This window comes from Triplophysa rosa, linkage group LG2, assembly GCF_024868665.1.
Source record: "Triplophysa rosa linkage group LG2, Trosa_1v2, whole genome shotgun sequence".
Lineage (NCBI taxonomy): Eukaryota > Metazoa > Chordata > Actinopteri > Cypriniformes > Nemacheilidae > Triplophysa > Triplophysa rosa.
In genome coordinates, this window is record NC_079891.1 from 13442412 (window position 1) to 13514500 (window position 72089).

General features: G+C 44.4%; 1 protein-coding gene across 1 annotated transcript; it reads left to right on the forward strand.

Moving 5' to 3' along the window:
* Positions 1-35646: 35646 nt before the first annotated feature.
* Positions 35647-43112, forward strand: hapln1a (hyaluronan and proteoglycan link protein 1a). Its single transcript, XM_057328962.1, has 4 exons — positions 35647-35904; positions 40689-41018; positions 41861-42163; positions 42253-43112. Exons 1-4 carry the CDS (start codon positions 35835-35837, stop codon positions 42540-42542), a joined length of 993 nt encoding a protein of 330 aa, XP_057184945.1. The 5' UTR covers positions 35647-35834; the 3' UTR covers positions 42543-43112.
* Positions 43113-72089: the final 28977 nt, after the last annotated feature.

The window sequence follows — 72089 nt, forward strand, 5'->3', positions numbered from 1 at the left end:
ACGGGGATGTGGTGAAATACCCGTTGTTGAGGCTGCCCATTAAATTTAGGGGAAAAAAACATAGTGTAGAGGTGGCGGTTAATCCTCACCTCAGGCATCCGCTAATTCTGGGGACGAATTGGCCGGTTTTTCCTAAATTACTGGGGTTATTGTGTGCGGATGCCTCTTGGAGAAAGACGCATGGTAGGGGAGGCTGTGTGCATGCGGGCAGTGTGGAACCAGGTCTGTCGGAGCCGAGCGAGATTGAGAGGTTGGTACTCTCAGATCGCGATGACTTCCCCCTGGAGCAGGCCCAGGATGCAATGCTGAAACGGGCGTTTGAGCAGGTTGCATCCATCGACGGACAGCCGGTTCAGCCCACACGTGCCCTCTCCTACCCGTATTTTGCTATAAGAAAGAATCGGTTATATCGAGTGACCCAAGACACTCAGACAAAGGAAGATATAACCCAGTTGTTAATTCCGAAAGCCGTCGGGAAATGCTTTTCCAGGCGGCTCATAGTAATCCAATGGCAGGTCACTTAGGACAGGGCAATACACTGAGTCGCCTCATGACCCGATTCTTTTGGCCGGGCATTCACGACAATGTGCGCAGTTGGTGCGCGTCTTGCCAGGAATGTCAGTTGGTAAACCCACCGGCCACCCCAAAAGCACCTTTGCGCCCTCTTGCATTAATGCAGGTCCCCTTCGAGAAAATTGGTATGGACCTCATCGGGCCATTAGAGCGATCTGCACGGGGATACCACTTTGCCTTGGTCCTGGTGGACTATGCAACGCGGTATCCCGAAGCAGTGCCGCTCCGCAGCATTTCTGCGAAGAGTGTTGCGGATGCCCTGTTTCATATCATCTCCCGGGTGGGGATCCCCCGCAAGATCCTCACCGATCAAGGCACGGCGTTCATGTCACGTACGCTACGCGAACTGTACGAAATACTGGGCATTAAATAGATTCGCACCAGCGTCTTCCACCCACAGACCGACGGACTGGTGGAACGATTTAATCGCACGTTGAAAACCATGATTTGTAAGTTCTTCCACGAGGACGCCAAGAATTGGGATAAGTGGTTAGAGCCCCTCTTATTCGCAGTACGAGAGGTCCCCCCCAAGCCTCCACGGGGTTTTCCCCCTTTGAGCTCCTGTATGGGCGTCAGCCCCATGGGGTTCTTGACGTCCTGAAGGAGACCTGGGAGGACGGGCCTTCTTCGAGTAAGAATGAAATTCAACATGGCCTGGACCTGAGAGCAAAACTCCAGACACTAGGGCGGCTGTCGTTGGAAAATTTGCTACAGGCCCAGGACAAACAAAGCCGTCTGTATAACCGGGGTTCTAACCTGAGAAAATTCACGCCGGGAGAGAAAGTGCTTGTATTGCTCCCAACATCTAGCTCCAAATTACTTGCGAAGTGGCAAGGACCCTTTGAGGTCACACGGCAAGTCGGGGACCTCGACTATGAGGTCAATCGGACGGATAGGGGAGGCGCACGTCAAATATACCACCTCAACCTCCTTAAAAAATGGAGCGAGGAGGAGGCAGTGATGCTGGCGACGGTGGTATCCACAAAGGAGGATCTCGGGCCAGAAGCAAATATTAAACCGCATTCCATTGCTCTGGCCCCAGGGGGAGACCACCTCTCACCCTCGCAGGTCACTGACCTGGCCTGCCTACAAGCGGAGTTTGCCTACGTGTTCTCTCCCCTTCCGGGCTGAACGAATCTCATACAGCACCATGTCAAAACCGAGCCTGGGGTAGTGGTGCGTAGTAGAGGCTACCGTTTACCTGAACATAAAAAAGGTGGTTCAGGCAGAATTAGAGGCCATGTTAGATTTGGGGTTAATAGAAGAGTCCAACAGTCACTGGGCGAGCCCGATAGTTTTGGTTCCCAAAATAGACGGCTTGGTTAGGTTCTGTGTGGACTACCGCAATGTTAATAAAATTCGACGCTTACCCAATGCCCCGGGTCGACGAATTGTTGGACCGGCTGGGCTCTGCTCGTTTTTATTCGACGCTGGACTTAACAAAAGGGTACTGGCAGGTCTCCCTAACACCAGTATCCAAAGAAAAGACAGCCTTCACCACGCCGTTCGGATTACACCAATTCGTAACTCTTCCATTCAGATTGTTTGGAGCTCTGGCCACCTTCCAGCGCCTCATGGACCGTGTCCTCCGACCTCATGCGACGTATGCCGCTGCCTACCTGGACGATATCATCATCCATTGTAACGACTGGCAGTGGCATATGGAGCATCTGAGAGCGGTCCTGAGGTCGCTGAGGGAGGCTGGGCTCACGGCTAATCCGAAGAAGTCTGCGATTGGGTGGATGGAGGTCAAGTATCTGGGCTTCCACTTAGGTCATGGGCAGGTGCGTCCCCAAATTGATAAGACCGCAGCAATTGAGGCCTGCCTGAGGCCTAAGACCAAAAAGGAGGTGAGACAGTTCTTGGGGTTGGCGGGATATTATAGACGGTTTGTACCTAAATATTCGGAACTCACCAACCCACTGACTGATCTCACTAAAAAGGAAGTACCAGATACGGTCCAGTGGACGGAGCGGTGCCAGCAGGCCTTTACCAAACTGAAGGCTGCCCTGTGTGGCGGGCCGCTCTTACATTCTCCTAACTTTTCTCTCCCTTTTATCCTGCAGACCGACGCGTAGGACAGAGGGCTGGGCGCAGTACTGTCCCAGCTGGTGGAGGGTGAGGAACGGCCGGTGCTATACCTGAGCCGCAAGCTCTTGAAGAGGGACGCTAGGTACAGCACCATAGAGAAGGATCAGATATTACCTGCAGATAGAAGAAGCAGATATTACCTGCTGGGGCGGGAATTCACCCTCTGTTCGGACCATGCTCCCCTCCCATGGCTCCACCGCATGAAAGACACCAATCATCAATGCCCGGATCACCCGTTGGTATCTCGCTTTACAGCCTTTTAAATTCAAGGTGGTCCACAGGCCGGGTGCACAAATGGCTGTGGCCGACTTCCTCTCCCGGCAAGGGGGGAGGACTGCAGGCCGGATGGCTCCCCGGCCTGAGTCGGGCGGTGGGGGTATGTGGCAAGGGGGTGTGGTTCAGCGAAGTCAGCAGCGGGAGAGAGAGTGAGGAGACGAGCGGTGAGTGAGTTGCGCTCGCACAAATAACGAACACCTTTGCCTTATTCCAGTAACTGGTGTGGGGAGGCTTAAAAGCCAGCAAGGCAGAGACAGTCGAGGAGGGAGACCGGAGCTGACGGCTGGCGGACGCGGAACTCTGGACGGCGAGCTAGAGGCTACAGGCGAGAGGCTTGGAGCCAGTATAGACTTTTTAGCCACAGCAAGTGGTTGTTGATTTATGCGCGTACAGCGCTTACGTGTTAGTATTGTAAATAAAACTTTGAAGTCGTCAGCTCTACCCCGATTCCAGCCTCTTCCTTCCTGTTCCCTCGATTTCTTGTTACACTCACCTTGGTGGTATAGAAAGCCGTTTTGGCTGTAGTAACTCTAGTAGAGAAAGAGGAGAGTAGTGACTGGTAGTCCATTAGGTCAGCAGGATTCTTGGTCTCACGCCATTTTCTTTCAGCAGCCCTGAGTGTAGTCTGTGTTTGGTGATATTTACTCAGCCTTATGCTGCCTAAAGGTTTGTTAGTTTACAAAGCTTAATCTTAGTTTTGAAGTCTGTGTATTAATACCAGGCACACAGAGCAGATTGAATTAGTACTGGCACACAACCTAGGGCAACTTAACGTCAAAAAGGGCTTCACTGTGGTTCCATTCTCTCTTGTTTTAGTCATGGTTTAATTTTCATTTTCACAAAGAGTTTGTTCTTAAGACTTTATGTTCCTACAGATAATTTGGACAAAATGTCTTAGGATGCATTATTTATTGGAAATACCAATGTAATGTCTTGATTGAATTAATTAACGAAGTGCTTGAAGTCTGAAAATAACTATTATCTACCTCAGTATTGAAATTTGTTTATATTTCGCTTTGCTTCCTTCAAACTCTTTCCAAGCTTATTTTCCCATACCAAAATCCTTTATTGTGTGCTCTATGAGTAGCATTTGTAACCTTTGTTGTGGATAAAATGTGGATGTCATTTTTAAAGCACATTTATTTACTAATGTTCTGCGGTTCTACTAGTGTATTACACATCAGAGAACAGCTAAAAAAGTTTAAAATAGAGAATAACCGGTGTTGCAATATTGAAAAGTCAATGGGGCATTAAAAAAATCATGGTGGTTAATGTGCTCATTTTTCTAGCTTAATCACAGATGGTGAACCTGCTGAACCATGAGTTTTTACTTAAGCTGAATATTGACATTATCTGTATTATATTTTGTATTTATTTATTTTTAGGATAGCATTATTAGATTATTGATGAGTGAAAGTGGTCTTTACAAGGTATGAAGAATTAAAACTTGGTGCATAAATTTCAATGAGTCAATGAGTTTAACGGAAAGACTCAGATAGCAGATGGCAGAGGTGGACAGTAACAAAGTAAATGTACCTGAGTACTGTACTTAAGTACACTTTTTGAGTAGCTGTACTTTACTTGAGTATTATTTTTTCTGAGTACTTGTACTTTAACTTCACTGCATTTGAAAGACAAATATTATACTTTTTACTCCACTACATTTATAAAAAAGGTCAAAAAGTAGAAAATGGTTTCTATGCATTCTATGCTAACAACAAGGGTTTCTTGTGTGCGCAATTTATCTGGCTTGCGAACTGCCAGGACCTTCTACTGTTGCCAACTATTTCAGTTTTTCTAAGCTCGCGGTTTTCCGGCAACCTTTGAATGGCCATTTGGCAGATTTTTTTAACACAAATCTGGCAACTCTGGGATCTTCCCCGCTAAACTAATGTAAACGTAGGCGCTGCTACACCATTGATAGCGCTCTAAAAAGGCAAATGGAACAATAAAAGACGAAAGAGGCACAAGTGTGGTGTAATCATCTGTGGGTTACAATCAGTCAAAGATCGTAAAAACATTGTCATGAAAATGATCGGCATAACGGCTAAACAGTAAATAAGCATCACATACACCTTGAGCTATACGTGTGCGTGTTAACTTCTGATCTGCTGCTATATCATTTAAAGCAATTTGGAAAATTAATGATATTTTTACCGAAGTAACTATAGTTGAAGTATTCCTGTTGAAATAAAAACAATAGAACCCTGCCCAAAATACAACAGAAAATGTAATGGATTTAATGGTTATAATGGGAATTGTACTATGGATACTTGTTGTCTACTTGTATGTGATGGATTCTATTGGTGGGATGGTAAATCCTATTGGAATAAAACCCAAAACACACTATAAAGAGGAATTTAATTTAAAAATCTCATACTTAAAAAAATCATTGTTTTTTTTCAGCACGGATGGTATTTGCAGTAAAACCACAGTATCCACAAATTTACCATTTTCTATATATAGGAACCATACTCCAATTAATAATCTTTAGAAAAACCACAGCAACTAAAAATACCATAGTTTCATTATAGTAGCTATAGTTTATGTTTGTAGTTAAATTATGGTAATACAAATGGTAATAAATCCAACAAACACATGGCTTCTACACTTTACTATTTACAAGAACCTTACTACTTACTGGTAAATTGCTGCTAAAACTGATAAAGGGAATATACAAAATAAAAACACTTCTCATAAATACATATAGGACTAGGGGGCTAATGAGGATAATTAGGCTAAATGATCATGTGAGTGTTTTGACTCTGGACTTGGATCCCTACCACTAGGGGTCACTGTCGGGTCCTATTCCTAGACTCTTGCGAAGCCGTCATTAGCATGATTGCCTACACCTGTCTCACTTGTTTTGTTGAACTATTTAAGAAGCTGTGGTCCTCTCATTCTTCGCTGGGTTATTATAGCACGTTTACTGTTTCTAGCTCTAGCTCCCTTTTGGATTACCCTTTTTGGCTTCTTTGAGTTTTTTGCTATCGATGACCTTTTACTTTGTGGATTACTTTATGTACCTTCTCTGTGGATTATTTTTTTGCCTGTTGGTCTACCTTTTGTTTTTGTTCTCTTTTGGCTTGTTTTTTACATGGATTACCTCATTTTGTTGTGGAAAATAAACCACACTTAATTCCTACCTGACTGCCTCTGTTTGCTGGGTCTCATACATCTCCTGTGGCACATCGGTAGTACGCTAGAGTGCTACTCCAGCGACCCGGGTTCGGGCCGCAGCCTGACAGAATAACCCAGCCAACAAGATGAATCCAGCTTCAGGGGAATCGCACGAAGTGCTAGCCACGGTGGTTCAGCATGAGTCGATGGTCCGACGTCATGAGACAGCTCTCGCACAACAGGAGACCGTGATGACCAAACACTCGCAGATTCTCTCTGAGTTATTGGCCTCTGTTCGTCAGATCTTCGAGCATCTACCCACACCATCAGGAGTTGTTCCAGCCGGATCCACCACCTCGGCGGACTCACAGGGCACTGCGACCCTGGCAGAACCACGTTTACCTCCACCGCAACGTTTCTCGGGTGATCCGAGCTCCTGTGACGGATTCCTCACCCAGTGTTCCCTCACCTTCGAACTACAACCTACCTCATTTCCATCAGATCGAGCCAGGATCGCATATAACATCACTCTCCTCTCGGGCAAGGCACTTTCCTGGGCAATGTCGGTATGGAAGGCACAGGCGCCATGCTGTTCCAGCCTTTTAAAATTTGAGGAGGAGTTCAAACGGGTCTTTGACCATCCCCTCAGTGGTCGGTCAGCCTCTATAAGGCTCCTGTCACTACAACAAGGCAGTGAGAGCGTGGCCGAGTATGCCATTCACTTCCGGACATTAGCAGCGGGGAGTTGTTGGAATGACGAGGCTCTGAAGGTTTGTTTTTTGAATGGACTGTCAGAGAAAATCAAGGACGATCTAGCTTTCCGAGAACCAGCAAGGGATATCCAGACACTCATGGATCAGGCCATACAATTGGATAACCGAGAGAGACCATTGGAGAGACCAGGTTCGTGTTCCCCTTCCTAGACTACCTGCCAGAGCTACTCAGGTTCCCAGGCCCCCAGTTTTTCAAGAACCTCCAGAGCCCATGCAGTTGGGGAGGACCCGGCTATTTCACTCGGAACGAGACCGTCGCATGAGGGAACGTCGCTGCCTTTATTGCGGTTTACATGGTCACTTTCGCTCGACTTGCCCCGAACTCTCGGGAAACTCCCAGTCCCACACAGGCTAGGAAGGACTGTAACGGGAGTCACACGTGCAGATCCACCGTCCAACGCTGGACTTTTCCTTCCTGTCACTCTCACTTGGGGAAATCACATGCACCAACTTCACGTTTTTATTGATTCTGGGGCAGCAGGGAATTTTATGGACATTCCCCTGGCCAAAAGGCTTCAGATTCCCATGGAACCTCTTCCTGAGCCGCTTACAGTTAACTACCTTGGATGGCAGACCACTAGCCCCAGGGAGAATCACTCACCTCACCTCTATGCTCGGGCTCATCACGGATCTCCACCACGAAGAACTAAGTTTTCACCTCATTCGATCCCCAGAGTTCCCGTTGATCTAAGGCCATCCCTGGCTTCTCCAGCACAGTCCACACTTGGACTGGGCCACGGGTGCGGTTATCAGCTGGGGTTCCACGTGTCAGACTACCTGTTTGAACCAGACTCTTCACGAACCTGTCCCTGAGTTCCAAGACTCCTTAGACCTCTCTCGAGGCCCGTCCCAGTACCATCACCTTAAGACGGTGTTCTGTAAAAGAAGAGCCACTTCCCTACCACCTCACCGGTCTTACGATTGCACCATCGACTTACTCCCAGGTAGCTGTCCTCCTAGGGGTCGGATATTTTCTCTGTCACGTCCCGAGCGTCTGGCCATGGACAAATACATCAGCGAATCTCTAACGGCTGGCATAATCCACCCCTCTACCTCCCCGGCGGGAAGGATGGTGGCCTCCGGCCATGTATTGATTACCGAGGCCTTAATAAGATCACTGTTAGAAACCGTTACCCCTTACCTTTGATGGCCACAGCTTTCGAGATCCTACAAGAGGCGTCCATTTTTACCAAACTTGATTTACGCAACGCATACCACCTCGTGCGAATCAAGCAGGGGGGTGAGTGGAAAACGGCATTCAACACCCCGACTGGACATTATGAATACCGGGCCATGCCCTTCGGCCTCACTAATGCACCCGCCGTTTTTCAGTGTCTTATCAATGATGTCCTCAGAGACATGCTTAACTTGTTCGTTTTCGTCTATCTGGACGATATTCTCATCTTCTTGAGTTCTCTGCAAGAGCATGTGGTCCACGTCAACAAGGTTCTCAGACGCCTGCTGGACAACCATCTCTACGTCAAACCCGAGAAGTGTGAATTCCACATCACCAAAGTGCCATTCCTAGGGTTTATTATCCAGCCAGGTCAGGTGATGATGGATCCTTCGAAAGTTCAAGCCATTGCGGACTGGCCTACCCCTTCGTCGGTAAAAGAAGTGCAACGTTTTCTTGGCTTCGCCAATTTTTACCGTACGTTCATTCTGAACTTCAGCACTATGGTGGCTCCGCTATCCACTCTCACGAAGGACAAGGTAGGCAGGTTCAGCTGGGGACCTGCAGCCGAATCCGCATTCAAGCACCTCAAAGGCCTGTTTACATCCACCCCGGTGCTAATCATCCCTAATCTGGACACACCCTTTGTTGTGGAGGTTGACACCTCGGACGTGGGAGTTGGAGCGGTGCTGTCTCAGGGGGGAGACAACGGTAAGTTACACCCATGTGCCTTTCTGTCCCATCGTCTCACGCCCACAGAAGGGAATTAACACGTAGGGGATAGGGAGTTACTAGCCGTCAAACTGGCACTGGAGGAGTGGAGGCATTGGCTTGAGGGCGCCAAACATCCATTCCAAGTACTTACTGATCATAAAAACCTCGAGTACATTCAACAGGCCAAACGACTCAATCCTCGCCAAGCCCGGTGGTCTCTATTTTTTAACCGTTTCCATTTCACTTTGGCATATCGCTCTGGGTCGAATAACTTGAAGCCCGATACACTGTCCCGTATCTACACCAAGTCCCCTCAAGAAGATTCTACACAACCTATCGTTCCCAGCACTAAGCTCATCGCTCACATCAGGTGGGACCTGGGCGATAAGGTCAAGCGAGCACAATCCCGAGAACCAGACCCAGGAGGAGGACCCAACAACCGTCTATTTGTTTCCAAGACGGTCAGATCCCAAGTACTGCAGTGGGGTCACTCCTCGAAGTTCACCTGTCACCCTGGCGTTGGGCGCACTCTCGAGTTCCTCCAGAGGCGGTTCTGGTGGCCTACCATCAAGGAAGATGTCACCACATATGTCAAAGCCTGCCCTACATGCAACCGAAACAAGGTACCTCACCGCCTACCCCAAGGATTATTGCACCCCCTTCCCATACCCCACAGACCTTGGTCCCACCTCTCCATGGACTTCATCACTGGTCTTCCCCCATCCCATGGCAAAACCACTACAGTGGTTATAGTGGATAGGTTTTCCAAAGCTGCCCGGTTCATTCCCCTACCCAAGCTACCCTCAGCCAAAGAGACTGCCGAGCTTGTTGTGGAGCATGTATTCCGAGTGTTCGGCATCTCTCTAGACATCAACTCGGATAGGGGTCCCCAGTTCTCTTCGCGTTTCTGGCGAGCCTTCTGCCAGTCCCTAGGAGCTACCGCTAGTCTGTCCTCGGGGTTCCACCCAGAATCTAATGGACAAACAGAGAGACTCAACCAAGATCCCGAGACCATCCTCCGGTGCATGGCAGCCAGAAGTCCATCCTCATGGTCTGAGTTCGTAGTGTGGGCCGAGTATGCTCACAACACATTGAAGTCTTCTGCGACCGACATGTCACCCTTTGTTACTACACCCTTTGTCACCCTTTGTCGTACCTTGGTACGACACTGCAGGCAGGTGTGGCAATGGACTCAACTCTTTAAAACATCCCAGCAATACCAACAACACGCCAACAGACGGAGACCACCTCCTAACCTACGTGCCGGCCAAAGGGTGTGGTTATCAACTAAGAACATTCCTTTGAGGGTGGAGTCTCGCAAACTATCTCAGAGGTTCATTGGCCCATTCAAAATCACCAGGAAAGTTAACCCTGTTTCTTACAAGCTATACGTACCTATATCTCTGAAAATCAATCCCACATTTCACGTGTCTCTACTTAAACCTGTGTTGTCTTCTCCGTTCCTCACTCCAGGTAAACCTCCTCCTCCCAGGATCATTGATGGCCAGCCCGCCTATACAGTCCGCCGTATACTGGAAACCCACCGAGTTCGTGGCTCTCGGCAGTATCTAGTGGATTTGGAGGACTATGGTCCCGAGGAGCGCTCCTGGGTTCCGACCAAGGACATCCAAGACCCCAAGCTGGTTAGAGAATTCCACGCTCTCAACCCCGGTCGTCTTGGTGGGAACGTCAGGAGCCGTTTTTAGAGGAGGGGGTCCTGTGAGGGTTTTGACTCTGGACTTGGATCCCTACCACTAGGGGTCGCTGTCGGGTCCTATTCCTAGACTCTTGCGAAGCCGTCATTAGCATGATTGCCTACACCTGTGTCACTTGTTTTGTTGAACTATTTAAGAAGCTCTGGTCCTCTCATTCTTCGCTGGGTTATTGTAGCACGTTTACTGTTTCTAGCTCTAGCTCCCTTTTGGATTATCCTTTTTGGCTTCTTTGAGTTTTTTGCTGTCGAGGACCTTTTACTTTGTGGATTACCTTATTTACTTCTCTGTGGATTATTTTTTGCCTGTTGGTCTACATTTTGTTTTTGTTCTCTTTTGGCTTGTTTTTACATGGATTACCTCATTTTGTTGTGGAAAATAAACCACCCTTAATTCCTACCTGACTGCCTCTGTTTGCTGAGTCTCATACATCTCCCGTGGCACAGCGGTAGTATGCTGGAGTGCTACTCCAACGACCCGGGTTCGGGCCACAGCCTGACAGATCATACAGGATTATATCTAAACTAAACATATATGTGCTAAACATATAAAGCTCTTAAAGGAGTTGCTCACTGCCAAATTTGCCCCAATTGACTTTCCATAGTAGGAATAAAAATTACTATGGAAAGTCAATGGGGGCAAATTTTGAAGTGAACTACTCCTTTAATACAACTGATACTGTGAGCTACTCAGTGTAGTCAGTAGGTTGCGTCAGAGGCATAAGGTATACGACAATAAAACAATGCACAACTGACAAAGGAATTTACTTTTAATACGCGAGTACTTTTAAAAGCACGTACTTCTGTACTTTTACTTAAGTAAGAATCTGTCTTTACAACTTTTACTTGTAGTGGAGTAATATTTGACCAGTAGTATCTGTACTTTCAATCAAGTAAGTAATATAAGTATATATGGACCACTGCTACACCACAATAAAGGATGCATATCGCTCTGTCCCCAGAGCAGCTTTAGGACACTCTGACCACTGCCTGGTTCATCTTCTCCCAACATACAGACAAAAACTTAAATCTGCTAAGCCAGTAGTAAGGACTGTAAAGAGATGGATCAACGAAGCGGGCCTTAAAAGCCTGCTTCGACTGCACTGATTGGAGTATTTTTGAAGCTGCTGCCACTGATCTGGACGAGCTCACAGAGACTGTAACACCATACATCAGTTTCTGTGAGGACATATTTAACATATAACAACGACAAACCATGGTTCACACCAAAACTCAGACAGCTTCGCCAGGCCAAAGAGGATGCCTACAGGAGTGGGGACAGAATCTTGTACAGTACAGTCAGGCCAAGAACACACTGACAAAAGAAAATTAGAGTGGCTGAGAAGATCTACACTAAAAAGCTGGAAAACCAGTTTTCAGCAAACGACCCTGTCTCGGTGTGGAAAGGCCTGAAAGACATTAAAAACTACAAGACACCATCCCCCAGCACTGAGGCAAATCAGCAGCTTGCTGATGACCTGAATGAGTTTTACTGTAGATTTGAAACCCCAGTCTCACACCCCACACTGACCACCTCTCTACACAACCATCAACACATCCAGCTACCCCCCTCTCTTCTGCACTTCAGATCAGATGAAGACTCAGGTGTGTCAGGTCTTTAGGAAACAAAAGAGTAGGAAATCACCCGGCCCAGACGGTGTTTCACCAGCCTGTCTGAAATCCTGTGCTGACCAATTGGCCCCCATTTTTTCACAGATCTTCAACAGATCACTGGAGCTGTGCAAAGTCCCTTCCTGCTTCCAACGCTCCACCATTATTCCCATCCCAAAGAAATCCAAAATCACAGGACTTAATGATTACAGACCCATTGCCTTAACATCTGTGGCCATGAAGTCATTTAATAATAATAATATGTTTATTTTTTATAGCGCCTTTCAAGAACCCAAGGTCACTTTACAAAGTAATACAAGCAATTGGCAAACATAATACACCAAACAATCAGAGGGAACAATCATACAAACAAGTGTTGACAACAAGAAACTACAGTTAATTAACAATAAAAGGTCTCGCAATCATATGATGAAAGTTGATGAAAGGGGAAGCATAGAGTTAGAAGAGTTATTTGGAGAACAAAGTGAATAGATGAGTTTTAAGTTGAGACTTAAAGGTCTGGAGAGAGGAGGCGGCACGAACATTATGGGGCAGCTTATTCCATAGCTTAGGGCCTATAATACAGAAGGCTCTGCCACCCACCGTAGAGAGTTTATACTTGGGCACAACAAGCAAGTTATCATTGCTAGATCTGAGAGTCCGTGCAGGAACATATGGTGACACTAACTCAACTAGATATTGAGGTGCTAGGCCATTATGGGCCTTATAAACTAAAACTAAGAGTTTGAACTGAATACGTTTGGGCACAGGAAGCCAGTGAAGTTGGTTAAGGATGGGAGTGATATGCGCAGATTTTTTATTAAATGTAAGAACTCGAGCAGCAGAGTATTGCACCATTTGGAGACGATTAATAACTTTGGCAGGTAAGCCGCTATATAAGGAGTTACAGTAGTCCAATCTCGAGGTTATAAAAGCATGGATAATAGTTTCAGCATCTGCAAAATTAAGTGAGGGACGTATACGAACAATATTTCGCAGTTGATAAAAGCATGATTTAACTATCTGACCAATCTGTGAATCAAAGCATAACGCAGAGTCAAACAACACTCCCAAATTTTGCACAGTTGTTGAGGGCCTAATCTGGACACCTTCGATATCTATGAAGAAGTCATGCTGGGAGGAGCTCTGTGATTTAGGGCCAACCAGCAGGATTTCCGTTTTGTCTGCATTTAGTTGTAGAAAGTTATCTGACATCCAGGTTTTAAGTTCTTGAAGACAGAAAACAATAGAAGGGGGTGGGCAAACTGAGCTTGGTTGAACTGTAAAATAGATTTTAATATCATCAGCGTAACTATGAAAATTGAGACCATGACGTCTGATGATCTGACCCAATGGCAACACATAAATGAGAAATAAAAGAGGACCAAGTACGGAACCTTGGGGTACACCACGGGAAATAGTGACAGTGCAAGATCGATTCTTATCTATCCTAACAAATTGCTGTCTATCCGATAGATAAGATGTTAGCCACTGAAGAACAACACCATTGATACCTATAGCAGATAGTTGAGAAAGAAGTACAGAGTGGCAAACAGCATCAAAAGCTGCACTCAGATCAAGGAAAACCAGGATACTGCGGGCACCTGAATCAGAAACCTTAAGGAGATCATTAACCACTTTTAAAAGTGCCGTTTCTGTACTGTGAGAGGGACGGAAACCAGATTGAAACTGCTCATAAAGATTGTGTTTCTCTAAATGAGACTGCAGTTGTGCTGCAACTACCTTCTCAAGTATTTTAGCAACAAAAGGGAGGTTTGAAATTGGTCTAAAATTGTTCAGATCTGTATTGTCAAGTCCAGGTTTCTTAAGGATTGGGGTAATGGCAGCTACTTTTAGGTCTTGTGGAACATAACCAGTGGCAAGGGATATATTTATTATATGAGAAATATGCTGGATGAGTGAAAGCAAAACGGTTTTGAGTAAGTATGTTGGAATAGGATCAAGTGTGCAGGAGGCAGAGTTCGATTTGATAACCAGCTGTTCAACCGCAGATATATTTGTGGGTAAGAAAGTGTTAAGTGGGTGACCTATCAGACATGGAGAAAGCTGGGGAGAGACAGATGGGGAAAAATCTTGGTAAATGTTATCAATTTTACGTAAGAAAAAAGACTGAAAGCTTTCACAGAGATCTACAGAGCCATTAATAGCTGCAGATGATGGTTTTACAAGTTTGTTGATCTCAGAGAAAAGGGCTTTAGGTTTACACTTAGCTTTATTAATGACCGTAGAGAGATAGGTAGAGCGTGCAGTGTTAAGTGCTTCTTTATACTTCACTACTGTATCTGAAAAAGCAATAGCATGCACTACAAGGGAGGATTTTTTATGAAGTCATTCATAACGCCTACATTCAGCTTTCATTACTCTAAGTTCAGGGGTGAACCAAGCAGAGGAGTGAGCAGAAGGGACAGTTCTAGTTTTTAGTGGAGCAAGATCATCCAAAACATTACAAATAGTTTCATTATAGGTTGAGAGTATCTCATCAGGGCTCAGGAGGTTCAGTGCGGATGAGAGAGGGGAGGCAGCAATGGCAACAGAAAAACTGTCAATGGTTACAGATTTCAGGTTATGGTAAGAAATAGTAGTTTTAGTTTTTGGTTTCACGAGGGGGAGAGGAAAACCAAAGACAATAAGTTTATGATCAGAGATGCCCATTTCATGACCCTGAGCACCAACACTGCCAATACCAACAGTGCAAAGCAAATCAAGAGTATGAGAATGTAAATGCGTAGGAAAATCAATATGATCCAAAACAGACAAAAAATCTTTAGCAGTATTACGATCAGAATCAACATGTATATTAAAGTCACCTAGCATTATGATTCTGTCATGCTGGGCACAGGCGAGAGTTAGAAGTTCAGTCAACTCAGAGAGGAAACTCGGGTTATGTTTAGGGGGTCTATAAATCAACAGAATCAGAAGTGGAGCAGGACCAGCAAGTTTAAAGGATAGACATTCAAAACTTGAAACATTAAGAACATCATATTTGGTTATTTTATAATTGTTCTTAAATACAACAGCCAAACCACCACCTCTGCCAGTAAGACAAGGTTTTGTCAGATAACTATATCCAGGAGAGGTTAATAGATTAAGTTCAATGAAGTCATCAGGCATTTGCCAGGTTTCAGTTAAAAATAGTAAATCCAGATTTCTCTCAATCATGATGTCACTCAGCAGTGTACCCTTGCCATTCAAGGAACGGGTGTTCAAAAGGGCACAGTTGTGTCTGCGGAGCACATGCGTTGCACACCATGGCGAATGAGAAATATCTCCGGTTAAGGGTATGAGAGTACGGACGTGATGTAGAGTCACATCATCACTATGGTAACGCTTAGATCTGTGCGACCAGATCACAGGTATTGAAGAAAGAGAGTTAGTCATAAATCGATGGATGTAACGCAGACGACGAGTAATTCCGAGGGTTTTACACCATTCATATGTAGATATATCCAGATGGGAGGGACAGTTAAGGTTAAGCAGCTGCGATAAGGTGTAACAAAGATCCATGCTATCAATGCTATTAATGTGAACCAACACAAGGCTGACTACGACTAGAGCCAGCTGTCTCAGAGCCAAAAAGTTATTAATAGTGAAATACATCTCCTGCCACAGTTTAAGACAGCACTCACAGAAAATTGTACAGCCACACCAGACAAAACCACGTTAGCCGAGCCCAGTTAGATATGATCCACAAAACCGCTAAAACAAAACTCGCTAAACAAGTGGAAACTTTTTTTACCGGAGGCATCAAGAGGTACGGGACCAACGGATATAAATAGGTAAGGGCAAAAGGGCTCGCGGAAAACGGTGAAGTGTGGCCACACTTCCCCACGTTAGCCAAGCCCAGCTATGGAAGACCACAAATAAGCACTACTCTATGAGAAAGAGGAAACTTACCGCGAGTGCAGAGTGGTAAAGCAAAACTACGGGCAGAGGGCTCGCGGGGATTTCAAAAAGTGAGACGCTGAACAAAAATGTGCAAGGCAGTCCCAAAGATGTCGAAAACCAGCAGTCCAGCAGTATAACAGTTCCAAACGTTCCGATATGATGATGTCGCTATTTATTCCAAAGTTTTGGAGGCTTCGCCCAAGCATCCAAGTACAGTTCCATTAAATCCAAATTTTATGTCCCAAGGAAACACATCCAAACGGCGATGGCGATGATGATATCACTGATGATTATTGCTACATCCAAAATAGCACTCCTCTATTAAATCCAAACTTTAAGTCCCAGAAAAACACATCAACACGAGAACATAAACGAATAACAAAATAACAAAACAAAACAACGATAGCGATGAGAAGCGGCAGCCACGTCGCGCACAGCGTACTCTCACCGGAAGTGCAAGAGTGCAATCATGCAAGACACTAATCTCCAACTGGTGGACTAATCTCCAACATTTGAAAGCCTGTTGTTGGCTAACCTGAAAGACATCACGGGACCTTTACTGGACCCCTGCAGTTTGCTTACCGAGCAAACAGGTCTGTGGATGATACAGTCAACATGGGACTGCATTATACCCTACAACATCTGGACAGATCAGGGAATTATGCAAGGATCCTGTTTGTGGACTTCAGTTCAGCCTTTAACACCATCATCCCAACACTCCTGAGGAAGTTCAACCTGCCAAAGGAGCTGCTCTTACAGTTCTACTCAGCCGTCATTGAATCCATCCTCTGCACTTCCATAACTGTCTGGTTCTGCTCAGCTGCAAAAACCGACCTCCGAAGACTACAACGGATAGTCCAGACTGCTGAGCGAATCACTGGCACAACCCTCCCCAATCTACAAGAACTGTACTCATCCAGAGTGAGTAAAAGAACTCACAAAATCACTCTGGACCCCTCACACCCTGCGCACTTTCTCTTTGAACTGCTGCCGTCTGGTCGGCGCTACAGAGCACTGAGCACCAAAACAGTCAGACATAAGAATAGTTTTTTCCTCAGGCCATCTTGAACAGATAAATGTTCTACTGCGCAATAAAAACATGTGCAATACACAACTATATACTCATATTTATTATACAGTGTGTATGTTGTTGATATAATATTCAGCTATCCACATTCCCCTCCATAACTTGTATACGTATAACAGTATAATTTGTATATAGCACATCTGTACATCCAATATACTGCCTATATTCCTTTTGTCAAATGTGTATTGTCTCTCACATACTGTATTTATTTTTTACGTTTTGTTATCTGTGCCTTGTCACTTTTATAACCTGTGTGTGCACTGGAAGCTTCTGTCACTAAGACAAATTCCTTGTGTGTCCAAGCACACTTGGCAATAAAGCTCTTTCTGATTCTGATTCTGATTGCAGCAAAATTAGAAAAACATTTCTTCAGTGTTGTCACATGAAAAGATATAATAAAATATTTACAAAAATGTGAGGGGGTGTACTCACTTCTGTGAGATACTGTACATAGACCATGCACTGGCGTCTTTGGTCAGCTGCTCTGATACGTCAACGGCGCCACCATGTTGGTCGTGGCAAGGGTAGCATGTAAACAGATGCAAGTAAACGGGGGAGCGGCGCCTTATCTGCATTAAAAACTCAATAAGGTTTACATTTCACACGTCAATGATTTACCATTTATGTGGAGTACAAAAATATAATCTCTAGATACTTAAAATCTAAATGAAAATATTTAGACTTAGAAAAATAAATCTTTATCATAGGAAATTGTGAAATAATATTGTTGTTCTTGGGTGTATACTATATAGAACATTTTTGGTGATATGTTATGAATATGCAAGACAAACAACAGCATAATAAATAAAAATAACTGCGTTTAAGTATTAATCGATAATAAAACACATAGGGCTGTGCAATTAATCGAAAATTAATTGTAATCGTCAATTTTGGCTTCAACAATTACAAAAACAAAATAATCGAGGTAAAACGATTATTGTGCCACATTCCATTTTGCAAGGATCCTCTCTTTTCTCGTGGTATAAATCCACAGCGCACCCCCTTCTTTTACAGTGGTTCAGCTGTGCTCTTTCTTTACATTAATTTTTCAATTGAATTCACAGTTTAAAAGCAAAGTTATTTATTTTCTATGTTGTTTTAAAAGTTAATGAGTAATCGTGTTAAATAATCGGGATCTCAATATTGGCCAAAATAATCGTGATTATGTTTTTTGTCATAATCGAGCAGCCCTAAAAACACAGACATCTTGAGATGGTATGAAAAATTTGAAAAACAAAAATCCAAAGTAATATTAATTTATTCACATTACATCTGAAAAAAATCAAGATTATTATTGGGGAAATTGCTTTTTCTGTCATCATTTTAGCTTTTCTTGAGCTCCAGTTCAGAACACAACTGTAGCTCGTTCACACAACATACAGATATATTCGAAAACAGGTCATTTAAAGGCGCAGTTCTTGAAAATCAGCAGCCACTAGCTTTGTATTATAGTTTTGCAACGAATCTCTGAGTCATTTGCCCACCCCTCCCTTTCGAATTACGACGGAGGCCGCAACAGTAAAAAAAGATATCATCTACAGAGACAGCGGATAGAAGTGATACAAGCAGGTAAGGCAATATATTAACGTAATTAATCATTTAACATGTATTCTATTGCGAAAGTTACTGTTACAATTCTATAATTAGATATATTTCTTGAGTGCTATCTAGTACACGCTGAGAGTAGTGAAGTAACTAAAGTTAGCTAATCATAAATAGCAACGCTGTTCAAAGCGTTTGATCTGACAGCGACATAGGCAGTTAGGTGCAAGTTAGTAGACGTTTGTCTCCCCCTTTGTAAAGTCAAGAACAACCGGAGTACGTACCGCAGGGACGGAAAAACATTATTATTCGGAGGTTATATGGCCATTGGTATAAAATGCTAACGTTACCGTTTCAACAAAACAGTTGTTTGGTAAACATTGAAAAAGTGGAAACATTGAAAATGTTGAATTATCTTACCAGTCTAGCAGAAAACATGCAACTTCGGCGTCGCCTTGAAAACATTTGTCTTTCAACAGTGCCTTCCATCTGGTAATAGATACAACGATGTTTATCCTGGATTTCTGCCGCCGTTTGTCTCTAATTCGTCTGGCAGCATCACGTTTGCGCTTCTTTGACGACGGAGATTCACGCTCTTGTCGGCGCTTGTGCACAATACGCATGGTCCTCCATTTTATCAAAACTTCTAAGACAGAACAATCAATTGCTTTAGCTAGATGACGACTACTCCTCCTCCTCTCCGTACTACGACTTACTACTTTGTGCGTCTTCAACTCAGTGATGACGCAAGATGCGTCTAAAAAAACACACGAAGACCAACATATACGAAACGCGCTCTGTAGAGCTGTTTGTCCGTTAGAGCTTACTGTACAAAACATGGCTGCGCAACATAACAAATTCCACGTAGATAGGCCCGCTCCCTATGTAGATACAACTGGTTTATTCTAAGGTAATAAAAACATTTCATTACGTAAGGTTTTTATACACATCTAAAGACACAGTTTTGTATGTTATATTGCATTTCTGTTAATAGATCATACAAAACATCCCGCACTGTACCTTTAAAAGATAACAGATGTTCCTAAAGATACAGGATTCAGTAAAACAGTTACAACAGTAAAACATTCAAGACATATTTGTAAAACATAAAATCGTACATTATGAATAGTATAAAATAGCATAAAGTAATACATGAGACTCACCATTTCAATTTTTCCAAATATTTCAAAGTGACTGTAGGCGCCAGAATGGCTATGTCTTTTATTTTGTAAACGTCACTTCCTGTCTGTCAATCACGTCACTTCCTGTCTGTCAATCACGTCACTGGTGTATGTGTATTTAACCAGCATTTTGGGTGTTGGATAGAAATGGAGTAAGGGGTGAGTAGATGGGACGCTCATTTTCTGTTGACCGTGACATAGTCACAGTAGCACGGTCATTACAGTAACAAAGTACCGTGAAATTACATTTAAATTGTAGTATAGTTTGTGTAGTTATTCTATTTTTCTTTACCGTTTTATTTGTCTTCATCATCATCTTGTACCAAACCTCCACCTGAACCGGAAGAACTGGACTCAAATGCAGATACAGTCTTAGCAACAAAACTTTTACTGGATGAGTAACACAAGGGAAACAAACAATAACGACCGAGCCGAGCTCGGGAAAGTTCAAGGAGAAGACAGAGGCGGAGTCAAACAGGCGGGTGATCACTCGAGGCACGTACAGAGTCCGAGGGGTAGATCCAGAGAGTAGTCAGCCAGGCAAGGGTCAATCGAGGACAGAGTCCGGGGGGTAATGCACACTCGTAATCCCAGGCAGAGGTGAGAGTAGAAAGGCGGGTCGGGTCCCGAATAGTAAATCCGTCTCAGGAACCAACGTCAGCCACAAGACACGCACGAAAACTAGACTAGAGAAAAAAAGTCAGTAAATCCAACTGTAGAAAAACTGGAAGGCCAGAGCGGGGATAACCAAACAACGCAACAGCAAAGAAACAGAGAAAAGAGAGAGAAATATAAAGGGACAGAGTGACGAGGGAGAATGAGTAACAGGTGTGCGCTGCTGAGCCACTCGGCTGATTGCCAAGCCGCATCAGCTGCGCAACATAGAAGGGTAGAGTGGAGGAAAACAAGCCAGTGAATAGGAAGATCAAACCCGGGACCTGACAGTTTCACTGAAAAGAACCGGTTCAAAAGAACGATTCGTTCGCGAACCGGCCATCACTAATAATGCACTAATAAAGTATTATAAAGTAAATAGTTAGAATCAAATTAGTAGTACAATGCAATGTAAGTCGCTTTGGATAAACACGTCTGCCAAATAAATGTAATTGTAAAGTCCTAAAAGTCATTGCGGCACGTCCATCTGAGTTCGTTCTTCCGAGGCTGCCTCGCAAGACCGGTCTCCGCGAGCACACAAGATTACCAATATCGAGTAAGGATTGACGGTCGTAAGTTAAAAATGTACAGTTCACAGAAGTTAAAACGAACGTTAAAATAGCCTAAATAACCACATAAAATGAACACGGAAGACGACACACACCGGCGCCATCTTGCTCCACAAGTATATTGATAGTCAGATGGCAATAATAGGTAAATAACAACAGTGTAGACCTAACCTACACTGAATAAACCAAACCCGTAAAAAAACAGATGAAGTTGTCAGGAATAGACTGTGAGGAGAACCCAAGTGCAGGCAGGCGGGGTTGAAGGGGTTAACAAGGATATTTATTTCACACAAAAACACAAAACAAAAAAACCCACAATGGGGAAAAAACGGACACAGTAACAAAACAAGAACTCAAACAAAAGACTTCCCTCGATGGGGCAAAACTAGAAAATAACAAAACAAACTTACGACACAACGTCAAAATCAACAGGCAAGGTAAGGGTGGACAAGGCAAGACGAGGGGTAACCGAAGACATCTTAAACAATGACCGAGCAACAAGACAATGAAACATGAGGGCATTTTAAAGGGAAGACAAACGAAGGGTAATCAACGAGGGCAGGTGGACGAGATACAATACATGAAACGAGAGGGGCGGGGCCAATGACAAGACACGAGAAGGCACATGGAATGACAGAAAGGTAAACACCCCATGGCTTCTCACACTAAACATAAGGCTTTGCCACGACTCTGCCACAAGACCAAGAAATCCATGACAAGATAAAGTAGAGTCGTGACAAAGTACTGGCAGAAAAACACCAGTACATTTCCCTTTATTGTACGGACATTTCCATTAATGATAAAATGTAATTTAATGCTTTACAAAAATGTAAAAAACTGTAAAAAATGAATACGGAAAATTCCTTCATATTAATACAGCATATTTTGCCCTACTTTTACAGATTTTTGTAGTAGGCAAGGCAAGTTTATTTATATAGCACATTTCATACACAATGGTAATTCAAAGTGCTTTACATAAAAATAATTAAAATAATCATATAAAAAATTCTTTTTAAACCTAACCCTGGTTGTAAGCATGAACTTCATATAAACCAGGGGAGCTACAGAGGAGCATTGTCCCTCCAGATTTTCCTTGGGCCCCTCCATAAATGTCCATCTGACAATTAGGAAAATTAAACCTGACATATTTTTCTTATCTATTAAACAATGATCTTTCAAATGAATCACATAAAATTATGCATGCAATGACCTACAAGTATATTATATATATATATTTTTTTTTATGTAACCTTGTAATATAAAAATGTTACTGAACCAGGATGTGTAATTGCCCCCAAGTCTAGCCAGTCTAATACTGGGCCTGATATGAACTGTAAACTTATCCCCCAAATCGATTTGATTAAAGTGTTGTCTCAGGATCAATAATAATATTGACACAAGAACATCTACAGTGTAGATGCTTTTTAGCCAGAATAAACTACATTTAGTATTGTCGGAAAAAGAGAAGAAGCTACCAGTTTTATGAAAGTAAGAATAAAATCCTTTATTGTATACAGTGCAAGTGCAGGATTGCTGGCAAACATCACGCATTGTGTCCCATACATCTTGTATATCAAAGCTTGGCTATCAACCAGCCCACAGTTCAAGTTACTGTCTAAGGAACAATGTAACTAACAAGCTATGGTTTAACATTGTGAGTTGAACTAAATCTGAACTGATCATAATTTGTGGTACACTATTATACATACTTATAAATACTTATAAAGGTTTCTGTTTCTTATATTTTAACTAAGAACGTTATGACCCAGTCATGCTGTTTGTTACACTGTTGTAACCATCAAAATGTATCAAACTGCAGTATGAAGTTATATTGTCTATTGTTGTGAAACTTCAAATAAAGAGAAACATGTTTTTTTTTGTTCCCATGAAAACAAGTACAGTGATGTTTCTTAATTTTCTTTTCTCACACTTTTGTCATTTGAATATCAGTTAACAATTAGCTAACAACAGCAAAATAAAACATAAGAAAAACAATGGACAGCCTGGATGTCATTGTCAGGTTTGGGCGTACAGGCAAGCAGGTGGGGGTGTAGACCTCCACCCATGTCTTTGGCAGACACTCGAGCTGGACTCATAAGATGAACAGATTGTTTGAAACTTTACGAGTGCATTATGCACACAAAAAAACATATGAGACTGTAAACTTGGCTGGGGCTAAGGGGTCCTGGATCATCCATTAGGTCCACCCAAGCCCAACATTTCCCATCCATCCACTGTCCAGTCTTTCTCACTCAGCTTAGATTTAACCAAGCAGAACAAAGACTCCCTTCTTCAACACAGCTTTTTCTTTCAAGTCTTTGCTCTGTTGCCAAATTAGCCATCTTTTGCTAATAACTTGAGTGGACCCTCCTAAACCTGACGTTCTATGTCATCATATATCCCCAGCCAACGTGTTTTGTCCTAATCTACACCTTTCGATTATGAGGACCCAATCAAAATCTTTTTCCAAACTTCTATCACAGTTTTTTTTTTGCTGCTATGGTTAGCATTGTCTTTTTCATCATGTTCTTTACTACAGACATGAAGGAACCAAATCTGTAATCAGTTAACCATCTTCTCATGCATTGTGAGCCTCTGGCACGTAACAGCAGTATATCTTATGCAGTGTTGGGTGTAACTAGTTACTAAGTAATTAGTTACTGTAATTTAATTACTTTTCCCTTGAAAAAGTAAAGTAAGTGATTACTCTTATTTTTCTGTAATTTAATTAGTTACTTCTGATGTAATTAAACTAAATACTTTGTGTAATATGTGTGTGTGCAGAAGAGGAATTGACATCAGAATTCTGTCACGGATTGGCAGAAGAACCCAAATGCAGGCAGCAGTGAAGGGGTTAACAAAGAATATATTTATTAAACAAATAGACAAAACAAAAACCCACGATGGGGTAAATCAAGAAAACAGGAAAAACTCAAACAGAACATAGACTGACTAAAACTGGACTAAACTGAGAAACACTTGACAAACTATAACAAAACACTAAAAGACTTACTTGACAAGACTCAGAATTTTAAACAGCACACTGGGACCGACAGGAACAAGAACAACGAACGAGCACAGGACAAAGAAACAAGAGGGTATATATAGGGAAGACAAACGAGGGATAATGACACGGGGCAGGTGTGGGTAATTAAACACTCAGGGGAGGATGACAAGGAAACGAGAGGAATGGGGCCAATGACAAGACACTGGAGAGAACGTATATATGTTTCTCTCCACACATAACCTAAGGACTCTGCCCCGATCCCACCACACGACTAGAATTTCATAAACAAGACGGTGGGACCGTGACAGAGCCCCCCCCTTAATGAACACCCCCAGGTGTTCACCAAGGGGTTGACAAACAAGACATGACAGACTGGGAGACAGACAGGACAAGGCAAAACAAAGAAAACAAAATCAAAGGCAAACATGACAAGACAACAACAGGACTTGGGTGGGACATCAAAAATAACAAACATGGGAGGGGGGGAGGGACCAAACAAGAGCCCATAGGGGGCAGTCCATAGGGGTGGGGAGAAGTCCCAGTCCCCGGCTGCGCTCGAGGGCGCGGAGTCCTCGGGGGGACAGTCTTTGGCCCTGGCAGTTCCAGGACTGCTGGACAGGGCTTGACGCCGGCTGGAAGGCCGGCTGGACATGGCTTGACGCCGGCTGGAAGGCCGGCTGGACAGGCTTGACGCCGGCTGGAAGGCCGGCTGGACAGGCTTGACGCCGGCTGGAAGGCCGGCTGGACAGGCTTGACGCCGGCTGGAAGGCCGGCTGGACAGGCTTGACGCCGGCTGGAAGGCCGGCTGGACATGGCTTGACGCCGGCTGGATCACCGGACTGGACCCGGCTGGATCACCGGACTGGACGCCGGCTGGATCACCGGACTGGACGCCGGCTGGATCACCGGACTGGACGCCGGCTGGACACCGGACTGGACGCCGGCTGGATCACCGGACTGGACGCCGGCTGCACCGGACTGGACGCCGGCTGCACCGGACTGGACGCCGGCTGCACCGGACTGGACGCGGCTGCACCGGACTGGACGCCGGCTGGACACCGGACTGGACGCCGGCTGCACCGGCCGGGTTAGGAGTCCACGCTGCCCGCCGTTGCCTCTTCTTCTCCGCCAGCCACCCGCTGGTGGTCGGGTGATGGAAGGGGTATAAGGAAGGCTGGCTCCGGCTGGGACTCCTCGGAGGTGGATCCCCAGGACCTCACTCTCCCCCGCTTGCCAACAGGCTACTGGTGGCGAGGCTGCAGGGGTTGAGGAGAGCGGGTGGCATGCCTAAACCCCGATCTGCAGGGTCTGACCCTCCTGTATGGCGGCCAGCGGAGATGGGTGGTTGTGACGTGTTGAGACCCTGGACTCCGGTCGGTTCTGACGTACCGCCACACGACATCGAAGTCCAGCGGTCTCAACGACCGCATCTCCGCCCGCGACAGGGGTCCCTGAGACCGGCGTTAAAAAGCACCGCCACCTCCTCCTCCCCGAAGACATCCTCCTCTGCGGCATCCAGGAACCTATAAGATAGTCCTCGATGTCTCGTTCCCCTACGAATGCCGCAGAGGAGGCGAGCCTGGTGGGACCGTCTGTGCCCATCTGCCTACTGGGTTCGTATGGCTCGTGGTTCTGTCACGATTGGCAGAAGAACCCAAGCGCAGCAGCAGTGAAGGGGTTAACAAAGAATATATTTATTAAACAAATAGACAAAACAAAAACCCACGATGGGGTAAATCAAGAAAACAGGAAAAACTCAAACAGAACATAGACTGACTAAAACTGGACTAAACTGAGAAACACTTGACAAACTATAACAAAACACTAAAAGACTTACTTGACAAGACTCAGAATTTTAAACAGCACACTGGGACCGACAGGAACAAGAACAACGAACGAGCACAGGACAAAGAAACAAGAGGGTATATATAGGGAAGACAAACGAGGGATAATGACACGGGGCAGGTGTGGGTAATTAAACACTCAGGGGAGGATGACAAGGAAACGAGAGGAATGGGGCCAATGACAAGACACTGGAGAGAACGTATATACAGTATATGTTTCTCTCCACACATAACCTAAGGACTCTGCCCCGATCCCACCACACGACTAGAATTTCATAAACAAGACGGTGGGACCGTGACAAATTCAAAGTCTAACTTTAAAATCCGTGCTTTAATGTATAATTCTCACATTTGTAATTAATAATAATACTTTATGTAGTTTTATATGATTTATTTGAATGAATTAAAAGAGCCGTTTCATGCCTATCCTTGAATCACTTAACTCATCAAGGTTGATGTAGGATATAGAAAGTAATTAGTAATAAGTAATTAAATACTTTTTGAAGAGAGTAACTTGTGCAGTAATCTAATTACATTATCGAATGTGTAATTAGTAACTAGTAATTAATTACTTTTTCAGAGTAACTTACCAAACACTGATCTTATGCCTTGTTTCGTCTTTCTAGGTGAAACCAGAAGAGCACTGGTGAATGTAATGTATACCAGTATTTGTGGCTTTTGTGCTTGTGTTGTTATGTTGAATGCTGTGCTGAGTGGAAACAGCTAATGAACCAGAAGATGTTTCTTGTTTTTAACAAAGGAAATGTTAAGAAAGAATCATATACATAACCTGGCAGAGGCTAATTGTCAGGCCTTAAAATAAATTCAGGGAAGGCAAGTTTACAATAGGTTTGAAGCAGGATTGTGATGATTAATATATAAAAATCATGTTAAGGCTTTTCTATCAAAAAGGTTTCTAAGATGCACTTTTTTTCAGTTATATTATGATCCAGTAGCTAGTGGGTCAGTGCACCAAAACTTTTGGCTAAAGAAAGCATACTGAAAGCAGAAAGCATCATGTGTAATGGAACGTTGATTTGCTCACTTACGATAAGTGACTTCACTGGCTAGAAAATGTGTCTTTCTCTTGTATTTGCGAGCAATGGGATCACATCTAAGAAACCACATTCAATCGCCCAATAGGCTGTTCAACTGATCAACAAATTATTTGAAGGGGATTGTCCAAGTCCTGCACACACATTCAGTTGTGATGGTTGTATACCAGAAGGCAGTTTGTGCATCTGTCTTTGGTTTACAGGCTCAAATTTCCCCTAAACCAGTTCCATAAACTTAATGGGCTGCTGTTAACTGACCAAGCTGTTCAACTGTCTATTATGACAGAATGTTGCTCTTAACATAAAATCTTGTTTAACCTATCTGTTTTTCATTCAGATGGAGACCATATTGATTTCACCATTCATCACCACAAAAAAACACAATTTCTACACCTCAATCACAGGCCAGCACAGACAATTGGCAGCATGTTTTTGGAGGATTACCATTTAACTCCTTGTTAAGTGCCCTTACTTTACAGGATAAACCTTGCAATTTCATTCGCACCACAGCACATTTGCCAACCCTCTTAACATCAACACTTACACAAGTACTATATCGTCAGAGAACAGTCATGCACAAATTACATTGATTTACTTATGCTGTCAGGTCTGGTTTAGAGGACTGGCAGCAAGTGGTGCCAATAGTTATATACACTGTGTCAATTTCTGAGCATCACATGATTGCATGATTTAATGTTATAAGGGGATTATAAGAAGCCTGATAGCATATTAGTAAAATTGGTGAAAGCTGTCGCCAAAAACATATTTTAGTTGCACACTAACATAGGTTTATAGAGCTAGTTGAAAAGCCAGACTAGAAAGGAAAGGGAGTGGGTGAGTCTTAACTACGTGAAATCATCTTTTCAGCTCATTAAAATCACATAAAAGTGTACATTTATGAAATGACGCATAATGACGCAACAAGGACATTGTCTTCGTGGGCCACACCTGCTATTTATTTATAAAATAGATCTGGAATATGTTTTCAGCAAATAAAGTGTTTGCTAAGACCTCTGTATATTAAAGACCTCACTATATTTCATTGGTCATTTGAGAGTTGAAGTGGCAAGGAAAGAGGTTTGAAACTGGAATAAGTTCAAGTTTGTTTTTCTCCCCTTTGTTTGTTTTGTTTCGAGAGGGAACTGAACTTGGTGGCATAATGTTTAATGCATTTAATAAGTCTAAATACCCCAGTGATTTTATAGCTTGAAGATCAAGTTTTTATTATTCAGCCAAATCATTCTAAGGCCACCCCGGTGAATTGTTTATTTATTTTTGGTCTCTTGCACAGTGACATGTAACTAGAACTAATAAAGGCTCCCAAGCTCCTCAGACATTGCATGCCATGCATTGAACACAGTTAATTGAACATGTGCTACAGTCCAGCACTACTAATAAAATGCATATGGGGATGTGATGAAATTACATCATAAGACAAACTCCCTTCTGATCTTTTGATCTGATGATCTTTAAATGGTGACAAGGCTGCTCTGGTGTTCTGTATTATTTCACTCTCCCACATTTATTCAGAGCTGTCTAATGGAAAGTCTTTTTCCAATTATACATATCACAATTAGGAACTATTTTGACAGTAATCAGTACTGATGTCTCTTTATTTGTGTTTTGAAGTCACAAAAATCTGGAGCAATAAAAAATAATAATATGACTTTTGTTTCATGTATGCCTTTGGGACCTAACATAACACTTATCCATTCGTTGCCTGTGTTTGTAATCATTATTTCAGACATGACGTGGAGGTAACACATACTGTGTGAGCTCATGCTTTCAAAACAGATCAGTGGTCATTTCAAACACTACATAGCTGTCAAAGAAATATAATCTACTTTGTTGTCTTGTTACTCTTATTTCAGCCATTACTTATTAATAATGCACACTTATCTAGTGTATTTTCAGCTTTTATGTAATTATTTTTGATATTGCAGATTTACATAAGAAGTATGTCTATACATGTTTTTAGTTGTCTTGGCTGCACTCCTAAAGCTTAAGTGGCAAGCGACCAGAAAACAGCAGGACAGTGATGGGAATTGTACCACACTGCCAAAGGCAGGAAGCACAGAGCATCTGTATGATATGGAAACTGCTGGCCAGATGTTCAGCACCACAGACACTTGGCTCTGCAATGCCGCATGTTTTGGGAAGGGTCCTGGGTGGAGCAATGGAGATTTAGCTTACACGCGTCATTGCTTCTTCTTTATACGCAGCACCACTACATATGTTTGATTATGTTTCCTTACACATTTACTTACTGAGTCATATAAAACTGATCCATAAATGAGTCACTTAATAGCTAAACAAGTGTGTTGGGACGTATGTTGCTATAGAAACTCTTTAAGTTACATAGCAAAGTTACATCATTTTGTGCTATTGCTGGCCCAGTCAACTACACTACACTCAAGCTCCTTCTTTGCTTTTGGGAGCAATTCCCAATTTCTAAAAGCAAAGCACAGTGCTCTATCTCTTGCCATTGCTTATCAAGATTAGTCTGTTCACATTCATCAGTTTAATTTGTTTCCCTTAGTGTTGTTGTGTGTACTGTATCACAAGGCCAGATAGTGGTTGGAAGGTAGTTTGTGTTACAGTAATGGCTCGTGTTTTATTTACTTGCCTTCATTGGGCAGAATAAAGTCTTAAAGTGAATTCTTTATGTAAAGTTTGACTCTACTGAATAAACTCAAATTAACTGAATGGCCATACAGTATATGCCAAATGTATTAGAGCTTATAGCCACGTATAAATGGTTTAAACTCCCCTGATTCCATCCATTTTCCAAACCCACTTATCCTTTGCTGAAGCCTTTCCCAACATCTTGGGCCACATCCCTACCCTGATTTTGGCAGCAAATTTGTATTTTGGTTAGTAATGCAATGGAACAAAAGGATTTCAAATCCAAAAAGCATGGGCAATTGTAACACAGAATGTCTTTAACTGATCAGGTTGATGCCAAAGCACAAGCTTAGTTGTATTCTATCATTCTGTGAAAAAAAAAGATTTACAGAAATGTTTTAAGATTGTTTTAAAATTCTAAAGTTGTGGTGTCTTGTTTGAATCCAAGCTAACATTTATGTTCTCTTACATTATGTTGATTAAAAGTTGAAATGTTTCATATCATACAAGATTTGATCTTGGCTGTAAAGTCATGGAAATTGTAGCAGTAATTATAAATTGCAACAATCATAGTAGAGAGACATAATTAATAAAAGTATCCAAATTTGTCAGCACCGAGTTTAGAACTTAGGTCTCCGGTGTAGTAGTTGGGAGTTCTGCCGTTAAGACACAGGGGCGGTTTATTTGTACCCCAACGAAACACTCCAGACAGCTCTCCAGGCAACGTGGTTTTATTAGAAATATATATCTTTGCAAAAGAATAATCCAGCACAAATTCTTCTTCCAAGTTCTTCTCAGACTGAGGCATAAAAATAGGAAAACAAAAACTCCACGAGGGGAGAAAACCAAACCAGAGAGCATAAACAATAACAAAGCCAATGACTAAGTAATCTTACTTGAAGCAGGTAGGAAGCACTGGGGGTAACAAGTCAGACTAACAGTCAAACGGAATAACTGAGTAAGAAGCAAAGTAAAAAACACAACTTAAATACCCTAGAGGTAACAAGGCACAGGTGACCTGGATATAACTAATGAGGACACCCGAGGAAGAGCTAAGGCAGAGGGACACACCGGGGGCCCCTAGAGGCCTGGAGAGCGAGTGCAGGAGGTAGAATGCTGACAAAATCAGCTTTGTTTTATTGCATCAGCTGATAAATGTATATTAGTAAAAAGACAATGTGTTGAAGAGGCGGGCTTAGCGCACCTGTCAGTCACCGGGCTGAGTCATCCTCGCTTTGTTACGGTCTGCTTCTCTGAAGGGAAACGCTCACGACCTGTACCTGTATATCTCTCTGCCTTCATCAGTGTTTAATAAAGACTCTGTTTTTCCCCCGCACTTGGGTCTCCCGTGGTTCTGTCATGGCAGAACGAACAGACCCTTCACACGACCCAGCGGGACAGGATCCTATGCGGGTCGCGCTGCAACAACAGGGTGTCCTGCTAGGACAGCAGGCGATCCGTCTGTCTGCCGCCACCCAGGGAGTTGACGTCTTGCAGGCACAGGTGGCCGCTTTGCAGCATCAGCTCGCCGAGTTCGTTCGAGGGGCTGTCCATGCAGGGAACCCCGAGCAATCCCCACCTCGCGGAGCCACTCACGAGCCTGAACCGCACGCCAACAGCCCCTCGCTGTACGATGGGGATCCCAACTCCTGTCGGGCGTTTCTGTCACAGTGTTCCTTGGTGTTCGCTCTCCATCCACGCAGGTATGCCACCGAGGAGACTCGAAGTGGACACACTGTAATTCTCACAGTGGTGGACCGCTTCTCCAAGGCGGCCCACTTCATCCCTCTTCCCAAGCTCCCGTCCACCCGAGAGATGTCCCAACTGATGGTGGACCACGTCTTCTGCCTACATGGCATTCCGGTGGACGTCGTGTCTGATAGGGGTCCTCAGTTCATCTCCCGGTTTTGGAAGGAATTCTGTCGTCAGATCGGGGCCTCAGCGAGTCTGTCGTCAGGTTATCACCCTCAGACCAATGGGCAATGTGAGCGAGCCAACCAGGAGCTGGGACGTAGGCTCCGCTGTCTGACATCTAGTATTCCCGGTTCCTGGAGCCAACAGCTCTCTTGGGTGGAATACGCTCACAACTCCCTCCCCATGTCAGCCACAGGTGTGTCCCCGTTTGAGTGTTCTCTCAGATACCAACCTCCTCTGTTTCCTTCCCAGGAACTCGATGCTGCGGTTCCCTCAGCTCTGGCCTTTGTCCGGCGATGCCTCCGAATCTGGACGAAGGCCAGAGAGGTTTTGGCCCGAACCACGCTGAGAACCAAGGCAGCGGCGGATCGCCACCGGATCTCTCCCCCCGCCTACATGTGTGGTCAATGGGTATGGCTCTCCACCAAGGACCTGCCTCTCCGGGTGCCTTCTCGTAAGCTGGCACCCAGGTTCATTGCGCCATTCCGGATCACCAAGGTGGTTAATCCAGTGGCCGTACGTCTCAAGCTTCCTCCCAACCTTGGTCGAGTCCACCCTGTATTCCATGTATCCAGGGTCAAACCGGCAGTCACCTCTCCTCTTAACCCAGCCAGTTCTCGGCCCACCCCCCCTCCCCCGTGGCTGGTGGATGGTGTCCCAGTCTATACTGTAAGAAGACTCCTGGACATCCGCCGCCGCGGCCGGGGTGTTCAGTATTTGGTGGACTGGGAGGGCTATGGCGCAGAAGAAAGGTTGTGGATTCCCTCGCGGGACGTGTTGGACCGGTCGCTGATAGTGGACTTCCACCGGAGACGAGGTGAGCCCTCCCCTTAAGCGCCTAGGAGCGCTGGTGGGGGGGGTACTGTTACGGTCTGGTCGGGTCATCATCTGGCATGGGGATTGTTTTGTTTTTTGTCGAGCACATGGCTGTCACCGAGCTTCGGCTGGCCTCGTGCTTGTGTCTGCGTCATTCGCCCCACCCTCGTGTTTCCGTATGACTTCCCCTGCACTGGTGTTTTTCCACTCCGTGTTCACACGCCTGTTGGCACTTCACTCATTAGACATTATCGTTTCCTTAATTACTCCACACCTGATTATGATCTCCTCGTTACGTTCTCTTTATAATTCCCTCAGTGTTTATTGTCCAGTGTCTGTTCGTTGTAGATTATTCAGCCCAGACTGCCCCAGGCGATGCTGCGGCTCACCTGTTGAAGTTTATTTCTTGTTTAGTGTTTTCTCACCTGAGAAACTCTACCATAGTCTAGTCTTGTCTTGCTTCTTGGAATATATGCTTACCTTCCTTGCTCTCCTCGCTTCTCCTTCTGCTCTGTCTCCTCCAGCAGCTTGCATCAGTGCTCCGGTCAGTGGTCATCGCAGTCAGTAGTCTTCTTGGGAGGACTCACCAACTACTTCTCCAGGCTCAGCTTTTCACCTCTCAGTCAACGCGCACTCCTAGTCGAGTGAGGTCACCAGGCGTTACCGCCCATCTCTCAGCACCGGCAGCCCATCCTCGACTCTCCGTGCTGACTCTCTGCTTCTCTGAAGGGAAACGCTCGCGACCTGTACCTGTATATCTCTCTGCCTTCGTCAGTGTTTAATAAAGACTCTGTTTTTCCCCCGCACTTGGGTCTCCCGTGGTTCTGTCATGACACGCTTTGTATGGGTTACTGTGCATCTATGACTGATGGTAAGTCCGTGTTTTACTCGTAGACAAACCCTTCTTAGTCATAGTATTATGTTTTATATTTAATTTCATGTTTTGCCGCTGTTATGGGGTTAGTGTATCACGCAGTGCTAAGGCTAAGCTAGCGCATTCTGCTCTGTTTGCAATTATAATACCCAAGTTTATACCCAAGTGACAAGTTTATGCATGTGACTATGCTGATTTACTAACTTTATTCAGTCATTTATGTTTTCCTACTCCATTGTACGCTGTGTGAGGTTAATCACGTGTATACAGTAACTTTCAGTTTCGTTTTCGATTCCGTCCGCTAAGTCTGTTTACATAAATATATGATAGCGCTGTTGTAATGTAAATTGCTCCACTACGAGTTGTTGTTCATGTGTATGCTGTTATTATATTAGATATATATTTATACTTTATTTTAAAGTATGTTGAGGCTGTGTAATTTCATATACTTATCAATTTCTTATTTCTGTTTATTGTAGAACCACATCTATAAACCCATACCAAAGAACTCAATAAACCCCTTTTGAACCTGACCTTTGATCACCTCTTGTGTTCTGATCAACATACTGAAAGGAAGGCTAGAGATATTAAAACCTCCTTAGAACTACAATCCTTACTCAACTACTATTTAATACAATGGCCGTTTCTCAATTACAAGAACGGACATGTGTTCTCGTGGAGACCGGTCTTGCGAGGCATCCTCGGTAGAACGAACTTGGATGGAAGCGCCGCAGTGACTTCAAGCGGGTTTCGTACGCGCAAGGTTGCATTCGATGCATCCTATCGAGAACACATCCAGGTACTTTCATTCGTTCTCTGTTCTCCTGTTCTTTAGTATTGGAACCGGATTTTGATAGTTAATGATGACATACAGTGAGAACACGAGGACGCAAGACCGCTGAAGAACGCATATTGAGAAATGGCCAGTATTACTTAGATTTTGTTAGATGTTACTGTACATAGAAAGGTAATTTTTTAAGTAATAATACAAATAAACACTACTACTGTTTCTTAGAATTGTGCTCTTGTGTTTTTTTTACTTAATTATTAAATATAATATACAGTAAATATAATTTATTTTAAAATATTGATGTAATCATGAGCTTGTTCTCTGTATTGCCATTCTGCTAGTCAAGTTATTGAATATTTCAACAGTAGAAAAGGCCCTGTTTCTAAACTATCGATATTACACCCTTAAGCAATGGCTTTAATTTCATGAATTAAGCAGTCATAAGCATGCAGACAAATTGCCCAAAATTCTGCCAGGATTGTTTCAGTGAAAGTGTTTTTGTTTGGAACTACACAGTATGCCATGACATCATCTAGGGTAATCATCAATAAGTGCTATAGCCCCAAATACAATTAATACAATTTAATACGTAAGTGCCAACCCATGAAACAAATGAAAATGAGTCATTCCCTCTGATGTGAGATTTCCAGTCAGTCACGCTTTAAACCAAAGACCCTTCCTCATTTTCCATCCTGTGCAAATCAGTCACCAGTATGGTTTTGGCAACCCCTCTCCGCTGTGTACTTTTGTCAGGATGTGGAGCAGAGTACTCGACAGAGCCATTGTGGGAATGGGGTGTGTCTTTCTCACCTAGCATCTGTGAATCACAACAGCTGAGATAACTGTGATGGGGGGCTAAAGAATTCATCTGCCGTGAACAGGTTACTCCCTTTCCTCATTTCCCTGTTAAACTGCTAAGAAAACATCCCTGCTGGACCACACATTGTTCCTCCTCATCTCCATCCCCGATGCCCTTATCTCTCCTGTGATAATGAGAAGATTCTTTTAGAGCCCAGAGATACACGTCCCTGTGGGTGAAGTAGGTTCTAAATTAGACTTGCCTCTGCCTTAATCAAGCATACATGCTTCCATTAAGTAATCTGAGAAAAGAAGTACTTTAGTTGTAGAGATTTTGGGAGAGGAAAAATGAGGAGATGGGGCAGTGGGTGTTTGTTGTATTTGTTAGCCGATCATAAGTCTGCAGGCAGCCTAAACAGTAGTTTGTCAGGCTTTGACGAAGCACAACAGGTACAGTAAAAATCAATTGATAAAAATAAGATGGGTTGTAATCTCTTGCACTAGTCGTTGCAAGGAGATGGCATAAATTTACAAGTTATATATTTTTAATGACTTCAGATTTGGAATCCATGTAAGGTTTCCAAATGGTTCTTTATTTTTCTCATTAAATACACTGAGTGATTGGAGAACTGAATGTTCAAAAAACGAATAATTCCAGTCATAAATGTTCTTTTTATAGACATTGTTAAATTATTGCCTTGCGTGTATATAATCCTTGATAAACACAGTGCAGCCAACACAAAACACACATTGTAGTCTATACATGTCTTTTAAATTTATACAGGGAGCATGACTGGCAGAAAGAGAAACAGATTAACTGTATTTAAATGAGGGAGTCCACACAAAAAAAGTAGGGTCGATGGGCTCCATCTCCCTCTCTAAGGGCAGGGGGAGTGGCCACAATTGGCCAAGGCTTCAATATAAGCCTTTTGTATGAACCTCTGTGAAGCCCAACTTTCTTGTGGCACAACTACTAACACCTTCACCTCTTCATAGAAAACAACGGGAAAATAATTCTTCTTCTGCACTCTCCTTTTTTATTTCTTCATTTAAGTTGTCTTTATTTTTACATATTTTTTAAGTTTGCCTTTCAAGTCAAGAGGCCTTTAGGAAAAGAAACAAAGAGAAGATGATCCCTCTATTTTCCCTGGCATTGGTCTTCTTTGCGATCAGTCTGCAAACATTTGTTGATGCACAAGGTAAGAATCACTGATGATCTTTGGTGCATGAATCAATTTTTGAAATAAATGTGCAAATTATTAAATGTATGTGTATGTGTATATATAAGATAATTGTATATATAACATATATGAATGAAAACACAATAACACAAACTGCACATGGAAAACTGCTTATGACAAAAAAATATTAGTTGGATGAGAAATTATATTTAATGTTTTTTATTTTTGCTATAGATGTAATAATGTAATAATAATAGAATGAGATAAAGCCCTTAACACAATCACAACTACAGCAAATACAGTACACCAGGTTTAGATTGTAATGTTCCACTATAATATACTTCAAGACTCCTCCCACTACACACACAAACACACACACACAAAAAATGTAAACTATCTGACATGGGTCATGTAGCAGCTGACAGTGGGGGGTGTGAGCCATCACTAAATAACACAGCTCTGCAAAACACATGTGCATGCAGATGTAATACCTTATCCTGTATGCATATGCCAGTTCTTCTCACTGGCTGAGGGATGTCAGCAGTTTGATGGTGATGACAGCTTGTGCTGAAAAGCCACACAGTAGACCTTTATGTCCCATGTACAGCTGTATGCTTGAGACTGTGGGGATTGCCAGATCCACTGATTTAACACAGTCCCTTTAGGAACATAAAGGCCATTGAATCTGCATCTGACAGAACCAGAGCAAGATTAACAGCTCCTGACACTGTAAGATTCCCCAAGCTGAACAGAGTCCAAATGACTCCCCCTTTTCCTTCTGAGGTAATGGCCTGTGAAGTCAGTGGATTTGCTTGCACTGGGCTTGGTCTGGGCTGGGGCTGAGGGAGAAGAGGTGGGAAAAGGAGTGAAAGTTTTCTACAGTTTAGAGCTCTTAGCGGTTGCTTGAGACAGATCTTATTTATGGGTGTTCTGTTGAGGGCATAATGAAACCATTAGTCAGGTCTGGTTAAGTTGGGGGGGGTGTTTGAGGAATATAATGGCTTTGTGTGTGATTGGAGAGAGAGAGAGAGCGAGAGAGCGAGAGAGAGACATTTCAATGCATGAGTGACATAGTTTTGAGATGTGTGCAATAACTCACATTTACACTTCATTCTGACATCTGCTTACTCAGCAAAGAGAGGAAGTAGAGTTTAGCCATCAGGGCCATCAGACTAATGGGTGAGAGAGTAATTCCATGTGACACATGCATACACAGATGTGGGGTTCTAATCAGCATATTTGTTTATCTCACACTGAGGACTTTTTGCAACACTTTGGCATTGTAAAGCGCACCAAACCAACAGTTTATAAAGGAGATGCATTCAAAATGCAAACATGTGCATTAAATTACCATTTCTAACCTGTTAATGCAATTTTACAGCAGTAAACTGTTTCAGTTTTCAGCTGTTTAAGAGGACATGATTGTGTAATTATTAATTTTATATTGTCAAGCATTTATACTGTTACTACTCTTTCACTTATTGTTCCCCATCTTTCCACAAAAACTCCTATAGAATAATTTTTTGCAGTTTAATAATTGCTGAATTTATGTAATCTATCATTATCTGTTATTTCTTCTGGGAACAAGACAATTTTAGACATTAAACCTCCAGAGTGCTTCCATTCTGCCTAGTAAACAATATCACTTTATTTGCTCAAGAGCGGGAATAATGGGGGATGGTGTGCCACTGGGATTAGTGAGAAAATGTATGGACAAGTTTGGTTTTTGGGTCGAAATTTGAGAGTCTCAGCTAAATTGATGCAAAATCCCACTGTTTACACTATTACCAAAGTATACTCTGCCACAAAAAATGTGTGTGAACCTTTAGGCCAAAAAAGACAAAGATTATTCTTTTATTGAAACAATTGGTAGCTGCTGTCATCGCTTTAGAGTGTGATTAATGTTTTTATAAATGATTATTCAAATGTCCCCTCTGTAATTTTGGCAGACTGTCTCCTAGTGAGAATCTATTGGGGAAAAAGTAAGATGAAGAGAGTGAGCATGAGTAATGGGCGATTTTTACTTCTGCGTAGGACCTACGCCGTAACCTACGGCGTAGCCTACGCAGAGCCGCGTGCCCTGTGCGTACCCTACGCCGTAGCCTGACGCGCTCCTCTCCAAAAATGTAACAACGCGTCAACTCAACGCGGACCGCAAGCGCTGTGATTGGTCGGTTTGGCAGCATCGTACTTCCTTCTACGCATTTCTGGCGTCTACTTCCGGCAAGTTCAGAGTCCACAAAAGAACAACATGGCGAGCATCGACATTGACCAAGTACTGAGCGTCTGATTGAAGAGGTTCGGAAATGCACGCATCTGTATGACTCCTCGGCGGACTATAAAGACTGTCAGATGGCGGCGAATTCTTGTAGAGAGATTTCCTCTAACGTTGTTTTGGAAGAGTGTCAGCAAAAGACATGAAGAACTTCGCACTTTATAAACACTGTGCACGATCTTTTGCAATTTATTGGCTTTATAGTTTTATTTTTTGTTTTACCTTTTATTGTTACTAGTTTTTTGAAAGTTTTATATTTGTGTTAATATTGCATTGTATACTCATCTATACATAGTTTGCACTTTTAAATATTCTGTTCTTTGTCTCTTTTGCAAATAAAGAACAAAATTGTGACACTTCCAGATCTTGGTTGCATTTCGTTTCATTTTTAACTAAACAATTAATAGGGTGAGTTGTCCATGACAAAATATGATATTATATCAGGGTATCATTTCAATACACAGTTTTGACATCTATGTATGTGCTCTGCGGAGTACACCCCTTTGAAAAGTATACTTTTTTTCAACAATATCTAAATGAACACACATAAAAATCCAAAATGTGGACAAGACTAAGTTTAATATAACATCTGTTTAACTTCTAACATGAAAGTAAGGTTAATAATATAACGGATTACACATTTTTCTGTTTCGATCAGCTCCAACTCCATTAAGATGCGATCAGCCCCCATTGACGTTTGCATACACTAGCATACACACAAAACATCGGCGAAGAAGAGCAAACCCGTGAAAACACAAAGAGCCAACTAGCGTTTCGGCGGTGTAATTGCAGTACGACGCATAGTCTCAACGCAGAACCATAAACGTTCACGACGGCGTCGTCTACGTACGTACGGCGTAGGTCCTACGCACAACCATAAATTGGCCTTAACACTGAAAGGCATCAGATGCATAGTGTGGTGGCTTTTTTAAACTCATCAGCTTTTAATTACTGCTGGCAAAAGATGAATCTCAATTGCTCATGAGCTTTCAACTTGAGCAAATATGAAAAGTACCACAGGTTTAACATTGCTTCTGACCAATAAAACACAGCAGTTCGAGGCATAGGTTAATTTCAAGAACACGTTGGACACTGAGCTACTCAGTAAAAAAGGTTTCGGTTCAGTTCAGTGAGTGATTACAGTGGGCTGAGGACGAGGTAAGGTGAACTGTTTGAAGCAAAAAGTAAAAAGTCTTGAGTGCAAGCTAATGATTCCCACATCAGCTTCAAACATGTGGAAAAGGTTTTCTTAGCTGGAAAGGTTTCCTTGGGGGGAAAGAGTTGCTGTGGTTCAGGCAGAATGTACTGTAGTTACTATAATTCAGTTCAATTACATTTTATTCATATAGCGCTTTTCACAATGTGCATTGTTCCAAAGCAGCTTTACTGGAGAAAATAAAAATAAAAACACAGAAAAGGTCAAATACAGTAGTGCATGGTGTTGTAGAACAAGCAAGATCATTCTAATAAAGCAATGCTAACAGAATTTAACGAACCTTAAAATAATCTAATATCAGCAGTCTCCCACATTCTTTAGCTCAAAATGTACTACTGTATTTCAGACCAAATGTCAGTAGCTTTCTTGACTGAGATTCATATATATGAAATAAATTATATTTGTCCTGGCAAAGAGAATGCACAGAATTGCCAGTATTAATGAATGAAGATGGATGTTTAAATGAGGGCATACTAGATGCTCTCACCATTGTGTAACATTGATACTTTTTTATGTGCTGCCAAAAACATGTATATGTGGTATTTTGCACAACCCCTAAACTATAAATCGGCCTCATTTTACAGGATGGTTCTTAGTAGAAGACTTTTGGTTTCTAGGTTTCGCAAAGTGCTACTTGCTAATTTGGCATAAACAAGCATTTTGGTACACAATTCTGACTTGTGGGTTAAATGATTTGATGAACTGATCAACTGATCAGTACCTGATCTGTAGACAGTTAAAATCTAATCATGTCTGATGTTCAATCTACACTTTGATACAAGACCAGCAGACATCCTGGTTTGGTTTTCCCTAAAATCCACCAAATATTCCATCAAGGATCTGTGATACTGAGAATATACAATTATGATCCTAACCAAAAGAAGACCTAGCAAATATGTGTGTTGTATATGTATTAATGGTAAAAATGGGACAATGTTCGGTAAGCTTTTAGTTAAAAGAGACCCATGATGTGTCTGTGGTCCCACCATGTGTTTGTGTCTGATTCCAGTGAAACTAATTTAATTTCCTTCAGCTGGGATTTTTGTGACACTTTGCCTTATTGCTGTTGAAAGCACAGCGGTGTGAGTCACAGTTTTCACAAAAACCTTGACACACGAATAGCTGTGAAATCAATTCAAAAGCCGGATGCATTGAAAAAATATAACCGCTTGATTGAGTATAATGCCATCTTGTAGAGTAAATATTTATTAAACTGTCTTGTATCCGGTCTTGAATAAACAAATACAGACACGCTGTGTGGTTTCAATACAAAGAAACCTTTATGAGAAATATCCATCTGTTTAATTTCAGGTATCCAATCAAGGATTACAGCCTATGCCAACACAGGTGACAATATCACGCTGCCTTGTCACTTGGACGGCCAGTCCAATTTGTTCGGAAACAGAATCAAGTGGACCAAGCTTGAAGATGACGCTACAGAAACGGATGTGATTATCTCCATGGGCTTCCACAAGAAAACCTACGGAAATTTCCTGAACCGTGTTTACCTGCTGGAAGCGGATGAAAATGATGCAACCTTGGTTATCACTGATTTAGATGTGACAGATTATGGCACATACAGATGTGAGATCATAAATGGCATGAATGACAAAATCATTGAAGTGAACCTCAAAGTGGATGGTAATTTTTTTTGTTCTTGCATGATGTAACATGTTAGTTTTGTAGAAGTGGTTTGTATTTATTTAGCATACACTTTATAAAAATGAAACCTCAACCTCAGTTATGTATCTTTCATAGGCTATGTCTATATTGCTTTTCTGTTATGCAACAGGAACTGACAAAGCTGTTCAAAGCTGCACATTAGGGTTTCAAATGTAAAGACAAACTCTTGTTACTGCAACTTATAATTTGCTCCTCCTCCAGCTAAATCATGTAGTTCCTGCTCTTGGCTAAGACCGCCATTGCAAACTTGGGTCCAGAAAAACGATGGGGATCTTTACACAGAGAAGTGACGTGCATGAGCATGAAAAATAAGGCTGGCATAACTTTTTTAAATAGAACATAGAAAAGCCTGCAAGCTATTTTGTCTTATTTTGAAAACCCATACACTGCGCTAGGAAGCACTGTAAAAAATAATAGTCTTTTATTAATATCATTCCTGTTTATTCGCTGATGCAATCAAAAAATGCTTTCATTGATATTTTGTTGACCTAAGGACAACATTTTTATAAATAAAACCTAAACCCACACCAAACCCCAACCCTAACCATAACTTACCCCTAAAATCAGAGGCAAATTATAAGTGAAAAACAATGGGCTAGAAGCACCTAATCCTGGTTGTAAGTTTAAACTTAAAATAAACTGTAAATTTATTTCTGAAATCTGATTAGTTGATTTAAATATTGTCCCATGGTCAACATGATGTTGGACATCAACCACTTGGCAAAATCAGGATAGCCAAAGCAACGCGATGTTAAACTCAGTTGAACTTTTCCTAAGGGAAAATTCACTTCTTTTCACAGGGGTGGTTTTCCCATACTCCCCCCGTCTGGGGCGTTATAACCTCAATTTTCATGATGCTGAGGCTACATGTCGGGAGCAGGATGCTGTGGTGGCCTCCTTTGAGCAGCTGTATGGGGCTTGGAGAAATGGTCTGGATTGGTGCAATGCTGGCTGGCTTAATGACGGAACCGTGCAGTACCCCATCACCAATCCCAGACAGCCCTGTGGAGGAGTGCAGATTTCAGCTGGACTGAGAAACTATGGTCGGCAGCACAGGTCCAACAGTCGCTTTGATGTGTTTTGTTTCACAGCAGGCCTCAGAGGTTAGTTAAAGATTTAACATTTCTAACTGGTCATCAGAAGTCACTTTTCTATAACTTAAAACTCTTAATTTACCCCTTGTCAATCAAAGGACGCTTTTACTACCTGATCCAACCACATAAGCTGTCCTATGATGAGGCTGTGGCTGCATGCAAGAACAATGGAGCCGAGATCGCAAAGGTGGGCCATATCTACGCTGCCTGGAAGCTGCTGGGATATGATCGCTGCGATGCTGGTTGGCTGGCTGATGGTAGCGTTCGTTACCCCATCTCAAGGCCCAGGAAGAATTGCAGTCCCACTGAGGCTGCGGTTCGCTTTATTGGTTTTCCTGACAAAAAGCAGAAGCTTTATGGTGTTTACTGTTACAAACCTCAGCAGTGAAGTACTGCATCTCATATAAAACCCACCAAAGAGCAGCACATAAACCGTTTTTTGTAACAAAGTATTGAAGGACTTTTTGCATGAACTAGCCATAACTGTGAGACTTATTAGGGATGCTGTAAAGACAGGTTTCATACTGCAGGATTCAATCTAAACTCGTCTTATCTCTTATTACTTTCATATAGTCAATTTATACAACGTACAATACATATGAACAAAAGAATAACAGAAACTGCATTTTTTAAGGTTAGTCAGCTAAAAAAGTTACAGTCAGTCACTTTCAAAAGAATATGAATAAATTAAAAATGAGTTTGTTTTTTGTGACTAATTATTGTGACAGCCATAAAATATTTTAATAATATTCAAATTAAAAGCAGACAAAGAGTTGTTAAAACTTGCCAGAATGAAATGTAAAAGCAAGTCTAAATGGAGCTGACATCTTTCAGTTTTTTAGAAGTAACAATTTTCTTAAATGTTCATTTGTTTTATTCTGTTGCTATATGACAAGACTGTGACTGGTCTTACTTAACTGCTTGAAATATTAAATAAATGTTGAGTGTTACAAGCTTACTTGCATTGTTCTGTTGTAACTCACATTCCTCATTGTCTACTCTCTTTCTGCTATTGTAATATATCCTCACCATTTTGTCTGATTTTTATTTTCTTATTTGTTCATTAAGGTTCATTAATCCTTAGGTCTTGTCATTGATGGTCTTGGTTAAGATAAAATTAAACTACAAACTTCCTTGACAAGTATTTCATTACATACAGTACAGTGGCTGAATTTGACAAACTAATGCTAATGATTCAATGAAATTTGATGTTTGATGGAGATCTAGAAGCATACACAACACTTGCACGAATAGGCAGATGAGAATGTTTCAGATCCCAGTTGTATGCAACATTTTAAGACAGACTTGAGCCTTATAGTTGCTTAAAGGGCCGCTATCCCAGAAAATGCACTTTTAAATGTGTTTCTACCAGAAATTGAGTCACCAGCGTGTGTGCAGAAACACTGTAATTATACAAATCCATCTATTCTTCTTATTGTAATCTCCTTTAAACCACAACAGTGACACAAAACAGGTTGTTGGCGATCCCCTATCAATGTGATGTCAAATTGATTTATGACCACCCATGACCGCTCACAGACTCTGCCTTATGAGCACATAGTTCCACCTTCCACCAGAGACACGCTGTCAGCCATTTCCAGGCAAGAGCAGATGTAGCCAGCGACAAAAATGTCTAAGAAACAACAAAGGTGTGCTGTTGTTGGATGTAAAATGGAACATAAAAGTCTTTGTTCCATCAACGTGGGAGCCGGAGAATTCGACGGGTTCGGAGGCTGGTAGCTCCGGCTCCCGGGGTCATGGAAGGTCGAGCCTGGGCTCGTTGGAAAGGCCGGGAGGAGACCTTTTCTATGAGCCTAGGTTCGTCCCGCGGCGACCTCGGGGGCCGGAGTTATTATTATTATTAACGAACGAATGTCCCATGCGGAACGATGATGACATCGTTCGGGAAGAATTTACTTTTTTCAGAACGACAAACCAACATTCACCGGCCCGGAAAGACTTAGAGAATCGAGGAAAGGTCTCCGCCCGGGCTTTAGAACGACGCTGACCGCGAGTCGATGCGACCCCTTGGTCGGGAGCTAGAGCTCCCGGTAGCCGGAAAGGTTAAAAAATCGAAGCTCCAAGACCCGGTGGCCCAGCGACTCGAGCCTGGGCTTGTTCGAAAGGCCTGGCCGAGACCTTTCCAACGAGCCCAGGCTCGAGGCGCTGCGACCCCGGCTCGTTGGTCAGGAACACCCGGAAGACCAGGCTCCGGCCAGTCGCCTTCCGCCGAATGTATCTCCGGCTCCCGGGGTTGCAGTGAGTCAACGCTGGTCAGTATAGCATGGGTGTCGCCAAAAAAATTATTCTCAAGAGTGGATCAGTACCAGCTGTTCGCGATCAAGCTTCATCTCCGGAAGAAGTTACACATCATTATTAAATCGCCTTTCTTAAATAATGTGTTTAGCATGTTAGCGGCTGTTGTATACATGTTCGCGGCTAAACCTGAGACTTTACAATGGTCCAAAGACAGGTGTTATGTCATAACATTAGTGGTAAAACGCACCGCGCCCATCGGTTCAGAAGACTTGTGACCGACATAATTTCTGTAAAGCTTATTCATTACAAGGAAAGAAAGTTATAGCAGTGTCTTTCTCGGTGAGTTCAGTGTTTTCTCGTATGTCCTAAGTGCGACAATACGTAGAGCGGATAGAAACAGAGTGCGCATTTGTAAGACAATGAGGTTATGCAGAAATTGCTACTCGCAACGTAATAACACCTGGTTGCTGATCTTTACATACCTGTCTGTCATATACAAGTACTCATATATAGTATTGCCTATATCCGTGTTTATGTCTGTTAGTAATATGCATGCACATGATTAATCATCAATGGCCAACAGTTCATACAGCAAATGGTCAGCATATGTTGTTCTATCTATGTTTTTGTCTTTTCCATTTAATTAATATTTATGAACAAGGCATTAAGGTGATTTTTATTGCAGTTAGTGTATGGTTTTGGTTGGACAGGGCTTTACAGACGTAATTGCGCTTTCCGTCGTAGTGCTTGTCTTGATGTCATCCAAAGCACGTGTAAGCGTTCTACCTCCTATTTTGCATTCGGGGAGGGGAGCCGAAGCTCATTTGCATTTAAAGAGACACACACAAAAACGGTGCGTTTTCCATTGCATCCAAAAAAGGCCATGTTCAACATATTGTAATGTCAATGTCAATGTCGATGTCAGTTTTATTTATATAGCACTAATTAAATTCAACCTAGGTTGACCAATGTGCTGCACAATTTACACATGATTAAAAATACACAAAACAGATACAAACACAAAAATTAGTTACAGAAAGCCAGGTCAAAGAAATATGTTTTCAGTAGAGACTTAAAGGTGGAAAGTGATGGGGTTGTTCTTACAGAAAGGGGCAACGCATTCCAAAGTCTGGGGGCAGCAACAGTAAAGGCACGATCACCCCTAGATCTTAGCCTAGACTTTGGGATACATAATAAACGCTGGTTGGAAGACCGAAGAGGAACTGTGGGCCTATATTCAGTTAAGAGGTCAGATAAATAAGAGGGAGCCAGACCATGTAATGCTTTAAAAGTTAGTAACAAAATTTTAAAATCGATTTTATAGCGAACAGGCAACCAAGTGTAGAGAGCGTAGAATTGGAGTGATGTGCTTACTTTTTTTTGTACTTGTTAGTAGTCTTGCTGCTGAGTTTTGAACTAATTGTAGGCGGGATAGGGCTGAGTGGCCAATCCCGTAATACAAGGAGTTGCAGTAGTCCAATCGAGATGGGTAACACTTTAGAATAATGGTCCGTTGTTAACAAGTAACTATGCAGAAAGTAATAGGCAGTAGGCTACTACATGAAATATATCTTTATGGATAGGCTATATATGTAGAATATATCCATTCATGTTTTGGTATTTGGCTTTTGGTATTTGTATTTATTCATAAATTAGTTTCCACAAACAAACTATTTTTTCACTTTATGTACGTTAATGTTGAGATTAGTAATTAATTGTTTTTTCTTTATTAATTGGTCATAGTTCGCAAGTAGTTGTCAATGATGGCATTTTTCTTTAGTAATTATCAAATACCAAATAAGGAACTACCTTTGTCCTAAATTAGCTATTACTTACTGCTTAGTTAATCTTGCTTCTATATTAGTTAATAGTATTAAGGTAAGTGTTAATGTAGTACTGCCTATTACTTTCTGCATAGTTACTTGTTAACAACGGACCATTATTCTAAAGTGTTACCTCGAGGGGTTATAAAAGCATGGATGACCTTCTCGAAATTTTTACTAGATAAAATAGGCTTGGCTTTAGCCAGTAGTCTAAGATGGAAAAAGCAAGACTTTATCAGCATATTAATCTGTAATGAAAGATATGTGGTGTATTTTGAGCTGAAACTTTACAGAGACATTGGATACCACTGACTATTTTTACATTGCAGAAAACACCTGGATTAGCAGCCCTTTAAGTGTAAACCACTCCTTTACACAAGACAATTGCTTAAATGTATGCCATTCTGGCTGTTTCAACTGCAAAACTTTAAATTAACTGCATGAATGGTTTTGACAACGGAGAGCCACTTTTGTCAGGGCCAGGGAAACTCAGATAAACAAACAAATCAATAAATAAAAAGTGCTGCGTCCATCTGTACCACATTGTGAAATATATCTTTTATGAAACATTCCTCTATAAGGATGTTTATTGTATACTTTATGCTGTGTTTATTTTGAATAGCTCTATTAGCTCTTTAGATCTGCGAGAACTTTAGAGCTCTGGAAAACACAAGCAGGAAAAGCTGCAGTTACGATTATCAAATGTTCTGTGACAAGCAAATCAGTTCCAGTTGTTTAAAGAGGATACACGCATGATGTCTGTAATGGAAAAGTCTCTTCCAAGTAATAAATGAGAAACCCATGAGTGTTATAGAACAATGACACAGGAAAGTAAATTTGTTGAGTTAAAACATGCTAGTGGGTCTCAAGGTAAAAACTTAAGGTAAAAGTCAGCTGTGTGTTTCTTCTCTACATTAAATGGTGACTTTAAACTTATTTGATTAACAAAAGTACAATCCATAGCCTATAGTTAAGTAATGTAATGAGACCATCTATAAGCAATGTAACAAGATATAGTATAGTGTATGCTTTTGTGCTTTTGAGTTATGTCGATATAATAAAACATGACATTGCATTGGTGATAAACAGATAAAATTAATTATTTAAATCGTTTCACACATGTTGTTTTTCTCTATTTCCTTCATGAGGAAGGAAATAGCTTTCATGAGGCTCAGTGGTTAGAGCATGGTTATGGGATCAGAATCCCGCCAAAAGTATTGCGGGCATATACTTTAAAGTCTAAATCAAAAAATTTAAACCGTGAGTCAGAACTTTAAACACATTTTAAATTATATTGCACAAAATTAATACATAAAGACAAAGTTGTCCAAATCGCACACAAAATAATGTTCCCTTTCTGTAGGTCTCTCGACGTTGTGTCGAACCGACAGATGGGGTTCGTCCTTGAGAACCAATCGCTTCCGACTTCTCTAGAAAAGGCCAATGAAAATTGGCGAATGAAATTTGCATGCCGGACTCCGCCACCGGATATCCGGGTATAAAAGGGAGATATAAAAATGCCTCATTCATTCACCTTTTGTTCTTCGGAGCCTTCGCTCGTGATCAACAGACTTCGCTACAAGACTGCCGGCTCTATGACGTGGTGCAGCGGACTGTCCCTTCCTGCAGCGACTTCCCCTGGGCGTCTCGGCGGTTCCAGAAGTGTTCGAGTTTTTTCTCTAAAAGAGCAAATTTCTCCAGCGTGGCATGTCCCGCTGTTCTCTTGGGTGCAACACACTCATCGAGGAGGGGGACGGACACGATATCTGCTTCCAGTACGCTGGGGCAGATATTGTGGATACGTCCTGCCCGCACTGCGGGCGGCTGACGATTCAGACGTTGCGTCACGGGTAGTTGTGTTCCCACGGGACTCAGCCACCACCTTGTCTGCTTCCCGTTCCGTGACGGCAGGACTACGGCCCTGCCGCCCGCTACGGCGAGCAGCGAGGGTGATATGAGGATTACTGTGAGCGCTAATCCGTCAGCCACTGGCTCGCGGACCGTTCGCACCTCGCTTTGCTCGTCTGACCGTTCCCCATAAGACGGTCCGCCGTCTTATTACTCAATTACGTATCGGACACGGTACGTGATGATGAGGTGTCTGTTGCAGCATCGGAGGGTGACTTACTGGCATCAGACTCCGACGATTCCTTGAAGCTCCCTCCCTCGGAGGGTCGAGATCAGGAAGAAGCGGATGTTGAAATGTCAGCCATGCTTTCCCGGGCCGCCGGCTTTGGGTTGCGGTGCGCCGCACTGCCTCTCCCAACGCTCGCAGCTGGATACACGGTTCTTCGGGCTTGAGAGCGGCTCCAAGCCGCACTCGCCCTCAGTGCCGTGTTCCCCCGGAAGTGCATGAGGAACCTAGTACGACCTGGAACGCCCCCTTCGGCGCGTACACGTCAACTAGTTCCATCACCCTTTCTTCCCTCGATGGTGGGGCAGCTAGAGGATACGTCGATGTCCCCCGGGGCTCGACCTAAACTCCCGTCCAAAGCACGTAGGCTTTTCGGCATCTGAGGTGTCGAGAGCTTACTCTGCTGCGGGCCAAGCTGTCCCCTCTCTCCATGCTATGGCCTTCCTGCAGGCCAATGCGCGGAGAGAGCTCCACGAGGGTAAGACCGACCCAGCGCTTATGCAGGAACTCCGCGGCTTCACCGACCTCGCTCTCGGGCGAACAAGGTGATCGCGCGGGCCCTGGGTCGGGCGATGTCCACACTTATGGTCCAGGAGAGACACCTCTGGCTGAACCTTGCACAGGTGAGTAACTCTGAGAAAGTCCGCTTTCTCGATGCACCCATCTCGCAAGGGGGGGCTGTTTGGTGATACTGTCGGGTTCGACAGTTAGGGAGCAGACAGAGGATATCACGTATGTCCTCCCCAGCCGCGACTCGACCGCCCTCTGGCCGCCGAGATCCCGTGCACCGTCTGCTTCCCAGCAGCCCTGGTCCTCTTCGAGACATCGAAGAGGAGACCACCACCCCATCAGCAGCCGCGGCGAAAGCCAATGCGGCCCTCATGGGAAGACCCCAGGGAGTTCGAGAATACCTTTCTAAAAGTTTTCTCCCTCTCTGGGCGTTTATCACAGCCGCTCTCACCCTCTACACGACGGTGTTCGGCAACTCGACGTTGCGTCACGGCGAGACCCAATGTCGAGGATAATCAGCAGCCTAAGCACTCTCAATCGACGGTGCTTTGTGCCACATCATCGTCTGGGTATTATCACAGCCGCTCTCACCCTCTACACGACGGTGTTCGGCAACTCGACGTTGCGGCGGGACCCAATGTCGAGGATAATCATCAGCCCAAGCACTCTCATTCGATGGTGCGTTGTGCTACATCTTCGCCAGACAGGTAAAACTGCAGAGCCGATCTCTTCCCCGGGGTCCCCCCCCCACGGCGAGGGATCCGTACTGCCAGCCATCGAACCACCCCCGGGAGGTCGATGAAGCAGAACGTACCCCTAGCCTCCCTGTCGGTCCCTAGGAGCCTGTTAAGAGCTTCCCAAACCGTCACGGTGACTACGGAATACGGTCTGTCTCGGCTACGCGATCCACTCCCCGGACGCCCGCCCAAGTTTCGGGGCATCCTCTTAACCTCAGCAGAGGCAAGGATGCCCCGTGCTTCGGGCCGAGGTCGCCACCCCTCTGGTGAGGAAGCGATCGTGCTCGTCCCTCTAGCCGAGATGTTCAACGGGTTTTACAGCCCGTACTTCATCGTCCCCAAGAGCGGGGGTCGCTAAATCTGCGTACCCTGAACAGGCACCTACTCAAGCTGCCGTTCAGGATGCTTACGCAGAAGCGCATCCTGGCATCTGTCAGATGTCAAGATGGATTCATGGCAATTGACCTGAAGGACGCTAACTCTCATATCTCTTCTCCCTCGTCATCGCCCGTTCCTACGGTTCGCTTTCGAGGGTCCGGTATATTAGTACAGAGTCCTCCCCTTCGGTCTGTCCCTGTCCCCACGAGTCTTCACGAAGATCGTGGAAGCTGCCCTCACTCCCCTCAGGGAGAGAGGTGTGCGGGTACTAAACTATCTCGACGACTGGCTCATTTGACACACTCGTGAGATCTGTTATGTACACACAGGGACCTAGTGCTCCGGCACCTAGATCGATTGGGACCACAAGTCAACCGAAAGGGAGCAAGCTCTCCTCTGTGCAGAGCATACTCTTTTTAGGTATGGAACTCAACTCTGTCTCCATTACAGCACGATTGTGCTCAGTCAGTGTTGTACTGCCTGGAATTTTTCAAGCAGTCAGCGGGAGGAGGCTCCTGGGTACATGGCATCCTCGACGGTGGTGATACCCCTCAGGTTGATGCACATAAGACAGCTCCAACACTGGCTACAGAGTCGAGTTCCCTGGAGAGCGTGGCACACCGGCAGCAGGCGGATGGTGATTACGCTTTTCTGCCGACGCACCCTAACCCCTTGGTCTTCAATTACCTTTTAAACAGACGGGGGTCCCTCTCGGGCAGGCGAGACGCGTCAGGCAGACGCCTCCCTGCAGGGTTGGGGTGCCGTGTGCAACGGGCACGCAGTGTCAGGGCGATGGACGGGCCCCCACCTGCGCAGGCATTCAATTGCCTAGAGTTGTTGGATGTGCTACCCGCACTGAGGGGTTACAATCTCTTGTGCAGAACGAGCACGTGCTGGTCCGGTCGGACTGCACAACTGCCGTAGCGTTTTTAACCGCCAGGGTGGCGTTCGCTTATGGCAGCTAACACGACTTGCCCGACGCCTCCTCCTGTGGAGTCCGCAGGGCCACACATATCCCAGGTGACCTGAACCAGACAGCCAATGTGCTCTCTCGTCAGTTATGCCTCGCGGAGAGTGGCGACTCCACCCCCGCGTAGCCAGCTCATTTGGGACAGTCAGGGCGGGCTCAGGTAGACCCCTTCGCCTCCCTGGACACCACCCATTGCCGCTAAGGTACTCCCTGCCTCGGCACGGAGGCTCTAGCGCACAGCTGGCCGTGGGACAAGCGGAAGTACGTCTTCCCTCAGTGAGCCTCACTGCACAGACCCTATGCAAGGTCGGGGAAGAGGAGCATCAAGTGTACTAGTTGCGCCAGACTGGCCCAACCGGACTTGGTTCTCGGAGCTAATGCTCTTGACGACAGCTCCCCCTGGCCGATTCCCCTGACGAAGGACCTGCTTTCCCAGGGGAAGGGCACGTTATGGCATCACGGGCTAGACCTCTGGGACCTCCATGTCTGGCCCCTGGACGGAGCGAGAAGATCCTGAGTGGCCTAACCCCTGCGGCGGTTTAGACCACTGCTCAGGCTAGGGCCCTGGCCACTAGGTGACAATTCGCCTAGTGGTGCCTCTTCTCATCCTGGTGCTCTTCTCGAGAGAAGACCCGCGGAGTTGCTTGATCAAGTGGTTGCGGTCCTTCCAGAGACTCGAGAATAATCTCTCCTTTTCCACACTGAACGTGTATGTAGCCGCTGTTGCCGCTCATCACGACCCAGTTGCTGGTAGTCTCTAGGACAGCACAACCTGATCATTTGGTTCCTAGGGGCGCGGGGAGGACATCACCCGCGTTCCGTACCCTCTTACGACCTTGATGCGGTCCTGGAGCCCCTCGGAGATGCCGCTCTTTCTCACTTCACGATGAAGACGGCTCTCGGGAGGACGCTCAAGAGGGTAGCGGACCTACAAGCATTCTCCGTGTCCACAGATTGCCTAGAACTCGGGCCCGGTTATTCTCACGCTATCCTGAGACCCCGGCCCGGCTACGTGCCCAAAGTTCCCACCACTCCCCCGAGACACCAGGTGGTGAACTTACAGGCGCTCCCCACTGGGGAGGAAGACCCAACCTCATCCGTGTTGTGTCCAGTACGCGCATTGCGCCTCTGCTTGGACCGCACGCAGAGCCACAGTAGCTCTGAGCAGCTCTTTGTCTGTTTTGGAGATCAGCAGGGAGGGCTGTCTCAAACAGAGATTGACGCACTGGATCATGGGCGTCGTCGATGGCGTACCTGTCCTAAGATCGCCTACGCCCACTGGGTGAGAGCTCTCTCCACACGGAGTACAGCCTCCTCGTGGGCACTGGCTCGAGGCGCCTCTCTGGCAGACATTTGCAGAGCTGCGGGTTGGGCTACACCCATCACCTTCGCGAGGTCCTACAGCCTCCGCGTAAAACCAGTCAGCTCGAGTCTTGCGGGCATCAGGCAAGACCGGCGACCGGTAGGGTGTACGCCTGTGTCAGTACCTTCCCCCCCTTTCTCCTAAGGGGGTCAGCGTACTAACTAGCCTCCCTTCTTCCCCCACTGGGTGAAGAACAGGCACTCCATCCATCACTAGTAAGCACCTCCTGTGGGCGGGCTGGGCAGAGCAGCCCTGCCCCTTAGGCCGGGTATCACCTGAGTTATTCGCAACATAGCTCTAACCGGACCTAGTGCTACCAGACGTTGCAACCCCCCAGCAGGGCGGTTCCGTCTGATGTATCCTCATGCTGGTTCCCACCTTGGTAACCCATGACCTCCTTAGGTGGACCTCCACCTCGCGGTTAACTCCTTCAGTCCGCACTTTCTTCCCATGAGTTCTCCCCCATCGGTGAGACCATGTTGGTATCTCCACTAGTCTCCTCCCTGTGGTAGGAAGTGGTCTCTGTAGCGCATCCCCCGCTTGAGGAAGTAGCGCTTACCCAGTGGCCTTACGGTTCCGGGCGGCTTCTCGCTGTTAGAGAAACAAGGCCGCCGCCTGTGAGGCCGAAGGTAGGGGCCTTCCCACCTTTCAAGAAAGCTCTGGGACCCCCTACCTACCCACTGGTAGGTTACAATTTCGCGGTAGCGTTCACGGCTGACACGCCCAGGCCAGTCACCGTCGCTTCGTTGAGATTGTGACAGGGCACAGTGTTATGGCGTTTTCCATTGGAACCCCATCTGTCGGTTCGACACAACGTCGAGAGACCGACAGAAAGGGAACGTCTCGGTTACGTTTGTAACCTCGGTTCCCTGATGGAGGGAACGAGACGTTGTGTCCTCTTGCCACAACACGTGCTGTCCACTGCAGCAGTCGTGAGAGGTCTCAGGCTCCTCAGAACTAAGGTGAATGAATGAGGCACGCCGTCTCCCTTTTATACCCGGATATCCGGGGGCGGAGTCCGGCATGCAAATTTCATTCGCCAATTTTCATTGGCCTTTTCTAGAGAAGTCGGAAGCGATTGGTTCTCAAGGACTAACCCCATCTGTCGGTTCGACACAACGTCTCGTTCCCTCCATCAGGGAACCGAGGTTACAAATGTAACCGAGACATTTTCCTTGGTTGTTTTAATCATTTTTGTGTTCTCTGATATTTTCTGATTGTATTTTCATTTTTTCTACACATACGTTATTTTTTCCCTCGCTTGTTTTTCCACGTTCTGCGCTTGCTTTTCCAAATACTGCAGTTCGAGTTTCATGGTAATTAGTGGTAATTGCTTCACCATTGTTCCACTAGTTCTAGATTGACAGCTCCTCCTCTAGCCAATCAGTCGAAGAGGGTGTTGACGTCCCTTCAAACGCAACTCGTGGCATACCCTAACCGTCATCTGCAAATCCCAGACAAGGTACACAGATAATTGAACTACTACTACTATTAATACTACCATTGAATTACCGAGTGTCCGATACACTTCTTATATCTGTTGCCAGGTTTATTAAGTAATTTATCCGATTCTACCATATAGTCCGTTAAGTTAACATACATGTGTCCTGTCAGCTGTGTTTAGTCAGCAGTGCTATAGTTTACAGTTAACGTTACTCTATTAAATTAGATAAAGATTATTTCAATAAATCAATAAAGATTATTGGCTGTGTATTTAGAAAAAGACTGAATTGGTGTAAATGCGTGATGTTGCTAGCTCATGACAATGATAATGCCATGCATATATTAACTCATTTAGACGAGCACATTGTGTAATGTTAGCATCTTTTCTCAAGCTTTCTCACGCTTTTCTGGGTAAGGGTAACATTAGTTGACCAATGTTGAGAAATTCTGGCTGGTAACCATCTATCAGTAATAAACGTTATGCAGGATAACTGCCATTTAAATACTAAATGTTATTGCAATGGTTTCATAAGTAGACCCATTTTAATTTACGTTGCAGTCTTGTGCTAAAATTGTTTACAACAATTGTTACAACTAAAACACATTCAAAAGATATTTATTAATTCATGTCACTTGTTTTTCTCTAGGAAAGCAGTTGTTCCCCATGCAATATTTTGAGTTGCATCAGTGCTTGGCCTCTTGCATCAAGACATCCAACTGTATGGATTGCTGGACATGCTTATCGAAAGGATCTCTGCAATAGTCAACACAGTAAGTGTAACGATGACGCTGGCTGGGCATTAAATTTCTTTACCAGCATTGTTTTTTTGAACACGTTTGTAACTATGTCGACTTGCATTTTGAATTATTTCCAGCACGATGTTGACTACATCCTCAGCCACGTTTCTCCTGAAATTAGTGCAAGAGAGTTGTTTCACAGCTTTGGTAAAGCGGAAGATCATAAGCTACTTTAAATATTTCCTTCAAGAAACGTGGAGGTAGGCTTTGCATTGTATATTGCATCTAAAATTTGTTAACTCAAAGGCTATCCAAGATATGACTTTCCTCATCAGAACATCAACGAATGGCTCCATCTACACAAGTGCATGGCCATCAATTTAAGATTGTCAAAAACACATTTTAGCATTTATTGAGTGCCGTGGATCAGTGAATTTAATCTAAAGTTAATCTATACATTTCAGTAAAAACAAGCTGCTAACTAAAACTTGAACTCAGATAAATGTTGTTGTGTCATGACCAACAGTTTCAGAAAGCTAACAGATAAAGTTTAAACATTTTTACAAACATTGATCAGAATCAGAATCAGAATCAGAAGAGCTTTATTGCCAAGTGTGCTTGCACACACAAGGAATTTTCTTTGGTGTTGGAAGCTTCTAGTACAGACATTCAACACAATGACAATACAATATAATACAATTTACAGTCTAAAAGATTCTAAATTGTGCATATATAAAAAATGGGGGATAATAACATATAAGAGACATTGTACAGGGTAGTATATAGTAGAATAAACATATTAACAGATTGTATGTACACTTGTGCAAATGGATAATTTAGTAAGTAGAGGTAGTGTTATATACATGTATACATAAGATGTAGATATAATAAGGCACTATAGTGCACACTATAGGAGTAGTGGAAGTGAAATATTGCTCTTAAGGAGCAGTTATCTGTTTAGGAGGGAGATTGCCTGGGGGAAGAAGCTGCTTCTGTGTCTGGAAGTCCTGGTGTTCGGTGCTCTAAAGCGCCGGCCAGAGGGCAGCAGATCAAAGAGTTTGTGTGCTGGGTGTGTGGAGTCAATGATGATTTTTCTTGCCCTGTTTTTCACTCTGGAATCGTACAGGTCCTGAAGTGTGGGCAGAGGAGCACCAATAATTTTCTCAGCACTACGAACTGTCCGTTGTAGTCTTCGTAGGTCTGATTTGGTGGCCGAGCCATACCAAACAGTAATTGAAGTGCACAGAACAGATTCGATGACCACTGAGTAGAACTGGGTCAGTAGCTCCTGTGGTAGGTTGAACTTCCTCAATTGACGGAGGAAGTATAACCTCTGCTGGGCCTTCTTTACAATGGAGTCTATGTGGGACTCCCACTTCAGGTCCTGAGAGATGGTGGAGCCCAGGAACCTGAATGACTCCACAGTATCCACAGTGCTGTCCAGGATGGTGAGGGGAGGAAGTGATGGAGGGTTCCTTCTGAAATCCACTATCATCTCCACTGTCTTGAATGCATTCAGCTCTAGGTTGTTTTGACTACACCAGGCAGCCAGCTGAGCAACCTCCTTTCTGTAGGCAGATTCATCACCGTCTTGAATAAGGCCAATGACTGTGGTGTCATCTGCAAACTTCAGGAGTTTGACAGAAGGGTCTGTAGAGGTGCATTCGTTTGTGTAGAGTGAATATAGCAGTGGAGAAAGAACACATCCTTGAGGAGCTCCGGTGCTGATGGTACATGTGCTGGATTTAAATTTTCCCAACCTCACTAGCTGCTGCCTGTTCGACAGGAAGTTAATAATCCACTGACAGGTAGAGGTTGGCACAGAGAGCTGGGTAAGCTTGGGCAGGAGGAGGTCTGGGATTATGGTGTTGAAGGCCGAGCTGAAGTCTACAAACAGGATCCTGACGTAAGTCCCTGGTCTGTCTAGGTGTTGTAGGATGTAATGCAGTCCCATGTTTACTGCATCGTCCACAGACCTGTTTGCTCGGTAAGCAAACTGGAGGGGATCAAGAAGTGGTCTGGTGATGTCCTTCAGGTGGGCCAGTACAAGTCTCTCAAATGACTTCATGACCACAGATGTTAAAGCAACAGGCCTGTAGTCATTAAGTCCAGATATTTTGGGTTTCTTCTGTACAGGGATGATGGTGGAGCGTTTGAAGCATGAAGGGACTTCACACTGCTCCAAAGATCTGTTAAAAATATTAGTGAAGATGGGCGACAGCTGCTCCGCACAGACTTTCAGGCAGGAGGGTGAGACATTGTCTGGGCCTGGTGCTTTTCTGATCTTTTGTTTGCGGAAAAGCTGGCAAACATCCTCTTCGCAGATCTTAAGTGCAGGTTGAATGTCAAGAGGAGGTGTTAATGGTATAGCAGAGATAGGGTCAGGGCGGGTGTGAAGGGTGAGACTCTGCATTTCAAAACGACAATAGAAGTCGTTCAGGTCGTCAGCCAGTCGTTGATTACCCATAGACTGAGGGGATGATGGCTTGTAGTTGGTAATGTCTTTCAGGCCTTTCCACACCGATGCAGGGTCGTTGGCTGAAAACTGGTTCTTCAGCTTTTCAGAGTAGCTTCTCTTAGCTGCTCTTATCTCCTTTGTCAGTGTGTTTTTGGCCTGATTATACAAGACTTTGTCCCCACTTCTGTAAGCATCTTCTTTGGCCTGACGAAGCTGTCTCAGTTTCATTGTAAACCATGGTTTGTCATTGTTGTATGTTAAGCGAGTCCTGGTGGGAATACACATGTCCTCACAGAAGCTGATGTAGGATGTCACTGTGTCAGTTAACTCATCCAGATCAGTGGCTGCAGCTTCAAAGACACTCCAATCCGTGCAGTCGAAACAGGCTTGTAAGGCCCGCTCTGTTTCGCTGCTCCATCTCTTTGCTGTTCTTGCTACAGGCTTGGCAGATTTAAGCTTCTGTCTGTAGGTCGGAAGAAGATGAACCAGGCAATGATCAGAGAGACCCAGAGCTGCTCTGGGAACAGAGTGGTATGCATCCCGTATTGTGGTGTAACAGTGATCCAGAATGTTGCTGTCTCTGGTGGGGCATGTGATATGCTGCCTGTATTTTGGCAGCTCACGGGAGAGGTTTGCTCTGTTAAAGTCCCCAATAATAATAATAAGAGAATCCGGGTGTTGCTGCTCCGTGTCAGTGATGTAATCCGCCAGCTGTTGCAGCGCCGCGCTCGCACAAGCATGTGGAGGAATGTAAACATTCACGAGAATAAATGAGGAAAACTCGCGTGGCGAATAAAAAGGTTTGCAGTTGATAGAGAACGCTTCTAAGTACGAAAAGCACATCTTCTTCAGTGTTGTTATATCTCTGCACCAACCTTCGTTTATATAAAAACATAATCCACCACCACGTGTCTTCCCTGTTGACTCGGCAATGCGATCCGCTCTGAACAGCTGAAAACCCGGCAGATGTAACGCGCTGTCCGGTATGGTGTCATTGAGCCATGTTTCTGTGAAACACAGCGCAGCGGAGTTGGAAAAATCTTTGTTTGTCCTGGTGAGTAAGAGTATTTCGTCCGTTTTGTTGGTAAGGGAGCGGACATTCGCCAGGTGTATACTCGGCAGCGGGGTCCTAAATCCGCGTCGTCGGAGTCTGACGAGCGCACCCGCTCGCTTTCCCCGCTTGCGTCTTTTAGACCGTTTGTACAGAGCTGCCGCTCCTCCGAGTAAAATGTCCAGTAAGACGTCTGAATTTCCAAAATTAGGGAAAAGATTGATAGAAGGGCATTGCTTAATGTTAAGCAATTCGTCCCTGGTAAAAGTGATTAAAGAAGAGTAGCTTAAAACAGGAAAAACAAACAAAAAAGACATAAGTACTAGAGCACTCCAAACCGAGGCAGCCATCCGCGGCGCCATCTTGAATGTGAAGATTGATTAGACTTGTGTGGATAACTTGAATGGACAAATGTGAACTTTTGAACCACCGAAAAAAGACAATTCTCTTGCAGATGTAATACTTTTTCTGTTTTTTTTTTTTTTAGTATATTGTATTAAAGTACTCTATTAAACCAGTCTCATTACGTTCCTGTAGTGATGTTTGCTTTTTTTACTCCGAGAAGATGCAGCAAAAGTAGAAACTAGGTCATCTCAATTAACTCTCTTAAGGACTTTTATATTTGCATTATATTATTTATGTTCCATTTTATTTAGCATTTTGCAGTTACTTTTGATTTAGGATAGATATCATCGCTGTCGGGTGGAAATCTCGTAAATTTTATTTTCCATTATTATATTATTATTATTGGTCACTCTTTGTTTACCACTACTGTAAGGTTATGGCATTGTTATTTAAATAAAGCCTTCTGAAAGTGACTGCTTTTTTTTCAGGGAAATGTGTTAATTTTACATCACTTACTATTATTTATGGAAAATATATGGAATTTTTATTACAAAAATTTTACAATGCAGCTATTTATTTTCTGTTTGCTAAGCATAATCACCTTTATAATTGTATTATAATGGTGTTAAATGATAGATAAATTATATAAGATAAATTATAGTCTGATGCTTTAAGATTCTGTTGGGTCTCGGGTCTAGCACTTCTGGTTTTCTTCCGTGTTGTCTTCTGTGTTTGTTTTGTTGGACACGTGACGCTGTTTTGACAGCTCGCCACGTGTTCACAGTCCGCGTGCTTCACCCCTCCCCTCTCGTTACATGATCTACTACTCATTAGTTTTCACTGCTGTCACCTGGATCTCCCCTCAGTTTTCACTCACCACTGCTGGTTCCTTATTTTCTGCTGTCTCCTTTCCCTTTATATCCCTCGTGTTTTCCTTTGTTTGGCATCAGACCTTTTGAGTTATGTCCCTCTGGTATCGACCGCTCTAGCAAACCTGTCTTGGCTAGGCTTCCTTAAGCAACTTTTTGAGATTATACTCACCGTGTCGTGTCGTGTGGTGTCGTGTCGTGTCGTGTCGTGTGGTGTCGTGTCGTGTCTTGTCGTGTCTTGTCTTGGCTCCAGTGTTTAGCTCATATCCGGGTGTCTGCACTTCTTTACCAGTGTCTACTCGGGGATTGCTTCTGCCATCTCGTGGGGGCTCCAGCGGAGTGGGTTCTACTCCAGCTCCGGAAGTCTCTGGTCGAGGAGGTTCTCCCCGGTGATGAAGGATTCTTTATATGGACTACACTCACCTTCAGGGGACTTGCTATTTTCAAGGTTGTCTGGCCTTGTGGATCACTCAACTCTTGTGGATCTCTCAGCGCAAGGGGCTTGCATGGCGGATTACTGTTCTCCCTCTCTGGGTTTTTCTGTTCACGGACTTCGTTCACTGGGACTTGGAGAACTCCCATCTCAAGGATTATTTTTCCCTCACCGGCTGGTCTTGGAGGCCCTGGTGGCGCTTAGCCACATCGGTCACGGAGACCGTTTGTTGACTGGAGTTTTTTTCACCCTCCACCACGAGGTGGTTCTTTCCCCAAGGACTTTATGAACTCTATTACCTCTCTTGTTGTGTGTTCTCTCCCGGCCGAGCGCTCGAGCCCTTAGTTCTGTGCTTGCCCTGTATGTTGCCAAGTTTTTCCCGCTGCAGCGGTTGTTACTCTCTGTTGACTGTCTCGTTGAGTTGCCAGTGACCATTATTAAAATAATTTGTACCCTGCACTTGACTCCTTAAGTGATTCCTGACAGATTCAAGTAGCAACAGGCTGCTTCACAAAATTGAACACTAAGTAAATATCTCTGTATTGTGAGATTTGCTTATTGGTTGTCCTGAACTGAGCCATGTCATGATAGCATACACTCCATCCACATGAGGGACTGCTACTCCAGTGTTTTGCTCCTCCAATGAGTCCTCAAGCGCTGTCTTGCTCCAAAAGTTCCTAGGATAAAAGAAATATGCAAGTTGAAGTATGCATCGTTCTGTGCGTTTTTATTCGTAACATGCTGTCAATCCGTCAGTTGATCCCTTCCATATAAAGTCTCTGGCGATGTGTGACAAATTCCTAAACTTTTTTGTGGACAAGATAAGGGATATTAGGCTAGATACTCCCTCTTGCCAGGATCCCTCTGCTCCCCCACTAGTTATTAGTATCTTGTGTCAGTTTGAGCCGGTAACATTGCCTGCTCTACAAGATATTGTAAGTCAGCTTAAACCCTCTGGATCTTCCTATGACATTCTTCCTCCTTGTTTTCATAAACAAACCTTTGAGGTGATTGGGCCTACTCTACTTAAGATCATGAACAGTTGCCTTGAAATGGCTACTGTCCCGGACGACATGAAGCATGCCATCACACGCCCACTTCTTAAAAAACCTAATTTAGACCCAACAGTTCTGACTAACTTTAGATCGGTATCAAATCTCTCTTATGTCCAAAATTTTGGAGAAAATAGTGTTTATTCAATTACAGATTTCTTTTCTAAATAGCAATATCTCTGAAGGTGTTTCAATCAGACTTTAAGCAAAAGCATTCCACTGAAACAGCTTTGGTTAGAGTTCTGAATGATACCTTAATGACTCTTGATGCTATATTGATATAATTGATATAATTGACCATTATGTTTTGATTTCTCGCTTGGAGCATTGGGTGGGCATTAAGGGTACTGCTCTAAAATGGTTCCACTCCTAATTAAACAATAGAATGTTTTCTGTTGGTATGGGGGATTTCATCTCAGAGGCAGCTCCCTTAATGAGGGGGTCCCTCAAGGCTCTCTCCTTGCTCCAATGTTATTTAATTTCTACATGCTCCCCCTTGGAATGATTTTTAGGAAACATGGCGTTTCCTTTCATTGTTACGCAGATGATACCCAAATGTATCTCCCCCTGGAATCTAATAACAAGGGTTTGGATGCCCTGTGGGCTTGTTTAGCTGAAGTTAAAACCTGGATGTCCCTAAACTATCTACACCTTAATGAAGGTAAAACTTAAATTATTGTTTTCAATTCATCAGATATCGCTGGCTCCCCTGGCTTAAACCTTGGTAATCTGTCCTCAAATGTGAAACCAGAAGTGAAGAATTTGGGGGTCTATTTCGATAGTGCTCTCAAATTTGAAAAACAGATTAGTACTGTAATTAAAACCAATTTTTTCCATCTGAGAATCTTAGCAAAAGTGAAACCATTTCTTTCCTATAAGGATTTTGAAAGGGTAATTCATGCATTTATTTCAACAAGGCTTGATTACTGTAACTTCCTCTACATTGGCATTAACCAAGCTTCTTTAAATCGTCTTCAAATGGTTCAAAATGCTGACGCAAGGTTCCTTACTGGGGTACGTAAGCGAGAACATAATACCCCAGTATTAATTTCTTTGCATTGGCTCCCAATTCGTTACAGAATTGATTTTAAAGTTCTGTTGTTGGTTTTTAAAGCTTTGCATGTATTAGCTCCTGTGTATCTGTCCGATTTATTATCTGGTCACAATCCTGGAAGGTCTCTTAGGTCTGCAAACCAGAGACTTTTGAACATTCCCCGTGCTAAACGGAAATTGAGAGGCGATCAAGCATTTGCTGTTGCAGCTCCAAAACTCTGGAACAGTCTACCGGTCACTGTCAGAGCCTCCTCCACAGTAAAGGAGTTCACAACTAAACTCAAAACTTATCTTTTTACTTTGGCTTTTAACGGTATTTAAATTGTTTTACGGGGTTCTGATGCGTGTTGTGATGTGTGCTGGGATCTATGTTATGTTGTATCTTCTCTTTTTATTTTTTTTCTGATTGTCAAGCACCTTTGTCAACAATTGTGTTTTTATTGAAGCTATATAAATAAAGATGAGTTGAGTTGAGAGTTGAGTTTCAAAGCTGATTGGGGTAAGATTCTGCTTTAAACAATGTCCATCTTTTTTACACATTTTGTCTATTAAGACAGACCATTTTCAATGTTTAAACCGTTTCCTATGTACACACGAGTGCAATCTCATGCTCTTTGATGTAATTCCTTGCATCCGAGCAAATTTCACAAAACTGACAAAATATATCTGTTCCCCGGTAACAATACGTTCAATTAGCACTTATTACTGATTTAATGCACTACTGTGAGAAAAGACACTGACTCTCTAACCATTCCCGACTGCGTATAAAGCACTATATAAATGGCAACTTGACCTGACATAATCAATGCAAAACTGTAACCATGCAGTTGTGCCTGATTTAAGCTACCGTTTCTAACCAACAGGAGTTATTAACTATTTTTACATCTAGTCCTTGTACTATAAAACATGCAGCCGAGGGATAATGGAAGCTAGACAGCAACGTTAATATGGATACTTATCTTAAACAAATGCATCAATTCGCTTCAGAAGACCTTTGGTAAGACAACAGAGCCGTGTCGAGCAGTTCTTTGATCGATGGATGCACTTTTTGGAGCTTCAAAAAGTCAACTCATTCTACCTCTTGGAAGTAAAATGATACGTGGTATTATAACTTCGACTGCATTATTCTTCAAGAAGAAAGTCATATTCAGTCAGGATGCCTTGAGGGTGAGTAAAACATGGTGAATTTTTTTCCCTGTGAAATATCCCTTTAAATTTACAGTTGACTTAACACTGAAAAGTATATTTGGTCTATACTTGTAAACTTTTGATCAATATAATTGCAATTATAATTAAGTAAGAACTTCTAAGAACTTGGTGTTATGATTGGACGAAGGAGAAAGACAAGACCCAAGTGCAGCAGAAGTGTAATTTAAAAGTAGCTAAAAGACATTGAGAAGCAATAGACAAAACCAACAAAGTACAAGTGAAACTGGGAGATGGAAGGGTCTGTAATACTTACCGTAGGAGAAAGCGTAACAGCTGACGTGGATCACCTGAGGCACCCTCAAACAATCATATAACAGCATGACGTCAGTGGCCGGAGTTCACAGTTTTACAGAAGTCAGTAACAGTTTACATTGCACATTGCCCAGCAATGGTTGCCAGTTTCAGCTAGGCTTTGGATGTGCGGATTTGGCCCAATTTGGGCTGAGAAATGGCACTTTTGACACATTTCGCATGACTATGGTCCTCAAGTGCTGGCATCATTTTAGATTTTTAGATTTTAGATTTTAGATTTAGATTCAATTTATTGTCATTGCACATGTACAAGGCAACGAAATTTGACCTCTGCATTTAACCCATCCAGAGAGTAGTGAACACACGTACCCCCGGAGCAGTGGGCAGCTATCACTGCAGCGCCCGGGGAGCAAGTAGGGGTAAGGTGCCTTGCTCAAGGGCACCTCAGTTGTTACCCGCCGGCCCTGGGAATCGAACCGGCAACCTTCTGGTCATGAGTCCGACTCTCTAACCATTAGGCCACAACTGCCCAAATTTTGAGTGAGATATGGCCATACAAAATCTGGCCAGTTAAGGTTGAGTGTTGGGGTGGACAGATCAGACACTGGCGCACAGGGTAGGGTAAATAGACTTTCAGAATGGGTTACCTTTTAACAATGCAGACAATTTGTTTCACTTAATAAAATGATGTAGCAAGTGGCACTTAATCTCAATGTTTTTTTTTACTTTAGTGAGAAATTCACAAGTAATGTAATGTTAGCTGACTGAAGACTTGCTTTAGATAGTTCTAGCTTGTACTATATAGTATTACTAATTCTAAACATGAGAGCACATTTTTTCCCATTATTAACAAGTATATGTCATGGATTGGCAGAAGAAGAACCCAAGCGCAGGCAGCAGTGAAGGGGTTAACAGATAATATTTGTTTTTACACAAAACACAAAACAAAAACACCCACAATGGGGAAAACGAAACTGAGATAAAAAACTGAAACAAAACACTTCCCACGGGGGGGCAAAAACAAACTAACAAAAGAAGGCACGACACAACGTCTTACAAAAAAACAACACGGCAGGGTGACTAAGACTAAAAACACAACTCACGAATAAAGGACAAGGCACAGAACAGGAACCAGGGTAACACAGGAACATGAGCACAAACACAACGCAGACACAACGTAATACACGAGCACAGGACAAAGAAACAAGAGGGTATATATAGGGAAGACAAACGAGGGATAACGACACGGGACAGGTGTGGGTAATAAAACAATCAGGGAAAGTTAACGAGGAAACGAGATGGCGGGAACAGAGACGAGACACTGGAGAGAACGTATATTATTGTCAAAAGGACAATAATATGTTTCTCTCCACACATAACCAAAGGCTTTGTCATGACTCTGCTACAGGACCAAGAAAAACATGACTAAATGAAGCAGAGCCATGACAGAAGCCCCCCCTTTAATGAGCACCTCCAGGTGCTCACCAAGGGGTAGACGGACGAGACAAGACCGACTGAGACAGTGACAAAAACCAGACAAACATGTGAACAAGACAAGGGGCAGACAAGACAACAAGACTAAGGGATTGGGGTGACTTAACAAAAATAACAAACAAGGGAGGGGGGGGGGCCAAACATGGCCATGGGAGGCAGTCCTGGGGGAGGGAGAAGGGGGAACAGTCAGTCCCCGGCTGCGCTCGAGGGCCGAGTCCTGGGGGACTTAGGGGAGTCCTGGGGGACAGTCTTTGCCCTGGGGTTCCCGGGGCCGCTGGAAGGCGGCTGGACAGGGCTGACGCCGGCTGGACAGGGCTTGACGCCGGCTGGAAGGCGGCTGGACAGGGCTTGACGCCGGCTGGAAGGCCGGCTGGACAGGGCTTGACGCCGGCTGGAAGGCCGGCTGGACAGGGCTTGACGCCGGCTGGAAGGCCGGCTGGACAGGGCTTGACGCCGGCTGGAAGGCCGGCTGGACAGGGCTTGACGCCGGCTGGAAGGCCGGCTGGACAGGGCTTGACGCCGGCTGGAAGGCCGGCTGGACAGGGCTTGACGCCGGCTGGAAGGCCGGCTGGACAGGGCTTGACGCCGGCTGGAAGGCCGGCTGGACAGGGCTTGACGCCGGCTGGAAGGCCGGCTGGACAGGGCTTGACGCCGGCTGGAAGGCCGGCTGGACAGGGCTTGACGCCGGCTGGAAGGCCGGCTGGACAGGGCTTGACGCCGGCTGGAAGGCCGGCTGGACAGGGCTTGACGCCGGCAATGGACCCGGACTGGACGCCGGCTGGATCACCGGACTGGACGCCGGCTGGATCACCGGACTGGACGCCGGCTGGATCACCGGACTGGACGCCGGCTGGATCACCGGACTGGACCCGGCGTGGACCGACTGGATCACCGGACTGGACGCCGGCTGGATCACCGGACTGGACACATGACTGGACAGACTGGACACGACTGGACACCGGACTGGACGCCGGCTGCACCGGACTGCGCCGGCTGCACCGGACTGGATGCCGGCTGCACCGGCGGGAGGAGACCACGCTGCCGCCGTTGCCTCTTCTTCTTCGCCAAGCCACCCGGCTGGTGGTCGGGTGATGGAAGGAGGTATAACGGAACGGCTGGCTCCGGCTGGGACTCCTCGGAGGTGGATCCCCAGGACGCTCGCCTCCCCCGCTTGCCAACGAGGCTGGTGGACGGTGGAGAGGCTGCCGAGAGTGAGGGGGATGGCGTGGCGATGCCCACAACCCCGATCTGCAGGGAACCACCCTCAGGGATCGTGACCAGCGAAGATGGGTAATTGGAATATGTTGAAACCGTGGACTCTGACCGCTCCACGGCGGACAGCCACACAGCGTTGAAGTCCAGCGGCCCCAACGCCCTCATCTCCGCCCTCGAGAGTGGATTCCTGAGACCGGAGTTGAAAAGCACGGCAAGCTCCTCCTCCCCAAAGACGCCATTCTCGGCGACGTCCAGGAACCTCTCCACATATTCGTCCAAGCTCTCGCTCCCCTGGCGGATTCCGCAGAGGAGGCGAGCTAGGTGGGACCGTCAAGTGTCCATGCCGCCTACTGGGTTCTTTGTTTGGCTCGTGTATTCTGTCATGGATTGGCAGAAGAAGAACCCAAGCGCAGGCAGCAGTGAAGGGGTTAACAGATAATATTTGTTTTTACACAAAACACAAAACAAAAACACCCACAATGGGGAAAACGAAACTGAGATAAAAAACTGAAACAAAACACTTCCCACGGGGGGGCAAAAACAAACTAACAAAAAAAGGCACGACACAACGTCTTACAAAAAAACAACACGGCAGGGTGACTAAGACTAAAAACACAACTCACGAATAAAGGACAAGGCACAGAACAGGAACCAGGGTAACACAGGAACATGAGCACAAACACAACGCAGACACAACGTAATACACGAGCACAGGACAAAGAAACAAGAGGGTATATATAGGGAAGACAAACGAGGGATAACGACACGGGACAGGTGTGGGTAATAAAACACTCAGGGAAAGTTAACGAGGAAACGAGATGGCGGGAACAGAGACGAGACACTGGAGAGAACGTATATTATTGTCAAAAGGACAATAATATGTTTCTCTCCACACATAACCAAAGGCTTTGTCATGACTCTGCTACAGGACCAAGAAAAACATGACTAAATGAAGCAGAGCCATGACAGTATAAATGTGATATTAAACATCCAGATTTAGATTCATATTTACAAAAGAAAAATAATACAGTTTTCATGAACATAACTCCCATAATCAATATTCAAGATTCTACATTCCCCCCCAAAAAAGGGACCATGTTTTCAATTTTTTTTTTTTTATACCTCACTCTTTGCCAACCTTTTTTTATTTGTTTGTTTATTTAACCTTATTCATTAAATTGCATCGTCACGATCAACTTAACAGTCACAAGTCATTGCTTTTCAAACTTATTTATTGAAATATTTTGTTTTTAACAATAAATATACAATATATGTTTTACATTATTCATATTTTTTTTAATAAAACTGCATACATGCAGTTTTATTCATTATAATTCAAGTGTTCTCATAACTGCTAAAACCTAAATCCATCATTCAATATTATCAAATGATATATGATATGATAATAAGTGTCATGGCTCTGCTTCATTTAGTCATGTCTTTCTTGGTCCTGTAGCAGAGCCATGACAAAGCCTTTGGTTAAGTGTGGAGAGAAACATATTGTTGTCCTTTTGACAATAATATACGTTCTCTCCAGTGTCTCGTCATTGGCCCCGCTCCTCTCGTTTCCTTGTTATCTTTCCCTGAGTGTTTGATTACCCACACCTGCCTTGTGCCGTTATCCCTTGTTTGTGTTCCCTTTAAATGCCCTCATGTTTCATTGTCCTGTGCTCGGTGATTGTATCCAGTTTTGTTGTATCCAGTTCGTCCCACGTCCTCTGTCTTTGCTTCCCAGTGAGTCTCTTCTCTTGTCTTGTTTGTTTGCCTGCTTGTTAGTTTGTTTATTACTTAGTTCTCGTTTTGCCCCCTTGAGGGAAGTTTTTGTTTACCCATTTTTATATATATATATTCTTAGTTCAGTTTTCCCCATCGTGGGTGTTTTGCTTTGCTCCTGTTGTCTATTGTTTAATAAATTTATTTTGTTAACCCCTTACACACCGCCTGCCTGCACTTGGGTTCTTCCACCATACATTTCGTGACAGAATCACCGAGCCCGACCGAACCCAGTAGGCAGCACCATGAACAATTCACCCACCGACCGATGGGCTTGCACCTCCAACCCGGTATGGTGGGAGGCAATAGCCTCCCAGTCACACGCTGGAGGAGGACCATTTCCCGCCCAGCACCAGCGTCCCTTGCTGGACTACGCCCGGGAGGTCGAAGCCAGGAGGGGTTCCATCCCCGAGGTGTTGGTCCGGACCTACCTGGTGGCCGGGATGGACGACCCTCCACCTTTTTCGGAGCGAGAGGAGATGGTGTATCAGCCGTTCCCACAGTTAGTGGAACGGCTGCAGCTTCGAGAGGAGTCAGTCACGGACTCCTTTCCCAGCTGCCATCTGACCTCCTCTCGCCCCGGTTTGGCTTCCATCCCGGAGGGCGGCATGGTGGGTACCCTCACCCTGGGGAACGCCACACCTTCCGCCTCAGCCCCTGCAGTCTCGTCTCCACCAGTCAGCCTGGGTGGCAAACGGGGTAGACGAGAGTCTTGGGGATCCACCTCCGAGGAGTCCCAGCCTGAGCCAAACGTGCCCTATTCCTCCTTCCATCACTCGACCACCAGGCGTGTGGCTCGGCGGAAGAAGAAGAGGCAGTGGTGGGCAGCGTGGATTCCAACCCAGCCAGTGCAGCCGGCCTCCAGTCCGGTGCAGCCGGCGTCCAGTCCTGTGCAGCCGGCGTCCAGTCCGGTGGTCCAGCCGGTGTCCAGTCCGGTGGTACAGCCGGCGATCCAGCCGGCGTCCCAGCCGGCGATCCAGCTGGCCTTCCAGCCGGCGTCAAGCCCTGTCCAGCTGGCCTTCCAGCCTGCGTCAAGTCCTGTCCAGCCGGCCATCCAGCCGGTTCCTGGGAGACTCCCAGGGTCAAAGACTGTTCCCCCCAGGACTTATCCTAAGTCCCCCAGGACTCCGCGCCCTCGAGCGCAGCCGGGGACTGGGACTATTCCCCCTAACCCTTTTGGACTGCCCCCTATAGGCCCTTGTTTGGCCCCACCCCCCCTCCCTTGTTTGTTATTTTTACTGTCCCACCCAAGTCCTGTTATTATGTTGTCATGTCTGCCCTTGATTTTATTTTCTTTGTTTTGCCTTGTCCTGTCAGTCTTGTCTCATCCGTCTACCCCTTGGTGAGCACCTGGAGGTGCTCATTAAGGGGGGGGCTTCTGTCATGGCTCTGCTTCATTTAGTCATGTCTTTCTTGGTCCTGTAGCAGAGCCATGACAAAGCCTTTGGTTATGTGTGGAGAGAAACATATTATTGTCCTTTTGACAATAATATACGTTCTCTCCTGTGTCTCGTCATTGGCCCTGCTCCTCTCGTTTCCTTGTTATCTTTCCCTGAGTGTTTGATTACCCACTCCTGCCTTGTGCCGTTATCCCTTGTTTGTGTTCCCTTTAAATGCCCTCATGTTTCATTGTCCTGTGCTCGGTGATTGTATCCAGTTTTGTTGTATCCAGTTCGTCCCACGTCCTCTGTCTTTGCTTCCCAGTGAGTCTCTTGTCTTGTTTGTTTGCCTGCTTGTTAGTTTGTTTATTACTTAGTTCTTGTTTTGCCCCCTTGAGGGAAGTTTTTGTTTACCCATTTATATATATATATTCTTAGTTCAGTTTTCCCCGTCGTGGGTGTTTTGCTTTGTTCCTGTTGTCTATTGTTTAATAAATATATTTTGTTAACCCCTTACACACCGCCTGCCTGCAATTGGGTTCTTCCACCATACATTTCGTGACAATAAGTGGGTCCTGCTTGTCGCAACATTCGCTACTTCTCTTAAAAAGTCACATTTCTATCATAGTAAAGTTTACATATTGTTCCCAATTAACGTATTGTTTGGTGTAAAACATGTTGAACATTAACGGACAGGCAGTCGATTCCTTAAATGAACAGAAAGTGATTTATTCAGTGTAGAGAAGCTTCTCTTCAGTTGACATCCATTGAAAAAACACCCTCTGATCTCTTTTATTGCGTACCGGCGTTAGCATTAGCGGTTATGCATTTTTGGCTAAGGTTGCAGGCTTTCCTTCTATCAGAATCAGAAAGAGCTTTATTGCCAAGTGTGCTTGGACACACAAGGAATTTGTCTTAGTAACAGAAGCTTCCAGTGCATATAAAGGTTAAAAAAGTGACAAGACACAGGTAACAAAATGTAAAAAAATATGTTAGAGACAATACACATTTGACAAAAAGAACAATATTATACAAAAGGACATTAGGCAGTATATTGGATGAACAGTTGTGTCACGATTTGCGGACAGAACCCAGGTGCAGACAGCAGTGAAGGGGTTAACAGAAAATATTTATTAAAATGTAAAACAAAAACCCACAATGGGGGAACAAACACGATAACAAAAAGACTTCTCAAAAATGCAAACAAAAACTTCCCACTAGGGGACAAAACAAGAACTAAAGCAAAAACAAACAAAACTCACAATAAGGGACAAGGCAGGGACGAGGCAGGGCAAGGCAAGGCAGGAACAAGATATTCTATCGAGGGACTAATCACGAACAGGGTACGAAGAACGAACCGACAAGGGACAAAGAGAAACTGGGGCTACAAATAGAGAACACTAATGAGGGAAGTTAATAAGGGGCAGGTGAGGAGAATGAAACACTAACGGGAAGATTACACGGGGCAGGTTAGGGGAATGAAACACTAATGGGACAATGACGGGGAAACAAGAGGGCAGGGCCAAAGCATGAGACAAGATACGTGGCGCAATGTCGTAACAAATAGCCACGTGTCTCCCCACAAGACATAACACACAGAAGACATGGTACTGCCATGATCCTGTCCATAAAACTAGAAATTTCAAGACAAGGAGGACAGGACCATGACAGTACCCCTGCCCTAAGAGACGCCCTTTGGCATCTCAAAGGAAAAACTAGCGGGGCAAGACAGACAAGAACGAAGACAGACAAGACAGACAAACCATACAACAAAGGAGGGGGAACATAAGGGCTACGATAAGGGGATTGGGGTGATTTAAAACAAATAACATTAAAGGGAGGGGGAGGAGGAATGGGAGGCCATGACTTGGGGACACTGGGTGTGGGCGGAACTAAGGGAGACGGCTTAGGAGGGACTGGGGTTAATTTTGACGAGCGGGGAGGGGCGGTAGGGGCAGGATGGGGAGGGCTAGGCATGGCTGCGGGGAACTGGGGAGAGGGACCTAAGGGGAATGCCGGCTGGGGAAATGTCGGCTGGACTGCCGACAGGGATGCTTGCCGGATAGCCGGCTGGACCAGACTGGACGCCGGCTGGAATGCCGGCTGGACCGGACTGGACGCCGGCTGGAATGCCGGCTGGACTGGACTGGACGCCGGCTGGAATGCCGGCTGGGCCAGACAGGGCGCTGACTGTAATGCCGGCTGGACAGGGCAAGAGGTAGATAGCCCGAGGGAAGAAACTTTTCCTATGTCTGACTGTTTTGGTGCTCAGTGCTCTGTAGCACCGACCAGACGGCAGCAGTTCAACAGAAAGTGTGCGGGGTATGAGGGGTCCAGAGTGATTTTGCGAGTTCTTTTACTCACTCTGGATGAGTGCAGTTCTTGTAGATTGGGGAGGGTTGTGCCAGTGATTCGCTCAACAGTCCGGACTATCTGTTGTAGTCTTTGGAGGTCAGTTTTTGCAGCTGAGCCGAACCAGACAGTTATGGAAGTGCAGAGGATGGATTCACTGACAGCTGAGTAGAACTGTAAGACCAGCTCCTGTGGCAGGTTGAACTTCCTCAGCTGGCGAAGGAAGTACAGCCTCTGCTGGGCCTTTTTGACAGTAGAGTCAATGTGAATGTCCCACATTAGGTCCTGTGGGATGATGGTGCCCAGGAACCTGATTGACTCTACTGCGGCCACAGTGCTTTTCATGATGGTGAGTGGGGGAAGTGCTGGGGGTTTTCTCCTAAAGTCCACTATCATCTCCACTATTTTTAAGGTGTTTAGCTCCAGGTTGTTATGACTGCACTAGACAGCCAGATGCTCAACCTCACTTCTGTGAGCAACCTCGTCATCGTCCTGGATGAGGCCAATAACTGTAGTGTCATCTGCAAACTTCAGGAGCTTGACAGAGGGGTCAGTAGAGGTGTAGTCGTTGGTGTACAGGGAGAAGAGCAGTGGGGAGAGCACACATCCCTGGGGGGCACCAGTGCTGATGGTATGGCTGTTGGA

Coding starts and splice junctions, on each gene's coding strand:
- hapln1a (XM_057328962.1), top strand. CDS start 35,835: ATGATCCCTCTATTTTCCCTGGCATTGGTCTTCTTTGCGATCAGTCTG. Junction 35,905..40,688: donor AACATTTGTTGATGCACAAG/GTAAGAATCACT, acceptor GTTTAATTTCAG/GTATCCAATCAAGGATTACA. Junction 41,019..41,860: donor AGTGAACCTCAAAGTGGATG/GTAATTTTTTTT, acceptor TTCTTTTCACAG/GGGTGGTTTTCCCATACTCC.